This window comes from Sciurus vulgaris, assembly GCF_902686455.1.
Source record: "Sciurus vulgaris genome assembly, contig: HiC_scaffold_647_arrow_ctg1, whole genome shotgun sequence".
In the NCBI taxonomy this organism is placed as follows: domain Eukaryota; kingdom Metazoa; phylum Chordata; class Mammalia; order Rodentia; family Sciuridae; genus Sciurus; species Sciurus vulgaris.
The window spans coordinates 51,598-123,686 of NW_027632378.1; the positions used below are offsets into that span (position 1 = coordinate 51,598).

At 38.7% G+C, this 72,089-nt stretch overlaps 2 long non-coding RNA genes across 2 annotated transcripts; one reads left to right on the forward strand and one right to left on the reverse strand.

Moving 5' to 3' along the window:
• Positions 1–7,718: 7,718 nt before the first annotated feature.
• Positions 7,719–42,362, forward strand: LOC306652892. The gene is made up of 3 exons (XR_013761570.1): positions 7,719–8,222; positions 8,349–8,488; positions 41,355–42,362. It is a non-coding gene; the product is annotated as an uncharacterized lncRNA (long non-coding RNA).
• Positions 42,363–54,502: 12,140 nt separating this feature from the next.
• LOC306652893 lies at positions 54,503–60,477 on the reverse strand. Its single transcript, XR_013761571.1, has 3 exons — positions 59,076–60,477; positions 58,600–58,726; positions 54,503–54,901 (listed from the first exon to the last, which is right to left on the reverse strand). It is a non-coding gene; the product is annotated as an uncharacterized lncRNA (long non-coding RNA).
• Positions 60,478–72,089: the final 11,612 nt, after the last annotated feature.

Here is a 72,089-nt window from a genome sequence, read left to right on the forward strand (position 1 = left end):
GGGGGGGAGGGAAGGGTTAGTGTTAGGGTTAGAGTTAGGGTTAGGGAGGGGGGCAAGTATGGAGGAAGAAAGTATTGTATAGAGGGTAAAGAGGGGTGGGAGGGGTGGGGGGAAGGGGAAAAAAATAACAGAATGAATCAAACAACATTATTGTATGTGGATTTATGATTACACAAATGGTATGCCTTTGCGCCATGTACAGAGAGGCAACATGTATCCCATTTGTTTACAATAAAATAATAAAATAAAATAAAAGAAACAGTGGTATATATATACAATGGAATATTACTCAGCTATAAAGAATAATAAAATTATGGCATTTGCAGGCAAATGGATGAAATTGGAGAATATCATGTTAAGTGAGATAAGCCAATCTCAAAAATCCAAAAGGCGAATGATCTCACTGATAAGCGGATGATGATACTTAATGGGGGGTGGGAGTGAGACAAGAATGGAGGAAGGAGGGACTGTATAGAGGGAAAAGAGAGGTGGGAGGGGTGGGGGAGAAGGAAAAAAATAATGGAATGAATCAAACATCATTACTCTATGTAAATTTATGATTATGCAAATGGTATGCTGTTACTCCATGTAGAAACAGAAACAACATGTATCCCATTTGTTTACAATAAAAATAAATTAAAAAAAAAAAGAAGTGGTGAAAGAGGACATTCCTGTCTTGTTCCCGTTTTTCAAGGGAATGGTTTCAGTTTTTCTCCATTAAGAATGATGTTGGCCATGGGCTTAGCATAAATAGCCTTTACAATGTTCAGGTATGTTCCTACTATCCCTATTTTTTCTAGTGTTTTGAGCCTGAAGGGGTGTTGTATTTTGTCGAACGCTCTTTCCGCGTCAATTGAAATAACCTATGATTCTTATCCTTAAGTCTATTGACATGATGGAGTACGTTTATTGATTTACGAATGTTGAACCATCCTTGCATTCCAGGAATGAATTCCACTTGATCGTGGTGCACAATTTTCTTAATATGTTTTTGGATAGGGTTTGCCAATATTTTGTTAAGGATCTTTGCATCTATATTCATCAAGGATATTGGTCTAAAATTTTCTTTCTTTGATGTGTCTTTTCCTAGTTTGGGCATGAGAGTGATATTAGCTTCATAGAACGAGTTCGGTAGGGTACCCTCCTTTTCTATTTCCTGGAATACTTTGAGAAGTATTGGAATGAGTTCTTCATTGAAGGTCTTGTAGAACTCATCTGAGAATCCGTGTGGTCCTGGGCTTTTCTTGGATGGTAGATTTTTAATGGCTTCTTCTATTTCATTGCTTGATATTCTGAATTACTTTTAACATTTTTTCCTATTTTTGTCTTCATTCTTCCTGTGTTTTAAATGATGTGAATTGATAAAACTATCCTTCCATGCTCCTTGTTATTCATAGAAAACAAAATTTTTTGATCTGTCAAGTTTTAAGTCACAAATGTGATTAAAATTGAAAAAAACCATTAAAAATTAAAAACTACACTAAGAGTTGTGTGAAGACTTTGGGGAATAGTATTACAGCCTTCATTAAAGATATCAGGTTAGAGTCTATGGTTTCTGAAGCACAGTGACAGAGATTAGCATGTAATTTCAACAGAAAATTCACATAAAAGCATATTTGAACAAAACCACATTAAATATGCCTAAATCCGAAAAATTAATTCAAACTTATTATTTCTTCAAAAACTCTGAGACCATTTACTGAAAAAGGCAAGGTGCATATGAAGATGATTACTACCACTGCACTTTTGGAAGGTACTGTGTGTGTGTGTGTGTGTGTGTGTGTGTGTTTGTGTGTGTTTACATGAACATGTACACCTAACCTATGCAGACACATAGCATGCACCATTCTATTGACAACAGACGCCTTTGGGTCAGGGGTAGGAGTCAGTCTAGTGAGAGATAGTTTAATTTCAATTAATGGTTCTGTGTATTGTTTCAATTTTTGTATCCGCAAATTAAAATAATTGTATAAAATGTAAAACAAAATATGCTTACACAGATTGAAAAGAAAGTAAGGGGCACATATATTGCTTATCTTGGAAAATATAGATAGTACTAATTTCTGTAGCTCCTCTATCTCTTCCATCTCCAGTAGAGCTCACAGTTACAGTTTTATTTTCAGTTCACACCAGGAGTGACTTTCAATCTCAGGTTGGATATCCCAGAAAATGTACTCTCTTATATTCCAGGAAAATCATGCTACAGAGGTTTAAAAATTTCCAAAAAACTCTAGAGTTATGATCCAATCAAGTCAAGTTCACAGCCTGAATTTCTCAATCTCACCTGCTTCACTCTGGCTGAGAGGTGGCATTGAAGCTATGTCTATAAATACTTTAATAAAAAGGCACACATTTCGCAGAATAACAAACGACCCAAATTGAATAATATACTTGTTCTGTTTTGGAACTTCTTGTGTATATCATTGCAGTTCCATTTGCTGTTGACCCCAAATCTACATGGCTTTCACTGATTTATCTCTTCCCCTTCAGTGCAGGTAGGTTGAGGTGTCTGCACTGCAGAGGGGCCCCTTCCAGAGAATAGGGTATTTGCCTCCATTACCCCACCCCTGCACCCTCTTCCCAGACCTTCTCCCACCGCCTCTCAGTCATCCCATCTGCATGACACTGGACACAGCTGCCCAGACCCTGCTTCAGGGCCTCCGTCATCTTGGTCACCTCCCATCTGCCCTTTATTGCCCCTTATCCACCGGTGACTGCCCAGGCACTAGAGTTACCTGGCATTTCATGATACATATTTTACATCTTCGAGTTTTTTTTTTTAAATTAGAATCATTCTGGGTTTTAACTGAGTTTTATTATTTTGCACCTTACAGCCACCTCTTTAGAGACTTTCCATAATGCAAGTGTATGGATTCCACCTTGTGACAGAATCTGGAACTACAGCTTGAGAACAGCTGAGCAGGAAAGCAGGAGGGAGGAGCTCTGACCTAGCCCATCCTACAGAGCTTCCTGGAAGTCTGTGTATAAAAGGGGACATTGCCAGTGTATAGGAATACTGTGGGCCTACAGACAGAAAACGAAGTCTATCACTGCTGGGAAGATAAAGCTACATGTGAGAGGGTCAAAAAGATCCTATTTTCACGCTTTGAAACTTCTGGATAATTAGCTGGACACATAAAAAAGTTTCCACAGCAATTATGATCTTTGTAATGCAAATTTCCCCCTAATTAATATGGACATCATTCTAGCAATATATATTTCTGTCATTGCTTTTTAAATTTTCAACAGAATTTCAGAATCAGATTTTTATCCCCTTGGCTGGGTTTTAAACTGTGTGCATACCCCAAAATTAAATTAGGATCAAAGTAATGAAAATTTAGTTCCTTTCCCAGTTTTCCTATGATAAATGATAGTTTTCCTAACACTCTGCTAACACTATATATTATATACACAAACACCACATAATACATATACATTTATGCAAATATATTTGTAAGCATTTCTATTAACATAAAGACTTCTAAATGCTCTTCTAATTTATATTCCTAACATTGAAGCATAAAGTACCTATTTTTTCACATGAGAGATAATGTGAATCATTGCTAATCTGATAGTGATAGGATCTTGCATCATTGTTGTCATTATGATGTTTCTGCTACCTTCTAGCTTTCCATCCAATGCATGTAAAATAATCAATGTTCAACAACTCTGTGTTATTTAGTTTTCTGATAGTCGCCGTTGTCAACCCTGTGTGTATGGTGTTTTCAGAGTGTACACTGCTAAAGGGCACAGTTTAGGGCAGAGATCACGTGGCTGTTTGAAAGGTGAGATGAATATGTTCTATGTAAGCCTAGCAAACTCAGAGAATACTTTAAAAAAATCATAGCAGGTATTAAACCTAGGGCCACTTCACTACTGAGCCACATTCCCAGCCTTTTTTATATTTTAATTTTGAGACAGAGTGTCACTATGTTGCTTGGGGACTCACTAAATGGCTGAGGTTGGCTTTATACTCGAGATCCTTCTGCCTTAGCCTCCCAAGCTGCTGTGATTACAGGTGTGAACAACCACTCTGGGCACAGAGAATACTAATATAACAACAGCTTGGATTCTATAGGAGTATATGTGTTGCTGTGTGTGACCAAGGGTGTGAAAGAGAGAATACATGCTTGCATAAGCAAGTGAGAGTATGCCACCTCATGGCTTTGAATCCTGTTTGTCCTCCCTTCCTACATTCAGACCCAGAAGTGAAGGAAGGGAATTAGAATGGCATCCCTCTAACCTGAGTCTTATCAACATCCTTCGTTCCACCTCTGAAAGAAAAAGTGTGGGTACAAAGGGTGTGCACCTTTGGAGCCCTCTAATAAATATTGACATTCATAAAGGTGGTGCTGCTTAGACTGCCCAAGGCCACAGAGGAGTAAGGAAAGTAACAGTGCTGACAGTCTGTCTCAGAGGGCAGGCCTTGGACCCTTTAGTGGACCCATATCAAACCACTGCTGTAGGTGGAAGTGAGGTGTAAATTGGCTTTTACACAAATGATAACCCAAGGGAGCATGGAGAGTGGGAGGGAGAGGGGACAGCCATTGCTTGGAGTTGCACAGGACATGGAGTCATCAGTTTTATTCATATTCATGTTTATAATACACTTGTGCATAAAAAAAATGTTTGAGTGCTATTGTGATACAACAGAAGCTCAAGCCAACATTGTATTATATTCTTGCAATATAATTTGGAAACAATACAATTACCCATTTGCTCATTTTAAAGGTACAGTTTGATGGTTTTAGTATATTTGTATAGAGTTGAACAATTTTTAGATATTTCCAGCTCCCTAAAATGTGCTAGTGTACTCAGTACAGTTAAACCCTGATCCTAACTTCAGCCCCAGGAAACACGTTTGTCTCTGGATTTGCCTGTTCTATACATTTCATACAAATGGAATCACACAATGTTTCATCTTTTGCATCTGGCTTCTTCACCTTTATTTTTTACAGTTGATCTCTATTATAACATATTAGTATTTCATTCCTTTAATTGATAAAAAATATAATACTCTTCTTTATCCATTCATCAAGAGGGAAACTCATGGGTTAATTCCACTATTGGACTGTTGTGGATGATGATACTGTATACATTCCTGTGACAGTTCATATGAAACATATGTTTTCATTTATTGTGGGTGTGTGCCTAGGAGTGGAATGATAACACATATGATAACTCCCTGTTTAATGGTGAGGAGAATTGCCAGACTGCTTCCATTACCTTGGCAGGCTTGAGGATCACTAGCTGAGCCTGTTACATTCTCCAATTAGACTCTAGTCATGGGTTTTATTTTTTATTTTTTTTATTTTTACAGACACATTTTGATTAATTGTGCGCAAATGGGGTATAACTTTTCATTTCTATGGTTGTACACAGTGTATATTCACACCATTCATGTAATCATACATGTATATATATGGCATTTGCTGGTAAATGGATGAAGTTGGAAAATATCATGCTAAGTGAAATAGTCATGGGTTTTAAGAAGAAACGCCAGAGATTTGAAGCATCTTCTCATCACATTCTATCTGGGACTATGGGATTTCCAAGTGACATCACTGGTGATGCTAACTTTCAACACTTGGTTAAGGTGATGTTTGCCAGGTTTCTCCAGAGGACAGTAACTATGATCCATCTGCTCACTGTCCTCTTTGCAAGGGAATCACCAAGTCAGTTCTGCCCTCAGGAGTTGGGATCAGAATTAACCTTCAACTCTTGAAGGGCAGGTAGCTGCATATGTTACTTGGAGTTATTGGATGAAGATAGTTTGTCCCTTCTTACACATTTCTCTATTATTTCAGACATTTCTTTTTATAGATTTGGATTTATGCACACTTATTGTGTATGTAGTGTCGTATTACTTTAAGGCAATGCTAGCCTCGTGATTTTTGTGGTGCAGCCTTGAAGGTGAATTTACAGGGAGATGAGGGCACTCAAATTCCTGGTAGCATCAGGCACAAAGCTTTAGAGAGATTCCAGGCTGCACTACTGAGCAGGCACTGACAGTGCAGTTTTCCTGATTGATTTAAGCATTCCCAAATTTCTATAACCTCATCTAATCTGTAGATTTAATAACAAATTATCAAATAAAGGTTCATATTAGAGACAATACCACTTAGGGTATTGCTTGGTTGTTTTTGTTTAAAAAAATTAAATCTTATCTGGCAGATAATCTTTCCTAGAGGAAACACTTTTTCTGATTCACTCTCTGTCTGTCCATTGTCATTAAGGCCCATCATTGACACGGAGTCTTTGGGATATAACATTTTTCATTGCTTTTTAATTTTCTCTCCCTAAAGAGGCTTTTTAGATATTTCCAACTTCACACACTTTCTGCCCAGAATATAAAATGTGGATATCATAGATGGACTGTTAACTCTGTGTTGTGGTTCTTTGTAGTGTCACAAACCATTGTAATAGATACCATCCCCTTACCCCTGAGAACCAGTTTGAAGCCTCTTATGGGCTACGTAGACCCTGTTGAGAATGCATGTAACATTTCAATGACAGCAAACTATGGAACCCTATTCCTGTCCCTTACTTGATGTGTGATGCTGGAATCCTTCCTTAGCCTTTATCAGTCTGAACTTGATCATATGTTAAAGGAGACTCACCATGCCCTCCTTACAGAACTGTAAGGGTCAATGAGAAATTCTCTTCAGAGTACATGGTGTAGATTTAGATTTCAACCAGTGTTTGTCCTAGTTGAATTTTCTCTTCTCCCAGAGAAGCGATGACAGTTACCTCAAGCAAAGAGTAGACCTGTCCTAGAGACCACAAGGATGTAGAAGAAAGAAACAGCACATGTCACATTTACATTATGAATGAAGCATTGGGACCATCTCAGTGATGCAGTAGGGCCTTGCTAAGAAAGAGGAAGAGGATTAAACCATTTCATTTCATTCCTCATCATTTTCTGTCCCCTTATTTGATATTTAACTTGATGTTGGGGAAAGCTTCCGATTGATTCCCGGTGGAACAGAAAATGCAGATAAAGAGGAGGCAGGAATCATAAACCCTTGACACTCATAGTTGCCCCATTAGCACCTACAGGACTGAACACTGGATTCCATCTGTACCATGAACTTCTTCAAAGAGGGGTTGTGGAATGAGTGCCCTGTTGGACACAATATTATTCTTTTTCATTTTGAGACAGGGTCTTGCTTAGTGGTTTAGGGCTTCTCTAAGGTTCTGAGGCTGCTGTTGAATTTGGGATCCTTTTCCCTCAGCCTCCCTAGTAGCTGGGAAGGCAGGCGTCCACCCCTGCGCCAGGTTTCTAAGATTATTTTTCAAGCCAATAAATTCTGGTAACACACACATACTTTGTTCCAACAACCTAGGCAGAGTGCTCCCAAATGCCTGCATCCCCACATACTTTTTTAATTAGTGTCCTTTGTCAGGTGGCCTGAAGGGTGAAGTTGTTTTCTATAAGGGACAGACAAGAGTGCAGAATGGAAGACTACATGGAATGCATTTCAAGCGTACACGACCAGTCTGCACGTCATGGCATCCGACCTGAGGTCATCATAGTGACCTTGACGAGTTTTTACTAGAGACTTCCCTGTCTTGGCGATAAGAGCAGGACCTCAGCTTCAGGTATTTTGGACTCATCTGAGGGTGTGGGCAGAGTTTTCCCATCGCCTGAGTCTGAGCCTAGTTCCTCTAATTAGTGCACTTTCCCAGGTGGCGGCCTGAAGAGTGAGGGCGTTTTGCTTTCAGAGAAAGGCAAGGACGCAAAGAGGAGGACAGCACAAAGCATTTCTGTGGCTACAGACGAGCCTGCACATTGCGGTTGCCATCGAAACCTGACGTCATTAGAGCGACTGTGACGACATTCTAAAGCAGACCAACTTACTCTGGTTGGAGAGCAGGGCCCCGCCTCCAGGTGTTTGGACTCAGCGGAAGGTGTCCGCGCCCCACGGTGGGAGCTGAGACCCCTGGGATGTGGGGAGACAACGGGACCCCAGACCAAGTCGCCTCGTTCGTGCTCTGGGATTCGGCACCCAGCTGCTGGAGAGGGAGCGGGATGGGGAACTCTCCTAGCCTCTGGCAGCGTGAGGTCCTGCTCCAGGGTGTCCTGGACCTACTTTCCATGTCAAGGCGGGGCGCGGGAGCATGACACAGGAAACGGCCTTCTGTGAGCCAGCTCTCCTCTGTAAAGTGGGGGTGGGATGCTCAGCCACAGGATTGGTGGAATCTTAAGGGATAAAACACGTGTAAGCCCCATTGCTGTGTGTTTATTGTGAGATCAGAATGCTCACTTCAGTTCCTAGCATGGTTCAAAGGGTGTAGTTATTCCGACAACGTTTAGTCATTTCTGGATTCTTTCTGTCCCTGGACAGCTCTTCATATGTGACTGAGCTCATATCAAGTGCCTGGAGAAGACAGTTTCTGGAGTTGTGAATCAAGATGCCTGCTGAAGCTTCTACTCCAGATCTGAAGGGCAGCAGTGCTCAGGAGACTCCTGGCACCTCCATCCCTGGTAAGATAACACCTGTCTCAAATGGTTTCATAGATCTGAAGAACAGTATGTGGTAGAGTAACTCACAAAATAGCTAGAAAGTAGAGAAGCTACTTTGATATCATACTTGAAGAGGTTTAGTGGGTGGAATTTGCCTTCAGCAGCTACCATGCTTTGTAGAAATCGTTAAGGCCCATCTTTGTGATGCCTTTTTTTGTCACAAAGTAATTAATAGTTCCATAAACTCACTGTATAACATGCATATGCAATAAATATATTTTATGACTATTAATAATTAGCAAATTTATTGTAGGTCTCAGATATGTGTGGAAATATGGAGTTGATTGCATTAAAGGTCATTTGAGTGATTTGTGAAATTGTGACATGAATTCTTTCTGAGTAGCTACAGATTTCTCCTTTGTTTAAAAATTAATTTTAAGTCAAATTTTCCAAGTTAGCTTAAAACATTTCTTATAACAATTAAAAAATTTCAAAACAACTACTTCTGTATTCACTGTTTTATAGTGATATCCAGTAACATCTTTCAAATGACTAGCTGCTCTAAAGTACCACTATCAATACATTCCCAGAACATCATATTTTCAGAACATTCTCCCCTTGCTGTGCTCTGTCCCCAAGTAACCACTTGATTTCTTATAGTCCTATTTAAATTGGATCAAATGGCTTGGATTTTTTTGATCTGGCTCATTTTATTCAGCTTAGGTTTCTTGGATTTTTTTGATCTGGCTCATTTTATTCAGCTTAGGTTTTACTTTTAAAAGTTATCTTAGCCATGAATATATGAGACAGCAGAAGCATTATTTCTGAATACTTGGGACTTTTTGAGTATTCAGTACATACTATCCACTAGAGGAAGACTTTTGTATGGGAAACAAGATTATTACCAGTTCTTTTGTGAAGCACCTAAATATCCATTTTATATAAACTGAATGAGAAACATTTAGTAGGTTTATCTTCAAATTTAAAATTATAACAAATATTTTATAAGTGAGTATAACACTTTGGAGTTTTTGAACTTTCCCCCAAGAAGGATACTATATGGATAGAATGAATTTGTCTCTATCCTCTGAATTTTGCTATTTTGCAGCTCTAATGCCCAGTGGAATATTATTGGATGTATGACATTTAAGAGGCAATTAGGTTTTGATGAAGTCATGAAAGTTGCTTTATAAGAACAGAGATGTGAAATATCTGTCACTCTCTCAGCCATGTGAGGATACCACAAAGACATAAAGAGTAGGATGAAGGCTTTCCTAGTTAAAAAAAAATCCTTCCTGCACTTGATCTCCAGTCATACAAGCCTCCAGAACTGTTACAAATAAATATTTGTTCCTTAAGTCAATGTTATGGTATTCTGTGATAGCAGCCAAGAATAAGCCAGGGGACAATAACAATATTAGTATATTTCCCTGTTTTAAAGGAGGTTTTAGGAATCTGGTGATCATGAAAACCAAATCATACCAATTCTTTTGTTTCATACCTACATATTTAACACCAACAACAAGAAAAGAAAGTGAGTAATAAATAGCAATCATGTGAATATTTTATTTCAGCAATTAAACAATTTTTGGTGGTAGATACTTTCATTCTTATTTGCTAATATTGTATCCTACTTACTAAGGAATTTAATAAATGGATCATTTTATATCTAATAGTAATGTTCTCCAGAAGAAAGTTTTCCTAAGTATTACAGACTATATTTTTCAGATTTTGGGGGGGTTATAATTCACAAAAGTATATTTTACAGCTTGACTTTGTTTCATCATACATGTCTTGCACTTGAAAAGAGTAATACCTTTCTACCCAATTTACCATTATTCCAGGAAAATTCTACAATGAGTAGATATCTGCTCAGACTTTGTTCACAACTTGGCTACCATGACCACTTCCCTCAGTTTCTGTATGACTTAAAAATTGAGAAAAAATTCACATAACATAAAATTCCACATTGTAACCTTTTTAATGTGCACGAATTAAGTTTTTTTTAGTATACTCACAATTTTGTATACCCATTGCCACTGTTTAAATTTGTTTTGGTATATTATGCCCCAGAATGTGGTCTTTCTCAGTGAATGTTCCATGGGAGCTTGAAAAGAATGTGTATTCTGCTATTTTTGGAGAAAGAGTAGATGTTCCTCAATTTATGATGGGTTCATGTCCCAATAAGCCTTCATAAGTTGAAAATATCACAAGTCAAAGATGCATTTAATATAGCTATAATACTGAACATCATAACTTTGTCTAGCTTTTTTTCTTTTAATTAGGCTACGGTTCAGTAAAACCATCTAATACAAAATTGCTTTTACATGTAATTTAATGAATACTGAACTGAAGATTTAAAAAAAAACCAAGATTGATGGTATGGGTATACTTTTTGACCATCAGTTCTTAGGTTAAACCATTATAAGTTAGGAACCATCAGTATTCTTCAGAAAGATGTCAATGACATCCAATAAATTAACAATGCTGTGGAATTCCCTTGTGACCAATTTTCTACCTGTTGTATCTGTCCATTTCTGATAATGAGTGTATTGCTGGCAATGGAGACATTTTTTGTTTCATTAAGCTGGGAAAAATTCTTCCAGTGCCTGTTGTGGAGGACTAACCAGCATCATGGTTGCCATAGAAACCTTATATCATTATGGTGACCATGGTTATTGTGACATTTTAAAACAAAGTGGCCTGCTTGTTTGGAGAGTAGCATCCTACCTCTAGGTGTTTTGTCTCAGCGAAGGGTGTGGGTGCCCCATGGTGGGGGTGAACCACCCTGGCATATGGGGAGATGAAAGTATCTCAGACCCACGTTGCCTTGTTCCCGTGGTATGCTGACTGAAGAGGGAGAGAGATGCGGGACCCTCCTGGCTTCAGGTAGCATTATGTTCTGTGTGGTAATTGTGGAATCATAAATGCCTGTATAAATTTAGGCCACATCTTATACCTTTGCAATTTTTTGTTAGAAGATGAGAGATAAAGGAGAAGGAAAAGGTCCTGGTGAGGAGCCCATTGTACCCTCTGGTTGTTGTGATCACTAACCAGTTGTAACAGTACCGCTGGTCACTGTGCCAGTGCCGCCTTCTAGCTTTGGAACTCAGTCCTTCATTGTTGGATAAGGAAAGGAGATGTGGAACCAGCTAGTGTGGTGTCCTGGGCAAGGTGTCCTGGACCTACTTTCCATGTAAAAGTGGGGCAAGAGTCTCACCCACAGGATTGCTGGGACACTCAGTGATCATACCTGCTTAAGTAATAGTGATCCCCATGTTTCTCTCAGATTGATGTTGAAATATGCAGCTGATTTGACAGTCTTCCTTGCAATTTGAGATTGTAATGTGATAATGTATTATTTCATGGTCACAATTAGTCAGTATTGGAGATTTAACCTAGGGGCATCTTAGCACTGAGCCATATCTTCAGCCCTTTTTATTTATTTTTATTTTATTTTGAGACAGGGTGTCGCTGAGACTTAGGACTTTGATAAGTTGTTTTTTGTTCTAGAACTTGTAATTCTCCTGTGTGAGCCTCCTGAGTAGCTGGGATTATAGGTGTTTACCCTACGCCTCTGAACTCTTTACTGAACTTTTAAGAGATTCTAGGAAAGTATTCACTGTTAGTTAAAATGTCAAATACAAGACAGTATTTTCAAATATAATACCATATATTTGCTATATTTTAATAATACCCAGCAATGGTCCCTAAAGTAACCAGCTAGTCCTCAATATTATTTTTATCATTTTCCAGGACATAACATTTTCAGTTCTACAGTACCTGGCTTTCATACCAAAACTAATGCTTTGTTTCCAGGCAAGCACGGCATTTCTTTGCTGTAGATTAAGTTTCATGTCCAATAAATTTATTTACATGGAATCCTAGAGTTGTTTGTTGTTTGATTTGTCTTATTCATGCCATTTATTTTTAGACTCATCCAATTTGTTGTATTTATCAGTGGTTCATTATTCAATTTATTCAGTATTTTGTACTGGTGGGGATTGAACTGAGGACCTTGTATTTGTTAGGCAAGTGCTCCATCTCTGAGCTATACCTCAGCCTGTTCATTTTTTTATTGCCAAATGGTATTATGGTATATGGCTATCCCAAAATGTTTTATGCATTCACCTATTGTTGGATATTTGTCTTTTTTTTCCAATTGGAGGTTGATGTAAATAATGCTATTATCAGGATTTCTGAATAAGTCTTTTCTAAATATGCTTTTTTCCCAGAAGTTAAATATTTAGAAGTCTATGACTGGATCACATCATAGGTATAAGATTAGCATGGTAAGATCCTGTCAAACTGTCTATCATGGCTGTACCCTTTTCCATTGCCAGCAGCAGCATACGAGAGTTGCATCCTCCACAATCCTGGCAGCGCTTGGTATGCTCAGACTTTTTCATTTTGGCCATCCTCATGGGAAAGTACTAGAATCTCGTTGTTTTCTCTTCCCTTTTCCTAATGATTAATGATGTTGAGCATCTTTTTGCATGATTGACTTTTGTATACCTTCTTCAGCAGAGTGTCTATTCAAATCTTTTGCCCACTCACTTGTGGAGTATATTATTAACTTTTGCGGGGTTTTCGTATTCTGGATACAAATTCAGATATGTGCTTTTCAAACATTTTCTCTCAGCCAAGTGTTTGTCTCATCATTCTTTCAACCCTGAATTTGGGAGAGCTGGAGTTTTTAACTTTGAGGAATTCCAATTTACTGTTCTTTATTATTGTTTTTATGTCTCATATATGAAATTGTCACCTAATCCTGAGTCACATGTACTTTCCTCTAGAACTTTTATATATTTAGGTTTTATGTTTGTATTTATCATCATTTTTGAGTTGACTTTTGTATGTGGTATGTATATGTATCATAGTTTATATTTATACAAATGAATATTCTCTTGTTCAGCACTATTTGTTAAAAAGACTGTCTTTTCTCTTGAATTGCCTTTCTGAATTTGTGAAAAATCTGTCCTCCATGTTGATGTGGGTGTATGTCTGCACCCTGCATTCTGTTCCTTTAATGGGTTGTCTATCTCAATGTCAGTCGTATGTTATCCTAGATTCATAAAATGTTTTGAAATCAGGTATATTGCCCTTTAAATTTGTTCTTTCTCAAAGTTGTTTTCATAGTTTGGATAGTTTGTATTCCCATATGAATTTTAGAATCAGCTTGCCAGTTTAACATTTGTAGTAGGATTTTAACATGATTTTCATTGAATCTGCCAATCAGTTTTGAAAGAATAGACCTCATAATCATACTGAATCTTCTCTCGTATGCATACTGTTTATCGTCCACTGATTTAGGGTTTCCTTAATTCTCTGAGCAGCATTTTGTATTTCTCAGTTTACAGGCATTACACATCTGTGGCCAAATTTTTCATAATATTTAATATATATTTGGCACCAGGAATTAAACACAGAAGCACTCTGTCACTGAATTATATTCACAGCTCTTACATGTTTCTTTTTTATTTTGAAGCAAGGTCTTGCTAAATTAAAAAAAAATTGTGTGTTCTGTTTAGTTATACATTATAGCAGTTGCATTTTTTTCATTGTACACAAATGGGGTACAACTTTTCATTTCTCTGGATATACATGATGTAGAGTCACACCATTCATGTAATCTTACATGAATGTAGGGTAATGATGTTTGTCACATTCCACCATCTTACCTTCCCCCTACCCTACTACCCTTCCCTCATTTCCCTCTATACAATCCAACATTTCTTCATTTATCACTTAGGCCTTCCACTGCCCCCTACCACCAAGTTATGTATCAGCATCCACCCATCAGAGAAAATATTAGGCCTTTGTTTTTTGGGGATTGGCTAATTTCACTTAGCATGATATTCTCCAGCTCCATCTACTTACCTGCACATGCCATAATTTTATTCTTCTTTATGGCTGAGTAATATTCCATTGTATATATATACCACAGTTTCTTTATCTATTCATCTATTGAAGGGCATCTAGTTTTGTTCCACTATCTACCTATTATGATTTGAGCTGTTATAAACATTGATGTAGTTTGCTGATTTCAAGTCCTTTGGGTATAGACTGAGGAATGGGATAGCTGGGTCCAAGTTTTCTGAGGAATCTCCATACCGCTTTCCAGAGTGGTTGCACCAATTTGCAATCCCACCAGCAACATGAGTGTGCCTTTTCCCCCACATTCATGCCAACACTTATTATTGCTTGTGTTCTTTTTTTTTTTTTTTTTTTTTTTGCTTGTGTTCTTGATAATAGCCATTCTAATTGGAGTTAGATGAAATCTCAGGATGGTTTATTTTGCATTTCTCTAATTACTAGAGATGATGAGCCCTTTTTCATATATTTGTTGATCACCAGTATATCTTCTTCTGTGAAGTGTCTGCTCAGTTCCTTAGCCCATTAATTGATTGGGTTCTTTGAATTTTTGGTGTAAAGTTTTTTAAGTTCTTTATGGATTCTAGAGATGAGTGCTCTGTCTGAAGTATGTGTGGAAAAATTTTTCTCCCACTCTATTGGCTTTCTTTTCACATTACTGATTGTTTCCTTTGCTGAGAAAAAGCTTTTTAGTTTGAATCCATCCCATTTATTGATTGCTGCTTTTGTTTCTTGCACTTTGGGAGTCTTTTTAAGGAAATCTGGTCCTAAGCTTACATGATGAAGATTTGGACCTAATTTTAATTCTATTTGGTGCAGGGTCTCTGGTCTGATTCCTAGGTCCTTAATCCATTTGAGTTGAGTTTTGTGCAGGGTGAGGGATAGGGGTTTAATTTCATTTTGCTGCATATGGATTTCCAGTTTTCCCAGCTCCATTTGTTGAAAAGGCTATCTTTTCTCCGTTGTATGTTTTTGGCCCCTTTGTCTAATATGAGAAAACTGTATTTATGTGGGTTTGTCTTTGTGTCCTCTATTCTGTACCATTGATCTACCTGTCTATTTTGGTGCCAATACTATATCATTTTTGTTATTATTGTTCTGTAGTATAGTTTAAGGTCTAATATTGTGATACCTCCTGCTTCACTCTTCCTGCTAAGGATTGCTTTGACTGTTCTGGGTTTCTTATTCTTCCAGATGAATTTCATGATTGCTTGCTCTCTTTCTGTAAGGTACGTCATTGGGATTTTAATTGGAATTGCATTGAATTTATATAACACTTTTGGTAGTATGGCCATTTTGACAATATTAATTCTGCCTATCCAAGAACATGGGAGGTCTTTCCATCTTCTAAGGTTTTCTTTAATTTCTTTGTTTAGTGTTCTGTGGTTTTCATTGTAGAGGTCTTTCACCTCTTTTGTGAGATTGATACCCAAGTATTTTATTTTTATTGAGGCTGTTGTGAATGAGGAAGTTTTCCTAATTTCTCTTTCAGAGGATTCATTACTTATGAATAGAAATGCACTCGATTTATAGGTATTGATTTTTTTTTTTCACATAAGGGAGTTTATTAAGCAAACAGTGTCTCCATACAGGGTAAAAGAGAAAATGAGAGGAAAAGAGAAAAGAAAGAGAAAGAGCATGCGCTAGAGAGAGTGGAAAGTGAGGAGGAGAAAGAAAGCAGGTCGGGGAGAGAAAAGCAAGAGCGGTATTGATTTTATATCCTGTTACTTTGCTGAATTCATTCATTAGTTATAGAAGTTTTCTGATGAAATTTTTGGGATCCTCTAAATGTAGAATCATGTCATTAGCAAATAGGGATAGTTTGAGTTCATCTTTTCCTATTCATATCCCTTTAATTTCTTTGGTCTGTCTAATTGCTCTGGATAGAGTTTCAAGGATGATGTTGAATAGAAGCGGTGAAATAGGGCATCCCTGTCTTGTTCCACTTTTTATGGGGAATGCTTTCAGTTTTTCTCCATTTAGAATGATGTTGGCTCTGGGCTTAGCATAGGTAGCCTTTACAATGTTGAGGTATATTCCTATTATCTGTATTTTTTCTAGTGTTTTGAGCATGAGAGGGTACTGTATTTTGTTAAGTGCTTTTTTGCATCTCATGAAATGTTCATATGATTCTTAACTTTAAGCCTATTGATGTGATGAATTATGTTTATTGATTTCAAGATGTTATACCAACCTTGCATCCATAGGATGAGCCCGAATTGATCATAGTGCACTATCTTTTTAATATATTCTTATATGTAATTTGCTGAAATTTTGTTAAGAATTTATGTATCTATGTTCGTTTGGGATATTGGTCTGAAGTTTTCTTTTCTTGATGTGCCTTTGTCTAGTTTTGGTACCAGGGTGATAGTGGCTTCATGGAATGAGTTTGGAAGGGTTCCCTACTTTTCTATTTCATGGAATATTTTGAGGAGTATTGGAATGAGTTCTTCTTTGAAGTTCTTGTAGAACTTGGCTGAGAATCCACCTGGTTCCGGACTTTTCTTGGTTGGTAGGCTTTTAATGGCTTCTTCTATTTCATTGCTTGATATTGATATATTTAAAATGTGTATGTCCTCCAGATTCAGTTTGGGTGGATCATATGTCTCTAGAAACCTGTCAATGTCTTTGAGATTTTCTCTTTTGTTGGAGTATAGATTTTCAAAATATTTTCTAATTATATTTTGTATCTCAATAGTATCTGTCATGATATTTCCTTTTACATCATGAATTTTAGTAATTTGAGTTTTCTCTCTCCTTCTCTTAATTAGTGTGATTAAGGGTTTATCAATTTTGTTTATGTTTCCAAAGAACTAACTTTTTGCTTTGTCAATTTTTTTCAATTGTTTCTTTTGTTTCAATTTCATTGATTTCAGCTCTGATTTTAATTATTTCCTGTTTTCTACTACTTGTGCTGTTGATCTGTTCTTCTTTTTCTAGGACTTTGAGATGTAACGTTAGGTCATTTATTCGTTGACATTTTCTTTTTTATTGAATGTGCTCCATGCAATGAATATGCTCTGAGGAAACAGATAAATAAGAGGAAAATAGAGTGAGAAAAAATATATTAAAAAAACTAAAACAAAACTGTAATATACTATTCAAACCTCCCAGTCTTCAGTAGACTAATGCATGAAAGGTACTTGATAATGAGGTTCTAGTTTCCAGCAGGTGTCTCAGCATGGGAGCTGCCCACACTAAAATGGCAGGGTCTATGTCAGGAATAACCCAAGATGGTGGCTGAGGCATCCCAATGCGATGGTAGATGGGGAGGCATGGCGGGGGTGGTTCAGAGTCCGCATGTGGTGCCCGTGATGAGTTGTGGGGGAGGGGGTGGCCCTGTAGAGCCACATGGGGCTGGGTCTGTCTGTGCCTGGGGCCAGGGCTGTTGAACTAGCCTCTTGCTAAATTTTTGTGGCTGGCCTTGAAGTTGCCATCCTTCTGCCAAGTAGCTGAATTGCATGCCTGTATGACTGTGCCTGGAAATATATCATACTTTTTGATGCTGCTATATTTGACATTATTTTTTTTCAGTTCCATTAATTAATGCCTTAATTATATCTTTTTTTTTAAATTTATTTTTATTGTAAACAAATGAGATACATGTTGTTTCTGTTTGTACATGGAGTAAACGCATACCATTTCTGTAATCATACATTTACATAGGGTAATGGTGTTTGATACATTCTGTTATTTTTTCCGTTCCCCCCACCCTCCCACCCCTCTTTTCCCTCTATACAGTCCCTCCTTCCTCCATTCTTCCCCCTCGTACCCCCATTATGTGTCATCATCCACTTGTCAGCGAGATCATTCTTCCTTTGGTTTTTTGAGATTGGCTTATCTCACTTAGCATGATATTCTCCAATTTCATCCATTACCTGCAAATGCCATATTTGTATTATTCTTTATGGCTGAGTAATATTCCATTGTATAAATATACCATGGTTTCTTTATGCATTCATTCACTTGAGAGGCATCAAGGTTGTTTCCACAATCTGGCTATTGTGAATTGAGCAGCTATGAACATTGATGTGGCTGTATCTCTGTAGTATGCTGATTTTAAGTCCTTTGGGTATAGGCCAAGGAATGGGATAGCTGGGTCAAATAGTGGTTCCATTCGAGCTTTCTGAGGAATCTCCACACTGCTTTCCAGAGTGGCTACAATAGTTTTCAACCCTACCAGCAAAGTATGAGTGTACCTTTTTCCCCACATCCTCGCCAACACCTATTGTTGCTTGTATTCTTGATAATCACCATTCTAGTTGGGGTGACATGGAATCTTAGTGTACTTTTGACTTGCATTTCTCTTATTACTAAAGACGGTGAACATTTTTTCACATGTTTGTTGACTGCTTGTAGATCTTCTTCTGTGAAGTGTCTGTTCATATCCTTAGCCCATTTGTTGATTGGGTTATTTGTATTCCTGGGGTAGAGTTTTTTGAGTTCTTTATATATTCTGGAGATTAGTGCTCTATCTGAAGTATGATTGGCAAAGATATTCTCCCACTCTGTAGGCTCTCTCTTCGCATTGCTGATAGTTTCCTTTGCTGAGAGAAAGCTATTTAGTTTGAATCTATCCCAGTTGTTGATTCTTGCTTTTATTTCTTGTGCTATGGGAGTCCTGTTAAGGAAGTCTGATCCTGGACCAACATGTTGAAGATTTGAACCTAATTTTTCTTCTATAAGATGAAGGGTCTCTGGTCTGATTCCATGGTTCTTGATCCATTGTGAGTTGATTTTTGTGCAGGGCGAGAGATAGGGGTTTAATTTCATTCTGCTGCATATGGATTTCCAGTTTTCCCAGCACCATTTGTTGAAGAGGCTATCTTTTCTCCATTGCATATTTTTGGCCCCTTTGTCTAGTATGAGAAAATTGTATTTATTTGGGTTTGTGTCCATGTCCTCTATTCTGTACCATTGATCTACCTGTCTATTTTGGTACCAATATTATGCCATTTTTGTTACTATTGCTTTGTAATAGAGTTGAAGATCTGATACTGAGATACCCCCTGCTTCACTCTTCCTGCTAAAGATTGCTTTAGCTATTCTGAGTTTCTTATTCTTCCAGATGAATTTCATGATTGCTTGCTCTATTTCTGTAAGGTACGTCATTGGGATTTTAATTGGAATTGCATTGAATCTGTATAGCACTTTTGGTAGTATGGCCATTTTGACAATATTAATTCTGCCTATCCAAGAACATGGGAGATCTTTCCATCTTCTAAGGTTTTCTTTAATTTCTTTCTTTAGTGTTGTATAGTTCTCATTGTAGAGGTCTTTCACCTCTTTTGTGAGATTGATTCCCAAGTATTTTATTTTTTTCGAGGCTATTTTGAATGAGGTAGTTTTCCTAACTTCTCTTTCTGAAGATTCATCACTTATGTATAAAAATGCATTGGATTTATATGCATTGATTTTATAACCAGCTACTTTACTGAATTCACTTATGAGTTCTAAAAGTTTTCTGGTGGAATTTCCCGGTTCCTCTAAATATATAATCATGTCATCAGCAAATAGGGATAGTTTGAGCTCTTCTTTTCCTATTCGTATCCTTTAATTTCTTTTGTCTGTCTAATTGCTCTGGCTACAGTTTCAAGGACAATGTTGAATAGAAGTGGTAAAAGAGGGCATCCCTGCCTTATTCAAGTTTTTAAGGGGAATGCTTTCAATTTTTCATCATTTAGAATGGTATTTGCCATGGGCTTCACATAGATGGCCTTTACAATGTTAACGAATGTTCTCACTATCCCTATTTTTTCTAGTGTTTTGAGCATAAAGGGATTTTATCAAATGCTTTTTCTGCATCTATCAAAATAATCATGCGATTCTTGACTTTAAGTCTGTTGATATGGTGAATGACATTTATTGATTTCCGGATGTTGAACCAACCTTGCATCCCTGGGATAAAATCCACTTGATTGTGGTGCACTATCTTTTTAATATATTTTTGTATGTGAGTGCTAAAATTTTGTTGAGAATTTTTGTATCAATGTTCATTAAGGATATTGGTCTGAAATTTTCTTTCCTCGATGTGTCTCTGTCTGGTTTAGGTATCAGGGTGATATTGGCTTCATAGAATGAGTTTGGGAGGGTTCCCTCCTCTTCTATTTCATGGAATACTTTGAGGAGTATTGAAAGGAGCTCTTTAAAGATTTTGTAGAACTCGGCTGAGAACCCATCTGGTCCCGGACTTTTCTTTGTTGGTAGGCTTTTGATGACCTCTTCTAATTCATTGTTTGAAATTGATTTATTTATGTTGTGTATGTCCTCCTCGTTCAGTTTAGGTAATTCATATGTCACTAGAAACTTGTTGATGTCTTCGAGGTTTTCTGTTTTGTTGGAGTATAGATTTTCAAAATAGCTTCTAATTATGTTTTGTATTTCACTCGTGTCTGTTGTGATATTTCCTTGTTCATTCCAAATTTTAGGAATTGAGTTTTCTCCCTCTTTCTCTTTGTTAGTGTGGCTAAGGGTTTATCAATTTTGTTTATTTTTTCAAAGAACCAACTATTTATTTTGGTAATTTTTCCAATTATTTCTTTTGTTTCAATTTTGTTGATTTCGGCTCTGCTTTTAACTATTTCCTGTCTTCTACTACTTTTGGTGTTGGTCTGCTCTTCTTTTTCTAGGGCTTTGAGCTGTAGTGTTAAGTCGTTTATTTGTTGATTTCTACTTCTTTTGTTGAATGCGCCCCATGAAATAAATCTTCCTCTAAGTACTGCTTTCATAGTGTCCTAGAGATTTTGATATGATGTGTCTTTGTTCTCGTTTACTTCTAAGAATTTTTTATTTCCCTCCTGATGTCTTCTGTTATCCATTCATCATATAATAGAGTATTATTTAATCTCCTGGTGTTGGAGTAGTTTCTGATTTTTACTCTCTCATTTATTTCTAATTTCAATCCATTATGATCTGATAGAATACAAGGTAGTATCTCTATCTTCTTTTATTTGCTAACATTAGCTTTATGACATAAAATATGTTCTATTTTAGAGAAGGATCCATGTGCTGCTGAGAAGAAGGTATATTTGCTCTTTGTTGGATGGCATATTCTATGTATGCCCATTGAGTCTAAATTATTGATTGTGTTATTGAGATCTATGGTTTCTTTATTCAATTTTTTTTGGAAGATCTGTCCAGTGGTGAGAGAGGTGTGTTAAAATCACCTAGTATTATTGTGTTGTGGTCTATTTGATTTCTGGCATTGAGAAGGATTTGTTTGATGTATATGGATGAGCCAATGTTCGGGGCATAGATATTTATGATTGTATGTCTTGCTGATTTGTGCTTCCCTTAAGCAGTATGAAATGTCTTTCTTTATCCCTTCTGACTAACTTTGGCTTAAAGTTCACATTATCTGAAATGAGGATGGATACTCCAGCTTTTTTGTTGTGTCCATGTGCATGGTATGTTTTTCCCCATCCTTTCACCTTTAGTCTGTGCATATCTCTATGAGATGAGTCTCTTGCAGGCAGCATATTGTTGGTTTTTTTCTTTTTAATCCATTCTGCCACTCTATGTCCTTTGATGATTTCAGGCCATTAATATTCAGGGTTATTATTGAGATATGATATGTATTCCCAGTCATTTGACTCATTTTTGTTTTTTGACATGATTTGGTTTCTCCTTTATTTGGCTATTCCTTTAGGCTATTTCCTCCCGTTGCTGATTTGCATCGTTGTTTTTCATCTCTTCCTCATGGAAAATTTTGCTGAGAGTATTCTGTAATGCCGGCTTTCTTTTTGTAAATTCTTTTAGCTTTTGTTTATCATGGAAGGATCTTATTTCATCGTCAAATCTGAAAGTAAGTTTTGCTGCATATAAGATTCTTGGTTGGCATCCATTTTCTTTCAGGGCTTGAAAAATGTTGTTCCAGGCCCTTATAGCTTTTGGTCTGGATTGAAAAATCTGTTGATATTCTTATTGATTTCCCCCTGAGTGTAATTTGATTCTTTTCTCTCGTGGCCTTTAAAATTCTGTCTTTATTTTGTATGTTAGGTATTTTCATAATAATGTGCCTTGGTGTGGGTCTGTTGTAATTTTGTATATTTGGAGTTCTATAAGCCTCTTGTATTTGGTTTTCCATTTCATTCTTCAGATTTGGAAATTTTCTGATATTATTTCATTGAATAGATTGTTCATTCCTTTGGTTTGTTTCTCTAAGCCTTCCTCAATCCCAATAATTCTTAAATTTGGCCTTTTCATGATATCCCATAATTCTTGTAGATTCTGTTCATGATTTCTTACCATCTTCTCTGTTTGGTCAACTTTGTTTTCAAGGTTAAATATTTTGTCTTCAGTGTCTGAGGTTCTATCTTCCAGGTGTTCTTTCCTATTGGTTATGCTTTCTATGGAGTTTTCAACTTGGTTTATTGTTTCCTTCATTTCAAGGATTTCTGTTTGTTTTTTTTCAGTATCTCTAACTCTTTATTGAAATGATCTTTTGCTTCCTGTATTTGCTCTTTTTGCTGTTGATTGGTGTGATCATTTAATGCCTGCATTTGCCCTTTTATCTCATCCTTCAATGCCTGCCTTTGCTCTTTCATCTCCTCATTTGCTTCTCTGATCGTTTTAATTATGTACATTCTGAACTCCCTTCCTGACATTTCTTCTGCTGTGCTGTCATTGGGTTTTATTGATATAGCATCTAGCTTTGTTTGGGACATTTTCTTCCCTTGTTTTCTCATATTGGTCAGATATCATTGAGGAACTTGATAATGCAGTGCTTCTGAAGAACGCTGCCCCTGGCTGGCCACTGGGTGCAGGGTTGGGAGCTGGCTATGCTTGGGAAGCCTGTCACTGGGTGGGTCTGCTCCGAGAAGCTGACTGTGGACCGGGCCTGCCGCCAGATGGAGCTGGGCTGCTCGGGAAAGCCTCTTGCCGCCCTGCCCTGCTCTGAGAAGCTGCCCACTGTCCCAGGCTGCTGCCCGGGCCGAGCTTCATCCAGTGGGAGTGACTCACCCAGTGTCTCTGAGTTGGTTGAGTCTCTCTGTTCCTCCCCTTCTTGAATCCTGAGTTCTGGAGTGACAGGAGATGCAGTCACCCTCTAGTCCGCCATCTTGAAATCTTCCCTGACATTATTTTTAAAATACAATTCCAAATTGTAATATATTCAGTGAACTGTCAGCATCCAAGTGTTTAATTGTACTTGTGAGAAATCTGTTTTCTTGAAAGTGTAGATTAGTCCAGGATGGAAAAGGTATTTCATGTGTTTTAAAATATCCATTATTATAATTTAAAAGTAATATGTCTCATTATAGAGACAAATTAAGCAATACCATGGGCAGCGTTGTATATGAGTACTTAGGACAATTTGAACATTCAGATTCCCAGTGGTTTCAGGACACAATAAAAAACATTTAGTGAAATTTCAGGTTTTATTACTTCCCTTGTACATCTCTAAAAGTTTTCATGATGCCTTCCTTACAGAACTGTAGCAGCAAAGTGTATATGAGACCCTCTGTACAGAGTGTATGGCACGTAGTAGGACTTTAAGGAAAGTCCATCCTGCCTACCTTTCTCCTTGCTTCCAGAAGACTGATGAAAATTACCTAAATCCTAAAATACAGCTGCCATAGAGACCCTAGAAATGTGGCAGTGTAAAGTACCATATAATCACACTTATGTCATGAATGAAGACTCGAGAACACTGTATGTGTGTGTGTGTATGTGTGTGTGTGTGTGTGTGTTTATTTTGCAGGTTACTTCACTGAAGGATTTTAGGAGAGAAAAGATCAGCAAAGAATTTTTTAAATCTCTTGCACTTTCTGTCCCCTTATTTGATATTCTATTTTGATAGTGGAGATAAGGGGAGACAGCATGTATGCATGTGGACATTTGTTTATGAATCTGTGTGTATAGGTATGTGTGCCTGAAGCTGCCAGCTGTAAAGGATACTTGAAGTGATGGATTGTGGCCCTTTTATTTCTGCTCACTTCCTAGGACATGTATGAGGTACAAGATTGGAGTGGTGTTTGTTGGTTTATACCCATCTTTGCTTTGCTAGCATTATTATCATGGTGATACAGTGACTGCTGTGGAATTTGGTACACATTGAACATCCATCTCTGATATTTTACTTACCTGGGTCAATTATTTATTATTCTAATAGATGTCAAGTGTTGCATGTCTGGAATTATTAATGATGTTTGAAAGTAGTGCTCTTTTCTCATCCTTATTCATGTACTTATTTATGTCAGTGATGTTCAGAAATTACCATTTTTCTCAAAGCATTACCCTCAGTTACTATCATTATATATTTTGATATTCAATTTGTCTCAGCATTGTCCAGTGTAAGCCGCTTTAAGATGGCCTCATTGTTGATTTAACAACTTCCTAGAATTCCTTGAGCATGTATTTTGCTCTCTGAAACTGATCATCTCCCCATCTGTAGAAAGGAATACAGACATCTACCTCACAGCATTGCTTTGAGGATTGGAAAGGAAAATTTCTGAAAATAATCCCCAGTGTTTGGCATCTAGAAGGCCCTCAAGAAGTGTGAGTTGCCCCTTCCACCTTTGTCTCCTTCTTTGGATCAATGTGCTGCCTCTGACATCAGCATAATTACATGACTTCAGATACAACACTTGGACATGTTAACAGAACAGTAAACAGAGTTTAGGTGATTTTTCCATTGTGTGTGTCTCTCTTTGTCACTGCTGTGTGTGTGTGTGTGTGTGTGTGTGTGTGTGTGTGTGTGTGTGTTGTGCAATGGAACTGGGAAGAGGAAAAGCATCATTTTGCAGCTTTCAGTTGACTGTGGACAGGCAGGCTCTCACCACCCCATCCTGTGTTTCATGAGATTTCCATCCTCATACTTTCCTCTTTGTTCCACGTACTTTCTTTCCCCTTTCTCTCCCATTTAGCACAACATCAGAGAAGGGTGTGAATTCAGTTCCCTAGAACCAGGATCTCGTGGAGAAGAACCAAGTTTTATATGGAATCTGCTGGAGAGGTTACTGGAACAAGAGTGAAGAGGTCATAGGCCATAGAAGTAAGTCACTTCCCTTCCACCATCCTTGTCTGTTCAACAGGATGACAATTTCCCGTCATCTCAACCATCAGGAATACTCTAATTGGGTTGTGTTCCTTGTTAGAAAGCAACCTGAGGCCTCTGGTGGAGGGAACTACCAGGACACTACCCAGTAATTTCATTAAGAGAGACATTCCAGATGTTCCAGATCACTGCATGTTAGGCACTAAATTAATGACACTTAAGCTGGGCATGGTGATGCATACCTATAATCCCAGCTGGCTGGGAGGCGGAGACAGGAGGATCACAAAATCAAAGCCAGCTTGGACAACATAGTTAGACTGGTGTCAAAATAAAAATAAAGCTGGTTGGCCGGGTGTGGTGGTATATGTGTGTAATCCCAGGGTATTTGGAGGCTGAGACAGGAGGATCACGAGTTCAATGCCAGTCTCAGCAATTTAGTGAAGCAGTAAGCAGCTTAGGTATACCCTGTCTCATAATTAAAAATCTAAAATGACTGGGGATGTTTCTCAGTGGTTAACTGCCTCTGTATTCAATCCCTGGTTCCACCTCCTCCCTGCCCCCCAAAAATGGTTGTAAGTGTAGCTAAGTGGTGGTGTCACCAGAGAAAACATGTCTCTGAATATGGGTCCAAGGAGTTCTCAGAAGGGTAATATTGACTCAGGGCAAGGTTTTTTGCCTACATGACTGAAAACAATTTTATCACATGCCAGTCAAAGGCATGGACAGTGATGTATTTTGAAAAGTAGATACATAGTCAGGGGAAATATGGGTCAGTATTTTTTACCCCTAGGAAGACTTCTTAGACATTTTCCCTATCACCTATTTTCTGCCCAGAATATGAAATTTTAATATGATAGATGGACTGTTAACAATGTATTGTGGTTCTTTGTAGTGTCACATTATACTATGTAACATCTCCCTAACCCTGAGAAGTTTGAAGACTCTTGTGAGCAATATTGTCCCCATCTTGAATGCAAATAACATTTCAATGAGAGCATAATCTGCAACCACATTCCTACTTCTTACTTGATGGGTGGTGCTGGAATTCTTCCTTAAACTTTGTCAGTCTGAAGTTGTTCATCTGTTAATGGGAACTCTCCATGCCCTCCTTACAGAACTCTAAGGGCCAATGAGAAATCCTCTTCAGAGTACATGGTATGGAGTTGGATTTTAACCAATGTTTGTCCTGGCTGAACTTTCTCCTCTCCCAGAGAAGTGATGACAGTTACCTAAACCAAAGAGGTCACCTTCCCTGGAGACCATATATATAACAGAAGGAAACAGCACATCCTCACATTTACATTATGCATCAAGATTTGAGGCCTCTCAGTGCTGCAGGAGGGAGGGCCTTGCTGAGAAAGAAGAGGAGGATTAAACCATTTCATTTTATTCCTCATCATTTTATGTCCCCTTATTTGATATTCTAATTTGTTGTTTGAGAAGTAGTTTCCCCCATTGATTTCCAAGAGACAGGAGAGTGCAGATAAAATGGAGGCAGGGTTCATAAGCCCTTCATGATCATACTAGTCCATTACCATGTACAAGTACCTACACCAGGATTTCATCTGCACCATCAACTTCTTCATAGAGGGGTCATTCAGTGAGTGCCCACTTGGACACAATATGATTATTTTTGTTGTTTTTCCTTTTGAGACAAGGTCTTGCTAAGTTGATTAGGGCATTGCTAAGCTGATGAGACTAACATTGAATTTGGGATCCTCCTGCCTCAGCCTCCTGTGTCGCTGAGATTACAGGTGTGTGCCTACATGCCAGGGTTCTATGATCATTTTTAAAGCAAAAAAATTCTGTTAACAGACATGTGCTTTGTTCCAACAACCTGTGCAGAGTGTGCCCAATTGCCTGCATCCCCAGGTACTTTCTCTAATTAGTATGCTTTCTCAGGTGGCCTGAAGGGTAGTGATGGAGCTTTTAAGTGAGAGACAGTGGGACAGAAGGGAAGACTGCATGACAGCATTTCTGGAACACAGGAACTGCTCATATATCTCAGTTGGCATAGAAGCCTGATATCATCAGGGCAACCATGGTGAGGGTGATGACATTCTAAAGGGGATGGACTTGCTCTGTTTTAAGAGCAGGGCCCTGCCTCCAGCATTTAGACTAAGTGGAAGATGTGGATTCCCCCCAGTGGGGGCTGAGCCTGCCTGGGGTGTGGGGAGACGAAGAGATCCCAGACAGTCACTTCATTCCCACTCTGGGACTCAGAGCCCCATTGACATGAGAGGGAGAGAGATGTGGGACCCCCCAGGCCTCAGGCAGTGTGATGTTCTGCTCCAGCATGTCCTTGACCTACTTTCTATGTAAACCTGAGGCACAGAAGAATAAGTCAGGAAACAGCCTTCTGTGACCCAGCTTATCCTATAAAATGGGTTCAAGAATTCTCACCCACGGGATAGCTGGATTAACATAAGTGTAACCCCATAGCCCTGTGGGTTTTGTGGGTTCATGAACTCACTGCCTAGCATGATTCCACATACATAGTTATTCCAGTAAAGCTTAGTAATATCTGGATTCTGTCTCCCCCTGGACAGCTCTTCATCTGCTGACTGAGCTCATAGCAGATGTCTAAAGAAGACAATTTATGAGGATGTGGGTTATGATGGCTGCTGAAGTTTCTATTCCAGATCTGAAGGACAGCAGTGCTCTGGAACCCCCTGACATTTCCATTCCTGGATATATATGTAAAACTTAGCCCAAGTGAATTCAGAAATCTGAACAAGAGGACATGGAAGAATACCACACATGAGGTGCACAGAACACCCAGAAATTAGGGAAGCTACTCTACTCTCATCCTTGAGGTGTTGTAGAAGGTGAAATATGCCTTCAGCAGCTACCATGCTTTGTAGTATCTCTTGAGGCCCTTCTTAGAGATATCTTGCTTTGTCTCAAAGTAATGGATAGTTCTGTAGGAAATATCTTCAAATTTAAGATTAGAATAAGTATTTTTAAAATGAATATAACAATTTGGAGTTATTAGTCTTTTCCCAAAAAAGGATGCTATATGGACTGATTTTGTTCCACACCCCCCCCAAATTGATATGATAAAGCCCTAATACCCAGTGTGATATTATTTGGATGTGTGACCTTTAAGAGTTGATTAGGGTTAGATGAGGTCATGAGGGTAGCCTTGTAAGAACAGAGACGTGAAATATCTCTCACTCAGGCACGTGAGGAGGCTGCAAGAAGACAGCATGATTGGAGTAGGAAGAGGGCCTTTGCTAAAAAAGAAACTATCTGCACCTTGATCTCAAAGCATCCAGTCTCCAAATCTGTCAGGAAAAAAATGTTTGTCTCTTCAGCCAACCAGTTATGGTAATCTATGTTATTAGCCCTGAGCAAGCCAAGGGACAGTAATAATACTAGTAGTATATAGTATTCTTTTCCTGTAGTAAAGCCAGATTTGGGGCTTTGATAATGACAAAAACTAAACCACAATATTGACTTGAGTTGTAGATTTTTTTTGTTTTATACCTACATATTTAACACCAAGAATAAGAAAGTAAGTAAACAGTAATCACAAGAATATTTTTATTTAATTAATTAAAAAACAGGTATTCCACATAACAAAAATCTTTACATATAATTTCTTTCATACTTGTTCACTAAAAATGTAAATTAGTATCCTACTTACCAAACAAGTTAATGACTAGATCATTTGATATTGACTTAGTGGACGTGGTCACCATGAGAAACTTTTGCTAGCTACTGCGACTGCTTTTTTTCAGATTTTGGGGTGGATAGAATTCACAAAAATAAATCCGTAGCTTGAATTTGTACCACCGTATATGTCTTGCATTGGAAAACAATAATCCCTTTCTACCAGTTTCCTGTGATTTCAGGAAAATGCCACAATGAGGGGATTTCTGCTCAGTTTGTTCACAACTTGCTACCATCACCACTTCCTTCAGTTTTTGCACATATTAAAAATTGAGTGAAAATGCACTAATATAAAATTCAAAATTTTAACCATTTTAAACTGTTCAATTATTTTTAGTATATTCACAATTTTGTATAGCCATCACCACCATCTAAATTTGTTATGGTGTATTAGGGCCCAAGATGTTGTCTGTCTCAGCGAATGTTCTATGTGAGCTTGAGAAGAATATGTATTCTGCTATTTTTGGATAAAGTATAGGTATTCCTCAGTTTACAATGGGGTTATATCCCAATAAACTCTTTAGAAACTGAAAATATCAGAAGTCAAAGCTGCATTTAATATGGCTAAGTTACTGAACATCATAATATTTCTAGCTCGCTCTCTCTTTTTTTCTGTTTTTAGTACTACGGATGAACCAAATGGCACTTAATCACTGAGCTACACCAACAGCACCTTTTTTTGTTTTTGAGACAGTTTCTCACTATGTTGCTTAATTTCTGAGGCTACTCTTGAACTTGGAATCTTCCTGCTTTAGCCTCACTAGTCACTGGGATTACAGGCATGTGCCTCTGTGTCTAGCTTTATCTAGGTATTTTAAATTTATACAGTATACTTATATTAGCTTATGCTTCATCAAAAACTCTAATACAAATCCATTTTTATTAAAAGCTATTGAATATCTCATATAATTTATTGAAAACTGTACTGAAGGTATAAAAATCTCAGAATGATGGTATGGGTATTCCTTTGCACTATCTGATAGTCAATTCAGAGATTGAACCATTTTAAGTTAGGAAGCATCAGTATTCTACAGATAGAGATCAATCATATCTATCAATTGATGATGCTGTTGAATTCCACTGTGTCCCTAATGATTGTCTACCTGTTAGATCTGTCCATTTCTGATCTCTTCAAATATAGTAGTTGTTCCATCTGTTTTCCTTGCACATGCATGTGTCCTTCCCTCACATATTTTGACACTCTCCTCATTGGTCATGTATGCAGGAAGGATATTTATGCCTTTTTGGAGAATTGATCCCTTTATTACTATATAATGCCTCTATTTCTTATAAATTACTTGCTCTAAAGTCTGCCTATTCTTAAATTAACAAATCTTCTAATGCTTTTTTATATTATTATTAGCATGATATATATTTTCATTTCTTTTAATCTATATGTGTTTTTATATTTAAAGTGGATTTCATGTAGACCACTTGCAAATGAATCTAAACATTTGATCCACTCTCACAATTTCTTTTACTTGGTATGCATAGACCATTGATGTTTAGATTATGGAAATGAATATCTGCTCTGTGTGCTACTGTTCTATTTGTTACTCTTATTCTTTGTCCCTTTTGTCTTTTACTCATTTTATGCCTATTTGGAGTTAATTGACCATTTATATGATCCCATTTTCTCTCTTCTTAGTATTCCAGATACTTTTTGAACTTTTTATTCCTTGCCCAAGAGACTTTGGCAATATACATTTACAGCTATTGCAAATCCACTCTTAAACAAAAAAATGCCACTTTAAATGTAGTGCAATTATCTTTTTTTTTTTTTTTTCCGGTGCTAGGGATTGAACCCAGGGCCTTCCTTGTGCTTGCGAGACAAGCACTCTACCAACTGAGCTATATCCCTAGCCTGCAATTATCTTATAAAGCAAAATATTTCCAATTCCTCTTTCCTGTTCCTTGTGTCATTTATTTCATTTATACATATATGTGTTTCAGTGGATGTGTATGTGCATACATAAAGAAATAATTGTTGATATTATTTTGAATAAGCTTCTCTTGTGTCAATTAAGAATAAGAAAATTAAACATTTATTTTCCTTCACACAGTCTTCTCTCATATTCTTTCTTTATATAAATCAAAGTTTCTGATCTAAAGAAATTTTTCTAAAGAAATTATATTAATATTTCTTACAAAGCTATTCTCCTGGCAGTAGATTCCCTAAATTTTTGTTGTCTGAGACAGTCTGCACACTGCCTTCACTTTTGAAGATTAATTCCACAGGGTACAGGATTCTTGATTGGTGGCTTTTATCTTTAAACACTTTAAGCATTCCACTCTATTCCCTTTTTTGCATGACTTTTTGAAGAGAAGTCACACGTAATTATCTTTCTTCCACTATTATCAAGGGGTATATTTTTTAACCTCTGTATACTTGTGTGTGTGTGTGTATTACTGAGGATTGAACCCAGAGGAATTTTCCACCAGTGAACTACATCCCCAGCCACATTTTGTGAAAGGGTCTTCCTAATTTGCTGAGGGTAGACTCAAACTTGTCATCCTCCTGCCTCAGCCTCTGGAGTCATTGGGTTTATTGGTGCCATCAGCCATATTTGTCTGGATTATTTCATTATTTTATCTTTTCTTTGATGTTCTATACTTCAAATATGAACTTCCAATACTACATTTAGTAGAAGTAGCAAAAAATAGGCATTGTTGTTTTGTTCCTGATGGAACAATGGTTGAGAATTAACACTATAAATGAGAACCCATAAAATAGTGGTAGGTACACAGTAATGATTCAGTAATTGTGAGCAGTTTTTATAAATACTTATAAGTTAAAATTTATACAGATTAGACAAATATCTAGTTTGTATGTTTTTTAAAAAGATTAATAGTCTTAAAACTGGCTTCTATCCAGCTGATGTTTTATGTGTGTGTGTGTGTATGTGTGTGTGTTACTGGGGATTAACTATTAACTGTAGGGCATTGCACATGAAGCCCTCTACCACCAAACTACATCCCCAGACCTTTTAAAATTTTATTTTGTTTACTGACAGATCTCATCTTGTTACTTTGTCCTGAATTTGTGATCCTCTTGCTCAGCTTCCTTGAGTAGCTGGAATTATAGGCATGTGACACAGCACCTGACTCTAATTATCTTGACATATCCCAAAAGTACTTGGAACAACTGATCTTAGAAAACAGCACTACCATTTCTTCACATGGTGAAAAAGTACACTGAGGGGTGATCCTTGATTCTCTAGTACACTATGATGACACTGTACATTTTGCAGGAGTGATAAATGTCTTGGGATGGTTGTTTACTATTATAGCATTTATGCCCAGAAGAGTCACATGTATGTTAAAATAGTTCCATTTTCTGCTGACTCAAAATCCACATTGATTACCTCTTCCGTGCTCAGTGTACTTTGAGGTACCCATATGTATCAGGGTCCCTCAGACAGGAGGGTGGGAAACCCTTGGTTACTGCACCCCTGCACAGGCTTCCTTGACCTTCTCCCATCCCCTCTCAGTCATTCCCCTCTCCAGGACACTATTGACATAGCTGCCCAGGTCCCACTGAGGTGATCCATCCTCCCTGTCACCTCCTGTCTGCCCTGCACTGGCTGAAGCCTGCTGCTGGTGAGGGTTGCCTTGCTGTTTCATCATATGGCTGTCCCAGAGCATAAGTTTTTACAGTATTCTTTTACACCTATCAGGTTTTTTATCAATTAAAATTATCCTGTACCTAAGTTTATAAACTGCATCTTAAGGGAGGTACTGTAGTTTTTGCTCATTTGCTCGTTGCCCATCTTTGTAATCATTCTACAATGTTGGCATGTTGGTGTCACTTATGAGAGAATGCTGAACTGCAACTTGAACATGCAGACCTGAAATGTGAGAGGGAGGGGTTGTATCCAAGCATATAGACAGACTTTTAAAATCTGAGAAGAGAGAGGGCCATCCACAGACCAAAGGAGTCCTATGGTGCCCAGACAGAAATTTCAGTCTTCTTCGATGCCAAAGAGAAAGTTAGAATATTTTTATATTTACTGGCCCATAAATTGACAAAAAGTCTAATGAAACAGAATAGAATATCCAGACATAGGCATACTTATATTTGGAAATTTATAATATGACTAATCATAAGTCATTGGGATGTGATGGATGATTTAATAATTGATATTATCATAACTAGAAACTCATATAGTTAAAAAATAGAGATCTTTTTTCCATCTTACAGCAGAATAAGATCCAAGTTGTTCTGAATTAAATATCAAATACAAATCCTTGTAAGTATTAGAAGAAATGATGAATGAATTCCTTTATAATCTGGAGGGGAGGCAACTTTCCATAACATGAGTGAAATACAGGAGCAATAAGGACAAAGGTTGACTTGTTTAATGATATAAAAATTATGACTGGGAAATTAAATCGACCAAATTACACTGTGATCATGTATGAAGGTATCACAGTGAGTCCCAACCTTATGTGTGGTTACAATGCACCAATAAAATTTAATAAAAATTATGAATGACAGCACTTGCATGATGAAAACATGATAGCTAGTTAAAATGACACTGTGGAAGACATGTTGAACAAAACGTTGATATACCCTGTCTAAATTCTTACCAATATAGAAGGATTAAAATAACCCTATAAAAATATGTAAGAAAATATAAACAGTCAGGTACAGAGGGGGCACTTCTGAGGCAGGAGGATTGCAAGTTCCAGGCATGAGAATGCCTTTTTCCTCACAGACTATGAAGGGGGAACCGATGGAGGTGAACATCATGTGAGAAGTCTGTGAAAACCATTTATCTATCTTAGGGGAATTACATGTTTAGACAGGGTTCCTAGGCCTGTACCTGTCTTTGAAAATCTGTTCTATTCTCTTTTCTGTCTTTGTGGTTCTAGTCCCTTTTCCCAACAGGGAGAAGAGGTCTTACATGAGGCAGAAACTCCATGTCACCTCAGAATACTAATTATGAGGACCTTAATTCTAGGGAAAATATAGACACAAAACCAGTTTAGCAATTCACCACCCTGTCCTAGCAAAGGACTAAAGGAAGGGCCTGCAGTTCCCTTTTATGACTAGAACCAAGACTGAAACCACAAAAGGATTTCCTTGACATTTATTCCCTATCTGTGACTAAGGAGAAAGTAGCCCATTAGTAATGTGTGCCTCAGTGTCCCAGGTTCCTCACTCAGCTGTATCATATCCTGTTCAGATGCTGAGTTTCCAGGATTCAGGGTGACTTTTGGATTCTTCTTGCCTGGCATGCAGTCCATGTAAGGTCATACACCATGGCAGGCCTTCTAACATCCATGTTGCTTCCTTTGGACCATATCCTGTGGTACAGGCCTAGAGACAGAGAGGGGATCATGGGATGCACATATAGAACTATCCTGGTAGTACCCAGCACAAAGTAGACCCCAGTACATATTTCATGAATATATTATATGTAGGCATAGGAATAAACAGGGAATGAAACTGTGCATGTGTTCTTTTGGTTGTTTATACATATGGGAATTTTTTCAGAGAGAACTGACATTTCACTGCTTGTTTCATAATCTGATTGAGACAATGTTGTTGGGACTAATGACACGTTAACTAACTCAGGCTGACTCCTTACTCCCTGGCGAGTGAGCAAGATCAAGGCCTCAAAGGCGGTTTCAAAGGTTAATGACGATGAATCGGACCACCGTCAGGGATTGGTTAACAATAGTTCCGCGAACGTGATCAGCTCGTGCTTGCCATATAGTCTTATGGGACTTTTGCCTGCGTGAACACCCCATGCCTTGCTGACCTTTAAGCTGATTGGTTCCCACCTAGCCCCCACCCTACATAAAAGCTGTGTGATTTCCTCAATAAACGAGTTCCTGCTGTGACGGGTCTCCCTGACTCGTCTGATTGTCCTCCGCCTGGAGGGCTGGGAGCGGGCGGTCAGTGGGCCCTACCTATCCCGGTCTGACCTTGTTGGGGAGTGCCCCCTTCCCTTGCCGCTGGTCGAGAAGAGCAGGGGGGCTTAAGACCCCAACATCTGGCACCCAATGTCGGGCCCCTCAAGGCTGAACTGCAGCCAAAGCGAAGAGGCAGTTTCGAAACCGAAAGTACCGGCAGATCGGGCCAAGCGAGTTCCGAGGTAAGGCATCCCCGAAAAGATGGGGCAAACACACACCACACATGGTGACCCTGCGCTCTCAGCTCTGAGACTCATGCAGAAGAGCAGGGGCCTTGAGTTGTATAGTACACAGGCGGAAAAAGCCTGGGACACCTTTACTCGGGTGGCCTCTTGGCTTTCTGCGGCTAATCTTTTTGACTGGTCCACATGGGATCGTGTAAAACGACTTGTTAAGAAGAGGGAAATCAATTTAGGGGAGGGTCCCCCATTGGGAGTCTGCCCTACATTTTCCGCCCTTAAGGCCTGCTTCTCTCCAGGACCTCCCAAAGGGGGCTCTAAGTTTCTCCCCAAAGAGCCGCCACCTAAAGAACCGCCGGCTCCTCCCATTACATCTCCTCCCAGAAACTTGCCACATAGTAAGCAACGTTGGGAGACCTTTAATGAGGAGCCCAATCCATCTCCATCCGCTCCTCCCGAGGTTGAGAATCCACGAGGGCAGCCAGCCTCTACACGTAGAGAGGGCCCACTACCGCCCCGGGGAGGCTCATTGCTGCCATCTTGTATTCTGGGGCCACATCAGACTTCAATGAAAGCCCTCGCCCTCCTTCCGGATGGCGGGAAATCTTCCCGACAGCCATTTTATGATACTGGGGGAGAACGCACTGACTCTACCCTCCCCCCTCCCTGTATGGTCTTCCCAGTAAATGCTAATCCAGGGGGTAACCGGCCTGCTATATGGTACCCATGGGAGGCACAAGATTTAAAGAACTAGACAAAGCTGTTTCAGAGGATGGGCCCAATTCCCCTTGGGCTGAAACCATCCTTCAGGGCCTCGCCCACCAGCAGTGCACCACTCAGGATTGGAAGAACCTAACTAAAGCTGTCCTTCCTGGTCCTTTATATCTAAAGTGGTGTGCCTTTTTTAATGAAGAATATCATGCTCAGGCTGAACGGAACCAGGCCGCTAACCCTCCCATCCCGGTTACTTATGGGATGCTCTCAGGGTCCAGTGACCAATTCTCTACTGGCCTCTTACAGGCTGCCATCCCGGCCCATATCAAGAACAAGTAAGAGCCCTAGGGTTGGCGGCATGGGAAAAGCTAGAGGAGGGCCCCTCAGAACCCCCCATCGCAGGAATTACCCAGAAGGCAACTGAAGACCTAGCAACCTTCATTGAAAGGGTAGAAAGAAGCCTTCAGAGAAAACTTCCTCCAGGGCCCCTAAGAGATCAATTTGTTAAAATGTTAGTTTGGGAAGGAATGACTACCGATCACAAATTGGCCTGTGCAGGGATGAAAGATAGCTCCATGGGAAGGTGGATTGTGGCTACCAAAGATATTGGCACACAAGTGCATCAGTCTCAATCTTTGGTTGCAGCCCTACAGGCCCAAACTGCCTCACTTGCTGAGGCTCTCACGGCAGCCTTGTCACCAGTCGGGGCTAAGGGCAAAGGAGTATGTTATGGCTGCGGGCAACCAGGCCACTTCAAGAGGGATTACCCCAGTGGTCAGGTGTATTCTGAGGCTCTGCCTGGACGCTCTAGGGGTTCAGCTCAAAGTCCGGCCAGTTCAGCTCAAAGGCTTGCCACCGCCAAAACACCTTGCCCAAGATGCAGAAAGGGATTCCATTGGCAGAAGGATTGCAAATCTAAATTCGACATTGAGGGGAAACCTTTAAACTAATCAGGGGGCACTCTCCAGCCCTGTCACACAAAGGTTTCTCCCCCATTAGCCCCCCTAAGGCACATTGGACTGTTCCCATTGTCCCCGGGGTCAGTAAGGTCTATGCTTGTCTACCAATTGGCTGACCTCATAATTAAAGGCAGGGATACTGCCTTTAGGCACTATGGAAAAGAGCCTAATGTTTTGACAGTGCCCTATCACCTGTCGGATTTTGAATGGGTTCAAAGGAATGACAATAGAGTATCCTGTGCATTGGAGGGTTTCTTAGGGAAGATTGATTGCCATTATGGGTCTACCAAATGGGTGTCCTCATTTTCAAAACTAAAATGGGCACCCCCTATACTTTTTTCCACTAAACCCCTCCCTAAAGCTGTAAATGTATTCACAGATGGAGGAAAAAAAGGGATCTGCTGTAGTAATTTACCCCCCCTCCCAGATTAGTGAAACAGGAAGTAATTACCCATTTTGAACCAGTTATTGGGTCAGCACAATTTAAGGAGTTATATGCAATTGCTATGACCCTAACTCAAGTACAAGAACCCATGAATCTTTTCTCAGATAGCCTATATGTGGTAAACCTGCTACCTACATTGGTCTCTTTATATATCAAGTTAGATAAAAATCCTATTACTCCCTTGATGATCCAGGTGCAGTCCTTGTTAAAGGAGTGTGCTGAACCCATATTCTTACAGCATCTAAGAGGACATCAAAATCTACCTGGCTCCCTTGCACAAGGCAATGCTGTGGCCAACCAGTTAGCCACATCAGGGACCTCAATAGCTACCGCCCAACCTCAACAGGACTTAAAACTAGCCCAAGGCCTTCATGACCTGACCCATTTAAATTGGAGAGGGTTACATCATAAGTTTCCTTTGGTCCCTGTAAAGAACTTAAAAAAGATTGTAAGAACCTTCAAATTTTGCCTACCTTTCTTACAGGTTCCACCTCTCCAATCCCCTGGGGTAAACCCCAGAGGTCTAAAACCTAACATTATCTGGCAAACTGATGTAACTCATTATGTACCATTTGGAAAATTAAAATATATATTCATGTCTATTGATACTTACTCCCATGCCTGCTGGGCCACTGCTCACTCTGGTGAAAAGGCCAAGCACGCTGAAAGCCATTTCTTACAATGTTTTGCCATTTTAGGCTTGCCTCAACAAATCAAAATGGATAATGGACCCTGTTTTACAAGTAAATCATTACAAGAATTTTTCAACAATTGGCATATTAAACACACTACAGGAACCCCATATAATCAAAAAGGACGAGCCATAATTGAAAGACATAATAAAACTTTAAAAAATCAACTAATAAAACAAAAAGGGGAAAATAACCCCCATGATCAATTAAGGACAGCAATGCTTACATTAAATATTTTAAATTTCTCAAAAAATCAGCCTTTAAGTATTGGGAGATAATTGTTTCACAATTTTCTGCGTCCAAACCTGAATTGATTACTAATCAGGAATAAGGGCTAAAATGCCCTAGGCATCAAGTTTCTGCTGGAGCATTTTAGCCCCTTTCAGATCCAAATCTCAGTCAAGGTTACATTGAAATGTAAATAGAGAAAGCCTGAAGGCTCAGTAGAAGACCGGTCTCAAACCCAAAGGAAAAAAAAAAAAGAGCAAAAAGAGTCTTACCTGAACTCCAGCAAAAGTAAATGTTATGGTGCTTTACTAAAGTAATTAACGGCCGTATCATTTTTCCAGGACTCTTGTTTTTTCTGAATTCTACATTTTTTTGGAGCTCATGACTTTTTGATCAGTTCTTTTTTTATTCAACTAGAGTTTTTGAACATCTGTTACATTGCAATGGAGAGTCACCTATAAGTTACAAGGCCTTTGATGTTGTGTTATGTGTATGTCGTGCTGTCTGGTGTCATGTTTTGTCTGTATCAAAACTGAGCGTTCCTAAAATTAAAATTTAAAAATGGATCCAAATACTTTTAATTCACGTGATTTAAAAAGGTTCAATTTAAATTGGGTAAACTAATAGAAGTAAAATGTCTTGAAAATAACTCGCAAGTCTCTAGGTGGTCAAACTAAAAATGTTGATGTTTATAAAACGTCTAACATCAATTTTTCTAGGACTTTCCTCCAACAAGAAAAAGCTGGCAAATACTGTTCAGGACACTTGTCTGATATCTTGGTTTTTACAAAATAAGTGAATTAGAGTTGACATGCATGGGATTACTCAAATGTGTTAATAGAGAAAATTGTTTTGTGTCATCACTAAACTAAAAACAAGGTTACTAAGAGTTATGTCCTAACCGGTATAATTCTATATACAAAGGATTCTAAAGGTTTCAACTGTGTTTCAAATTTCATAGGAGTTGTTTAAGAATGTGAACAAAAAGGGGTCAACAGGAAAAAAAAATGAAAGGTTCTAGATATGAAAATATATTTAGTGAAAAACAAAATGTTTCTGGGTAAGAAGGTGCTTATGTGATAAAATACATGAGGGTCTAAATAAGTGCTAAGAAAGTCTGTAAAGGGCAAGTTTCAATAAGTTTGCATGTTACTAAGTTGGTTGTATGTATGTGACACAGTTAAGCTATTTAAGGTTTTTTCCTAAGGTGAAATACTAATGTTCTGATATAAACCAAAGTTTAATCTATATGGTAAAATGACAAGGATTTGAAACACTAATTTACTCTTAACTTTGTGTCTATTAAGTTTTATTTTTTAGAACAATTAGTCTTAAAAATTGGGGTATACAATTATGGTTAAACAACTGTTAAGAGTATTGTACTATGTTACAGAGTCTAAATTTTTCTTTAAAAAACTAAATTTGGTAAGATAAAAATGTCAAGGTAATCGTGAAATGGTCACTCTTTATATATTAAATGTGTTCATATTTTCCAGGTATACAAGTTTTTAAAGCAGGGAATTTATCAAGCTGCTATTCTCCAAACTAAACTTATCTGTAATAGTAATTTTAAACTTAAAAAGAGTAAATTTTATTGGGGATTTATTTCTATCATTTAATGTTCTATTATAGGACCTGTCATCAATAGGGGTCTATGTAAAATTTGTTAAATGTATTTCTGAAGGTTATTGAGAGCCTGATTTGTTTAAAGGTTAAACATAAAGACATTTTGTCACTTTGCCACACAAAAGGAACGTTAAAAGCTCTCTCAGCATTTCTTTAGTTCATGTTTAGATACAATGTTAAACTGTGTTAACTAATGTTCATATAGACTCAGGAGTCAATATATGTAAACTTCTTAAAATGACATTTAAGAATGTAATGCACAGTAGCAAAATGGGACAACAGTGATTGAGATTGGAGTCTCTGACCTCATGACTTTGGACAGTGGACTTCCTTGAGAGCTACACAGAGCTCCTAACATTGCACTTTGCAGGTCTACCATCTTAGATCTACAGGCTCAACTTGATTCCTTGGCCACTGTCATCCTGCAAGATCGTCGTGGTTTGGATCTGCTAATGGTGAAGGAAGGAAGGCTTTGCCTGTTCCTTGGTGAGAAGTGCTGTTTCTACACCAACTGCTCTGGCATTGTACAAGATGAAATCAAAAGCCTACAAGAAGATCTGGAACATGGTAGGAGCGAACTCCACTCTAATTTCCTCTGGACTAGGTTACACGGGTGGCTCCCCTACCTCCTCCCGCTTATGGGACTGCTAATCACCATTATCCTTGTGTTCACCTTTGGGCCTTGCATAATCAATAAGCTTATCCATCTCCTGAAGAGCTAGGCTAAGTCTGTGCAGCTCATGGTGGTCCGACAGCTTTATACCGCCCTTCATAATGATGATTGGGAGCCCTATAGGATCATGGATCACTCGTATCAGGACACTGGAGTCTAAGTGTCTCTCCCTTAAGCCCTGCTCCTCCTGAGGGTCCCGCCTTAAGTGCTAAGGGGGTAGCCAATGACGGGTAATATTCATGGGGAGCTCATACCGACCTAAGACAGGAAATGAGTGCTAGAGCCTCATTGTCCAATGACAGGTAAGGATGTTGCTGTGCTGTGGTCAACCTAAGACAGGCACACCTTCGAGTAAGGCGGACCCCCAAACTGCTAGGGTGATGGTACATGACGGGTAAGACCCTTCCAGGGGCAACCTAAGACAGACACACCCTTAATATAAAACAAAAAAGGGGGATATGTTGGGACTAATGACACATTAACTAACTCAGGCTGACTCCTTACTCCCTGGCGAGTGAGCAAGATCAAGGCCTCAAAGGCGGTTTCAATAGTTAATGACGATGAATCGGACCACCGTCAGGGATTGGTTAACAATAGTCCGTGAACGTGATTAGCTCGTGCTTGCCATATAGTCTTATGGGACTCTTGCCTGTGTGAACACCCCATGCCTTGCTGACCTTTAAGCTGATTGGTTCCTGCCTAGCCCCCACCCTACATAAAAGCTGTGTGATTTCCTCAATAAAGACGCGTCTGATTGTCCTCCGCCTGGAGGGCTGGGAGCGGGCGGTCAGTCGGCCTTACCTATCCCCGTCTGACCTTGTTGGGGAGTGTCCCCTTCCCTTGCTGCTGGTCGAGAAGAGCAGGGGGGTTTAAGACCCCAACACAATGTTTTTTCTACTCATAGAAATGATGCCTTTTCCTTGGGACATAAATGACCTGGAGAAGATAAGGAATGATGCCACCTGGTGATGGGAGTCAGAATTGTACAGATGAAAATGTCCAGCAGGATGCTGGGACATAGGGGTTTGTGGGCAGTGAAGGAGCTGCCTTGATTCCTTTGTACAGGCTAGAGCTTTCTGGACTTTTCCACACATTGGTGGTTATCCAGCTATCTTTATGCCCACCCTGGGATCTTTCATCCTGGTTTTGAAAGTCTAGCCCCCATGTGAACTGAATAGAACTGCTTGACTTTATGTGAGAATAATTGTTCTGAAGAAGGCTAAGACATAGAAACACAGGGACACCCCACACACACAGACACACTGTGAAATAAATTGATTTGATCTGCTTCTTTTTACGCATAAACTAGTATACTGTGAACATATTTCAAAAGTACTGATTACACAGACATCATATGTATAATCAGTTCACAATAATTTTCTTTTTAACATTCAAATGTGGTTCTCATATTTAAAACACTATAGTTTCCATATTAAAATGTGATTATATTTATTAAATTATCATTTTAATGTGTAATTCTCCATGTATATAGGCATGATTCTTCATCCATAAATGTGTTTCTCCACTATCATTATTTGACTAAGTTTACAGATTTCCTTATTTATGAAATTTTATCACAATCACTTTGCCACATGAACACTTAATTCTTTTTGTTATTTAAGACATGAAAAACAAGGATGGGGATGTAGCTCAGTGGTAAAGCAACTGTCTGGCATGTGTGAGACCTTGGTTTTAATGCCAGTATACCACACACGCATACAGAGACATGGGCATGCTTGCGCATGAGACATATCAAACATAATTGATTGTATGCTAGAAAATAAAATTATATTGTCTATCCATTCATTCCCTATCTTTTCATCATCCTTAATAAGAAAAGAGTTTCTATTAATTTATTCATGCCTGTTTTCCAGATTTTCTCTCAGTTTGTAATAAAATAACTTGTATTTAATCACATGTACATATCCATAAATCTAAGTTGATAGAGGTATTCTTTTCTATAATGGGGTCATGTTTGACGTTACACTTTTTGAGTTACCTGATTGACTAAATAGGTTCCTTTTTGGTGTGTGGTGTTTGAGATTTGATTTTGTTTTTATGTGGATTATCTCTTGATATCACTAATATATGTCTCTTGTTTAAGAACATTCCACCCATCAAGAAGAAAAACATGACTGATACAGTTTAGAATTAGTTTAGTTTCTCCACTTTTCATACTGTTTTATAATTTACCTCTGCAAATGGAACTTTATACTTTGTAATTATAGTTTCTATTTAAAAAGTACTTCAGCACATTGTCTTCAAGAGAACATCCACATACCAGTGAATACCAAAGCCTTATATATCAAATGTCTATGTCAGCTCACAGTTCAAAGGTGAAAAAGTTTAGTCTTTTAACAGTTTCATATTTTGAGTCCTGGAACATTTATTATAAGATTGCTTTCTTAAGTCAGGTTATCTAACTTTTCATTTCTGTTGCCTGATCCAAGTAATGGGGATAATTACTAAACCTGGCTAGTATTACTAGGATTAAAATGAGATTCAGGTTTCTTTTGCAAATGCCAACAACTTGTGCTGCTTCCTGGGTCCAGTTCAGTATGTCAGAAGTCAGATAATTCATGTGGGCCCCACACCCAGGCCTCTTGGACATAGGGCAGGAATTCATACCCACCATCTTCTTCATCATTAAAAGGGGGGTGATTACCAAGGGGACATGACATAACCCAGCCTTCATATTGAGTGAGTTTCTCACCGTCAGCCTTGAAGTACTGGAAAACCATTTTCTAAATTGATGGCAGCTTGTTGGGCTCAGCAGAAGTTGAGGGGCTGAAGTTCCACCCTGCAAATTGGAAATACCTTCTGTAAGTCTGGGCTTGTTAGTCTGTCAAAAGGGCCTAAGGGCGCTGTTTTCACAAAAGAAAAAGAAAGCCCCACAGAATGTCTGACATGTGCTGGGATCTTGATATATGTTACTGCCCTCCCACCATGATTCCTCTGCCCTATAACAGAAGATTTGAGACAGCATCTGGGAATGTACCCAGAAGAAGCAGACTTTGGTCCCATCTCATCATTTCCTTTCTTCCCTTTGCTTTCCTGTCTGCTTACTTTCCGTCTAGTAGGACATAAATGAAGCAATTTCTTACTGCCCTTCTGAAGGAAATAGTCCTGAAGAATGAACAGTAAGGCATTGGCTAGATGACAATGGGAATCATCAAATCTGTATTCCTGTTACTAGACCATCAGCTGAGCAGAGAACCTTCCTTCCTTCGTGAGTCCTTTTTCTTTGACGGCCTCTAGTCTAACATAAAAGGCAATAAATATGGAAACAGTGGTTGGATTTGATCCTGGCAACCATTACATGCTAGTTAGAATATGGGGAAATGTATACCCCATATCCTAGGATATCTCCCATTCATTTATTGATTTATATATACATGGTAATTGGTATCCTCTAAAGTGGTGAATGCCTACATACCCAACTCGTTCTGATGGCACCATCAATAGAGTCCCTCTACCGCTGCCTTTTATGATTGCCAAATCTGGTCTTGAACTTGCAATCCTCCTGCCTTGGTCCCTTCTAAGTCCCTGCTCAGTTAAATGTGACATTTAAATGCCTTTGTTTTAGGGATATGTTTTGAAAATCAGTGCTTTTGAATTTTACTTCAATAGGCAATCTGAAAGTCTTTTTCTGTTTTTTTTTTCTTTTTTCTCTTTCTTTTTTATTTATTTATTTTTTATTTTTTTAAAGACTACATTTTGACCGGGGCCTGAGCGGAGAAGGAGGAGGAGGAGGAGCAGTGCGGCGAGGTGCTTGGACTTGGAGCAACTGCACCAGAGCTACAGGCGGTTGCCAGAGGAGGAGTTGCTCGGCGAGCTGTTTGGACTCAGAGCAACCATTCCTGAACACCAGAGCCTGCCCTGAGGAGAGGAGGAGAAGCATGGCCGCTTGGATTCGGAGTGGCTATACCAGACCTACGGGCGGTTGCCGGAGGAGGAACTGCGTGGCGAGCTGTTTGGACTCAAAGTGACCTTTCCTGAACACCGGGGCCTGCCCGGAGGAGGAGGAGGAGGAGGAGGAGCGCGGCGGGTTGTTTGGACTCACAGTGACTGTGTTGGAGCTCCAGGTGGCTGCTCAGAGGAGAAGGCGAGTGGTGAGTTGTTTGGACTTAAAGTGACAGCTCCTGAACACCGGGGGGCTGCCTGGAGGAGAAGCGCGGTGGGTCTCTTGGTCTCGAGTGGCCGCACCAGAGCTCCGGGCAGTTGCCCAGAGGACGGGTGCAGCAGGTCACGTGGATTCAGAGCCACTCAGAGCGACCGCTCCTGAACACCCGGGGGGTTACCTGGAGGTGGAGGAGGAACGGGGAGGGTCACCTCGACTCGGAGTGATTGATTGCCCCGGGCTAAGGGTGGTTGGTGGGAGGAGGAGGCACGCAGTGAGTTTCTTGGACTTCTAGTGAGCGCACCGGAATACTGGGCGGCTGTCTGGAGGAAGAGGCGTGTGGCGGGTCTCTGGGACTCAGAGCGATTGTACGGGGCCCCAGGTGGCTGTTCAGAGGAGGGGCCGCATAGCCAGGCAATTAGGTGCAGAGCAGGGTCCCAGGACCTAGGAGTCTTCTTGGTGGAAGAGCCGCACAGAAACACGCTTAGGGCGGAGCGAAGGTTCCAGGCCTGCGGGCAGATTCTCTAAGGAGGGGCAGCCTAAGGAGACTCATCTGCGAAGGGTGAGGCTCCCAGGCCCTGGAGGTAGGGCCGGGCCCCTGGGAACTTTGCAGAGGAAGGCAGCCCAGTCCAGGCGGTAGCTGTAAATTGAGGCAAACCTCTAGGAGGGAACTGACCAGCAAGGCCTCCCCACCGGGTGAGTCTTCCCTGGTGGGTGAGGTTTCCCCACAAGGACGGTAAAACCAGAGACACAGGCCCTAACAGGCCTTGCCTCAGCCCACAGCCTAGTTCCCCTTTGGATGACCATTGGTCAACAAGTGGAGGCACCTCTGCCCACTAGCAGGGAATATACCCCACCTGAAGGCCACCACTCCTAGAGAGGCAGCTTCCTTGTGGAGCACCACATTATCAACTTCCTCCAAGACTTCAGCCTACTGAAGGCTAAGGGGGGATATATATAGAAATCTTCAGGGACATTGTAAGTCAATAGAGGAAATCTGCAATATCTCAGCGGTCCACTGATACCTGAACAATATGAGAAAACAAGGAAAGAAAATACTGCAAACAAATCTAGATGTTACATCAATAAAACCCAATGACAGCATGGCAGAAGAAATGACAGAAAAGGAGTTCAAAATGTACATAATTTAAATGATCAGGGAAGTCCTTGGACTTTGTCTCTGTCCCCATGCAACACTGCTGGGGGGTGATTCAAAATATGGGATTCATTAATAGGAGCCCCATGTACCAGTAAGTCTAAGTCACATTATCCAATGTCACTTTTAAAAGGAATAATACCCATGTGCTGTTCTCCTTATTCTTTGGTCATATTTCCTAGTTGGTTTAAAGCTCAAATATGGAGCAGGGGGCTCTTTGGAGACCCTTTGAAGACCCAAGCATTTTGGAGGAAGAACATAAGAATAGTTGGGGATCCAGGGAGAACAGGAATAGGGGTAGAGTTGTGGAGTTACTGTAAGACACACGCTTGAGGGGCAGAGCAGAAAAGGACTGGGGAGAAGTTTACAACCAAGAGGGTTGAAGGAGAGGACCTGGGCTGTGCAGTGGGTTTCTCCTTCTGGATGCACCAATCATGTAAGTCATTCCTGCCATAGAGCAGGAGTGAGTGAGCAGAGAGGCTAGGTGTGTTTTAGTCATGGATGTTCCTCCCCATGGAAGAAAATATCAGAAATGAAAGATAAGAATTCCCCAGGATAAACTAGCGTATGGTTGAGCTGACTAGGTGTCTGCCTACTAAATGACTGTATTATTCTAGGTCCACCTCCCGAAAGTGACTTGGAGATTCCACAAATGACATTTTTTGGCATTCTTATAATATTCACTCACTGATTATGTACAGTTCTAGTTTTCTGCCACAGATGGCTAACTGCAAAGCATGGGGTGTGAGTTTTGCATATTCCCTTTAGAAGGTTATCTCATCTCACTGAGCCCTGGAATATCTCCCTGTCTCTCTGTGTACTGATAATACTTCTATAAGGTTTTTTGGGGGTTGTTTGTTTTTATACCAGGGGTTGAACCCAGGGGCACTTAACAAGGGTGCCACATCCCCAGAACTTTTATATATTTTATTTAGAGACAGAATCTTACTGAGTTGCTTAGGGCTTCTCTAAGTTGCTGAGGCTGGTTTTGAACTTGTGAGCCTCCTGTCTCAGTCTCCCAAGTAGCTGGGATTATAGGTGTTCTGTCATTTTTAAAGCTAATAACATTCTGGTAGCACACACATTGTTTGTTTTAACAACCTGGGCAGTGTGTTCCCAATTGTCTACATCCCCATGTAGTTTCTCTAATTAGTGTGCTTTCTCAGGTGGCCTGAAGGGTAAAGTTGTTTTGCTTTAAGTGAGAGACAAGGGTGCAGAAGCAAAGATTGCTTGGAAGGCATTTCTGGAGTATAGGAACAGCATGCACATCACATTTGCCTTAAACACATGAAATTATTATGGTAACCATGGTGAGTGGGAGGACATTCTGAAGACTGGGTTGCTCTTTTTCCAGTGGAGAGTTCCAACTCCAGGTATTTGGACTCAGGGGAGGTAAGGATGCCCCACGTTGTGGGCTGAGCCTCCCTGGGGTGTGGGGAGATGAAGAGATCCCAGACCCAAGTCGCCTTGCTCCTGCTTGGGATTTGGCAACACAATGACATGAAAGGGAGAGAGAGGTGGAACCCTCCTGTCCCCAGGAGGTATGACTTGCTCAGTGGTATCCTGGACTACTTTCCACCCAAAGGGGCAACGGAGCAGAAGGCAAGGAATGGTCCTCTGCAACCCAACTTCTCTTCTGTAAAATAGAGGCAAGAATGCTCACCCATTAGCCCACCCATGTGCAAACTTATACCCCTGTGGTTATTGTGGGATCACAAATACTCACTTCACTGCCTAGCATGGGTCCATGGATATAGTTACTCCAATAAAGCATAGTAATTTCTGGATTCTCTCTCACCCTGGACATTTCTTCTTCTGGTGACTGAGCTCATATCAAGTGTCTGAAGAAGACAGTTTCTGAGGATGTGGGTCACGATGGCTGCTGAAGTTTCTACTCCAGATCTGAAAGTCAGCAGTGCTCAGGGGACCCCTGACACTTCCATCCCGGTAAGATATAACACCTGGCTCAAGTGAGTTCAGAGATCTGAACAACAGTGTATGGCAGAATAACACATATGAAGTTGACAAAATAACCGGAAAATAGAATTGCTATTTTAATCTCATCCTTGAAGAGGTTTAGCTGGTAGAAGTTGCCTTCAGCAGCTACCATACTTTGTAATAGTCCTTGAGACCCATCTTTGTGATGCCTTTGTCACCAAGTAATGTATAGTTCTGTAAGGAACTTGATTTTCAACACACATATGCTAATAAATATATTTTTGACTGTTAATAATAACAAATCTCACATATGTTTTATATGGATGTAGAAATACGTGTTTGATTACAAGGAAGGTCCTTCTAGCAATTTGAAATTGTTATGTGAAATTTTCCCAAGAACTACAGTTTTATCCATTGTCTAATGATTATTTTTAAACAAGAAATGTTCCAAGAGTTAGCTTAAAATGTCACTTAAAAAAATAACAGAATGAATCAAAAACTATTACCCTAGGTAAATGTATGATTACACAAATGGTATGCCTCTACTTTATGTACAGAGAAACAAGATGTATCCCATTTGTTTACAATAAAAATAAGTTAAAAAAATGTCACTTATAAAAATTTTTAATTTTTAAAATATCGATTACTTCTGAGGGCTGGGGATATAGCTCAGTTGGTTGAGTGCTTGCATTGCAAGCACAAGGCCCTGGGTTCAAATCCCAGCACAGCAAAAAAAATATTATTTCTGTATTTGTCCTATTATAGTGATACCCAATAGCATATTTCAAATGACCAGGTGCTCTTCAGCACTGTTATGAATATATTCCCAGGATCTCACATTTCTAGAACAATCTCCCCTCACCATTCTCTATCCATAGGCAACCATTTATCTTCTGTTAACAGATTAATTTTGATTTCTTATAATAGTATTTAAATGGAATCATATGTTTTGTAATTTTTTGATCTTGCTTGTATTCAGCCTACATATTTATTTTAATTTTTAAATTATCTTAGCCATGAATATATGAAACATAAGCATTATTTCTGAATATTTCTGAATTACTTCTTGAGTATTCAGTATATACTATCCACTGGAGGATGATTTGTACATGGGAAACAGGAAGACTGGTAATGCTTTTGTGAGGCAACAAAATGTCTATTTTAAATATACTGAAGCAAAAGTACTTGCCAGGTTTATCTTCAAATTTAAGATTAAAATAAATATTTTACAAATGAATATGACAATTGGGAGCTATTAAACATTACCCCCAAAAGGATGCTATATGGACACAATGAATTTGTCCCCATTCCCTGAATTGATATATTGTAGCCCTACTGACCAGTGGGATATTATTTGGATGTATGACCTTTAAGAGGTGATTAGGTTTAGTTCATAAGGGCAGCTTTATAGGAACAGAGATGTGACATATCTGTCACTTTCTTAGCTATGTGTGGATGCTGAAAGTAGACAGTATATACAAATTAGGATGAGGACATTTGCTAGATAAAAATAAGGCCTGCACTTTGATCTCCAACTATCCATCTTCCAGAACTGTTAGATATAAATGTTTATTCTTTAAGCCAACCAGTCATGGTATTCTGTGATAGCAGCCCTGGCTAAGCCAAGGGACAATAATAATATTAATATTTTTCCCTGTCATAAAGCAAGCTTTTGGTCTTTGATGATAAAATCCAAACCATAGCAATGACTTGAGTCCTAGATTTTTTTGATTTGTACCTACCTATTTAACCCAAGAATGTGAAAGTAAATAAATAGTAATCACATGAATATTTTATTGTAGTAATTAAAAAAACAGCTATTTCACATAACAAAAATCCTTATGTTATTTTTCATACTATTTATTTAAAAAAGTAAATTTGCATCTTACTTACAGAAGAATTTAATAAACAGATCATTTTCTATTTAATGGTAATGTTCTCAAGTAGAAAGTTTTCCTAGCTATTTAAGACTACTTTTTTTCAGATTTTTGGGGGGTTACAATTCATCAAAATATATTTTACAGCTTGACTTTGTACCATCATATATGTCTTGCACTTGAAAGCAGTAATACCTTTCTATCCAGTTTCCTGTGATTCTAGGAAAATGCTATAAGCAGGGAATTTCTACTCAGAGTTCCTTCATAAATGGCTACTATAGCCAAATCCTTCAGTTTTGGAACATTTTAAAAGTTGATAGCAAATTCATTTAACATAAAATTCAACAATTTTAACAATTTTAAAGGATATGATTACCCAGTTTTTATGTTCTATGTGAACTTGAGAAGAATATATATTCTGGTATTTTTGGATAAAGTATAAATGTCCCTCAATTTTTGATGGGGTTATTTCCCAATAATCCATTCATAAGTTGAAAATATCATAAGTAAAAATGCATTTAATACAGCTAATGTACTTAACATCATAACTTTGTCTAGCTATCTTTTTTTTGGTAATGGGAATAGTACCCAGGTTTGCTTAAACACTTGAGTTACATCCTTAGCCCTTTTTATTTTAATTTTTTAAAATTTTGAGACAGGGTCTTGCTATGTTGCTAAGGTTGGTCCAGAACTTGTGATCTTCCCGCCTCAGTCTGCTGAGTACCAAGATTACAGGCCTGTGACACTGTACCCAGCTTTGTCTCACTATCTTAAATGTATGAAGAACACATATATTAGCCTATAGTTCAGCAAAACCATCTAATAAAAACCTTTATTTATAATAAGGTATTGACTATCTCATGCAATTCATTGAATATTGTGCTGAAGGTGAAAAAACAGAATGATTGTATGCTTTTGGACTATCATATATTCAATTGAGAGGTCAAACTATTGTAATTTAGGAATGATCTGTGTTCAGTGGATAGTTGTCAATGATATCCAGTCAATTGATGATATTGTTGAATTCCACTGTGTCCTTACTGATTTTCTGCCTTATGGGTTTGTCCATATCTGATAAATAAGTTGATGTCTCCAGCCATAATAGTGGATTCATCTGTTTTCCTTATAATAGCATCTGTCCTTTCCTCACATATTTTGAAAATCTTTTCGTTAGTGGCATAAACAGTAAGGATTGTTATGCCTTTTTGGAGAACTGACCCCTTTATAACTATGTAATATCTCTCTTAATCCCTTATAACTTCTTTACTCTGAAGTCTGCCCTGTCTTAAATTAATCTTCTAATGTTTTCTTTTGATTATAGTTAGCATGATATCTTTTTCCATTCCTTTTAATCTAGGTGTTTTTACATGTATAGTGGGTTTCATGTAGACAACATATGATGGAATCCAGACATTTGATGCACTTTTACTTGGTATGCATATACCATTGATATTTAAAGTGATTATGGATAAAGTTGGATGAATATCACTCTGTGTTACTGTTCTATTTGTTGCTGTTGGTCTTTGTTCCAATTTTTCTCTTCTAATTATTTTGTGTCTTATTGGAATTAACTTACCATTTACATGATTCCATTTTCTCTCATCTTAGCATTCCAGTTATATTTTTAACATTTTTCTAGTGCTTGCCTAAGAAAATTTGCAATATATATTTATAACAAATGCAAATCTATTGTCTAATAACACAATACCACTTTAAATATAATGCAATTACTCTACAAGCAAATAATCCCAATTCCTCCTTCCTGTCCCTTGTGTCATTTATTTCACTTATACAAAAGTGTGGGGGGGCATATATATATATATATATATATATATATGTTATTATTTTGAACACGTGTCTCTTAGATCAATTAAGAATAAAAAATTAACATTTTGTTTTTCTTCACAACTCCTCTAATATTCTTTCTTTATGTACATCCGATTTTCTGACCTAAAGTAATTTCTTTCTAAAGAAATTATTTTAATATTTATATGAGGCAAATCTACTGGCAATAGATTCCCTAAATTTTTCTTTGTCTGAGAAAGTCTTCATGCTTCCTTCACTTTTGTGGGATTATTTCACAGGGTACAGGATTCTGTATTGGTGGCTTTTGCCATTACACACTTAAGCATTCCACTCTATTCTCTTCTTTTTTGCATGGCTTTCTGAAGAGGGGTAAGATATAATTCCTGCACTATAGGTAGTGGATGTTTTTTCCCCTCTGGATATTTTTTGTCTTTTTCTTACTACAGATTGAACCAGAGGTACTTTACTACCAGAGAGATACATACCCAGTCCTTTTCATTTTTGTATTTTGAGACACAATATCATCAAGTTGCTTAGGGTCTGGCTAAGTTGCTGAGGCTTTGAACTTGCAATCCTCCTATCTCAGCCTCCTGGGCAGAGAATTTTCACCTGGGATTACAGGTGTGAACCACTTCACAGACCAAGCCCCACTTCTTGAACAATGTACCTGATTAGATATTCCACATTTGTTGCATAGTAAGTAATATGGTGCATCTGCTCATGAGCTTTCTCTAGTCTTCATTTAATCTCTGTGTTAACTACTCAATGAAACATCTATAAATTCAAAGTTTTCTGTAACACCTGGTATTGTAATCTGCACATGTATCATTCACATTTTAGAGGGGTTGTAGAATGATGATGATGATGATGAGTAATACAAGATGCCATATTAGGGCATATAATTAATAACCTGTTTGCTCTATATCATACAAAAAAACAAGTAGTAGATCCCAGGGTCATACCCAGGGCCTCTTACCCCAAAGGCCAGGATGCTAACCACTTTTTCTATACCCTCATTCTGTGTTAGATCAAAAGACAACAAAGGGAAATGACTCACTTGAGGTGTTATGGTCAGTAGATGGCCGTGGAATCCAGGATGCAGGCTGGATGACTCCATCATCAGTCTAGCTAACCCATTATTATTCTTTGCTCTTTTGTAATATTTCTTTTTCCTGGAATTCAACAAGAAATTCCTTTAACCATGACACACTAGAAAGAAAACAAGAGTGAAGAAAGTACATGGAATCTAAAGAATGAGGACCAGCATTGGATACTTTTTAAAACTTTTAGTTGCATATGTACACAATACTTTATTTTTATGTGGTGCTGAGGATCGAACCCAGTTCCTCACATGTGCTAGGCAAGCAGTCTAAACTAAACTATGACCCCAGCCCCAGCATTTGCTTCTTGTGCTACATTCCAGATGTTCTATGTTTCAAATCTACTCTTCTGTAGGATACAGGTAGGCTGTTTCTCTTAGAATCACTAATTCCTCTTCTAAGAATCTATCCCAATGATACAAGTAAAATTCAAACAGGCATAAGCATAAGTTCTTTCCTAGCAAAACAAATCAGAACAGCAGAAAACTAGAAATAAGACAAATGTCCACCAAGAAGGGATTGACTAAATAATCTAAGGTACATCTACATCCTAGAGTGCTATATAGGTATAATAAGCCATTAAGACTCCCTTTCTCCTCTATTACACACTGATCTTTATATTGCCAAATAAGAAACCAAGGCTCAGAAAAATGTGTAGGACAGGTGCGTCCAATCTTGAAAACACTGGCTCTTTAACATGATTATATTTATATGAAATTAAAATTCAGTTTGATTCTATATTTAGAAGACCCAAAAACACTACACCAGAAAGACTCTAGAACTCATAAACCAAATCTAGTCTTTGGTTTTGTAAGACTACTGATGGTAAGGAGTCTAACTGGTCTTGCATGACCCCTATTGATTTGGCTATTTTGTGTCATCTGCCATACCCCAGGATAGTTGATTATAGAAAGTGGCTAATGAGGTAATTCTTGCCATTCCTGTTAGTATTCCAGCTGTAATTCCCAGACCAACTAGCAATGGAATGAACTGGATGGCTCTTTTGTTTGGGTATGTGCTGGCAGAAGTACAATGAGGGTTTGGTTGTTGCGGACTATGTCTATTTGTGGGGTGAGGAAAGTCAAGGCACAGGTCCCTTTCCATCCAGTTGTAAGCATACATAAGCATCTATTCCACATACAAAGACAAGGCCTGGGTGAGGACAACACCACATTGTGTTGGGCCATTTAAGATCATTAGCCCATTTGTCTTCAATAGTTTGGATGCACTGGTCATCAGACTTCCCACTGGGATCATTTGAAATGAGTCTTTTTGATATTTACTGGTAATGCATTTGGGAGCTTTTTGAGACAGTACCACTCCTTGCAGAATAGGTCTCATTAGAGAAGGGTGTCTGTGAGCCTTTGCCAATCAAATTTGTTAGAAGTGCTGGTGTGGCCAGGTACTGGGGGGAGCCGCCACCGGTAAGCAGAGCCACCAGTCTTTTGCTAAATAGGGGTTTAGATCATTGAGAAGGCAGTAAGTTGTGTTTAGGATCTGATATAGCTAGTGTTTAAATCATGTGACTTTCTTGATTGGAATCTAGGTAGGGGCCAATGACCTGGTTCAGCTTCCCAAGAGGTGGGGCTTGAAACCTTAGGGCATTCTTGGTCAGGGAATCCCCAATATTCTTGAATTATTGTTTCCTGTCCAATGTATCTTCCTATCTTTGTGACAGGGAAAGGCTTTTCTGCCAGGTAGCATTTATTTAGCATTTGAGGGTAAATAGAGGTACAAAGGCTGTCATCTCCTTTGTGTGAGGAAGCAGAACCTGGGGAATAGGAACAGGTGGGAGAACATATTCCTCAGGAGGAAGTGCAACATAGTAGATAGGGCATGTTGTTGCTATTGCATAGGTTTTTCTATCATGGAGGCAGAAACTATGAGGGCCTGCTTTGGCATACGCATCAAACTGACTGTTCCAGGAGGGAAAAGGCTATCGTTGACAGGAACAAAGTAGAAAAAAAAAAGGGCTGTGACCCATTGTCCCAGAACTTAATAAGACACAAGTTATTATACGAAGCAGCAGATTCTCCCTAATAGGCTTATCAAACTTAAGTAAAATATGGCTAAAGCAACCCTCTGTATTTGATTCCAGTCATTTGGGGATGTTGCGGTCAGACCTATGGAAAACAGCAAGGCAATTAATGTCATTAGTCTCAGTGCAGCAGGGTGACATTGTGACCACTGCCCTCATTTGTCCCCCATTGAATTCCTTATGCTTCTGCTGTATGTTGTCCAGTCAGCCTCCAGGTGACTGGAACAGGGCTGTCATTTCCTCAGGTGTTGTTAGTAGACAGGTTGGTGTCTGGGGAAGCTGGGGCAGAGCTGTAACAAGGCAGCCTCCAGAGTGTCAGAGTGAGTTTCCAAGTTTGGCCTCACATATCCATGTAGGGGATTTCTCAGTAGCAGCTGCCTTTTTAACTTGAGAGTGGTGTATCCATGGGCCTAATCCTGTAAATTTAATAGCAGTGGTAGAGGTTAATATGACAATATGGGGTTCCCCCCCCCCAGGTAGGCTGAAGTGGCTTTTCCCAGTTTTTAATCCATACAGAGTCTCTGGGCTAATGTGGTTGTAATTGTTTCCCAAGTGAGAGGGAGGCCCTCTCCTGGATACTTCAAGATATCTGGTAAAGGGTTATTCCTAGAGCCTGGAGCTGCTGGGACATACTAATCTCACCTCTCTGATGGGGATTGTCCAAACAAGGTCTCAAGTGGGGAAAAGCCTATGCTTCAAGGTGTGCAGTAGACCTGGAGGAGAACCATAGGGAGGAGATCTACAGATGATACCCCTGTTTCTTGACAGAATTTAGCTAGGGTGGTCTTTAGGGTTCATACATTCGACTTTCCCTGAACCCTGTGGTCTGTAGACAGCGTGCAACTTCCATTTGATTCCCAATATTCAGCTGAGGCTCTGGATGACTCCACAGACTAAGGCAGGTCCGTTATCTGACCCGATGCACAGGAGCAAGCCATAGCTGGGGATGATTTCTTTTAACAGAGCTTTAGTCACTTCTCAGGCCCATTTTGTCCAGGTGGGTATGGCCTCCACCTATCCTGAGTAGGTGCACAGCATTATCAACAGGTATTGGTATCCTCTATTTGGTCTGACTTCCATGAAGTCAACCTCTGTGTCTTCAAAAGGTAAATTTCCAATGGCCTGGACCCCTGGAGGCTGAGCTGCCTGCTGGTCAGCATTATTTTTGGCACAAGTCACACACCTCTGATTGACTTGGTTGCATACAGTAGGAAGTATGGCTATGTAGTAGTACCTGCTAAGTAAAACGTCCAATTTAGTTTTTCCTAGGTGACCCATTTCATGATATTGATGTACCACCTAATAACCCAGACCTTGCAAGATGAAAACCCAGTGGTCTGGCGGTATCCACCATCCCTTGGATGTTTTGTCCTTCTATGGAGGCCCATTTCTGTTGTTCTTTGGTATAATTAGGGTAGTCCAGGAGGCTTGGGGCCAGCAGTATTTGGGTGGCCTGGACTGCCTTAGGGATGATATTGAGTAGCTTCTTTGACCACATGATTGGCCATTCTATTTCCTCATCTCACCTGGTTGGTCTATTTCTGGTGCCCACAGCAGTACATCACTGGCACCTGTGCTGGTTTCCAGACTGCCTCTATGAATCTGAGTATTTCTTCTTTTTGTTTTATTTCTTAACCCCTGACAGAAGTCTTCTTTCCTTATATATGGTCCCATGTACATGCAAAGTGGCAAAAGCATATTTTAGGTCAGTATAAATGTCGACTAACTGGTTAGAGGCATATTCTAAGGCCCTGATCAGGGCCCATAACTCTGCCTGTTGGACTGACCACCCCTGAGGCAGCATTCCTGCTTCCACCACATCACGCTGAGGTTAATGCATCTGTGGCCATTTTATGAAGCTACTCCTATCCATGAACAGGGTGAGATCTGGATTCTGGAGGTGCTGGCCATTCAGTCCAGGTCAGGCCAACTGGAATAAACTTTATATGTCAGGTCTTCACAGTTGAGATGTGGGAGGACCTGGTTCAGCTGGCAGGAAGGATGCAGGGTTTAGGGTGTGCCCAGTTTCCAATTTTACATGGGTGTTTGCACATAACAGCCCTTGGCAGTGGCCATCCAGTTGCTGGCCAGTCATCAGTGTCCCTTGCTGTCCATCAGGGAAATTACAGCATATGGAAATTTAACATTGATGTTCTCTCCAAGCATCAGCTTGTCAGCCTCCTGGACTAAGATCATGGTGGCTGCTAGAGCTCTTAGGCATGGGGACCATCCCATCACAACCAGGTCTGTTTATTTTGATAAATAAGCCACTGGCTGCTGCCAGGGTCCAAACTCTTGGGTGAGGACCCCAAGGGCAGTCCTGTTTTTCTCTGCTACAAAGAGGTTGAATGCCCTTGTTACATCAGGCAGTCTAAGAGCTGGTGCCAAGGTTAACTGCATCTTAATCGCCTGGAAATCATGTTCCTATTCAGTTCCCCAGCATAAGGAGTCATTTTCCAACCTTTGGTAGCTTCATTAAGTGGCTTAGCCAGCACTGAGTGCTGGGGGATCCAGATCTGACAAAAATCCAGTCACTCTAAGAACTATCATATTTCTCTTCTGGTGTTGGGCCTGAGGATAACAGATGGCTTGTTTTTCTTCAGGTCCTGAGGACTGATGGCCTGCTGTAATGAGGAACCCAAGATATTTTACTTATTGTTGGCAGGTTTGGGCCTTCTTCCAGGAGACTCTGTTACAGGCCCCCTGAAAAGAGGGTTTGTAGGGCTTCAGTTCCTGCCCAGCAGGTCTCTAGATTGGGGCTGGACAAGAGGTCATCTACATATGGTAGGAATTCAGATGGTCCCCAAGAAAGTCAGTTAGATACCTGCCTCGTGCCTCCCTGAATAGGGTCAGAGAATTCTTAAAGCCTTGGGGAAGCCAGGTCCAAGTACAGGAGTGTTCCAGGGAGAATGGCACTCGATCATGATCCTGGAATCTCTTGGTCTTTGGAGGTACTTCCTTATTCCAAAGACTGATTGGAAAGCAGCAAGTGACACTTGAACAAGAGAATTCCAAACTTTATTCATGTTGTCGGACCCAGAGAAGAACAAACTCCAAAATCTGAGCCCCAATCTACAGTTTCTCAAAACATTTATAGGCTATGTGGTGCAATAAAATTTCTGATCTACGTGATTGAAGGCTCTGCATGGGGTTTCAAGTGGGAAGCAGTTTACAGAAGAAAAAAAAATAAGAGAAACTGGCTCTTTTCATAGGTCTGCCATAAATCTCTAGTCTTGTGTTTGAAAGCTTCACACAGGGGTGTTTACATTTCTAAAGGGTAAAGTCAGGCTCTTAGAGACAGTGATTTACAATCCAAAAGGTAGGGACTATGGCAAATTATGTTTCCTGAAGAAAGACTGATAGAAGGGGAGGAGAACTGACCCTTTCCCCAGGTGTTTGTGTGTTTGTTTTTAACATAAAGTTCTTGTAACTTCATTTTACAATCAGGTCTGTTTTTGCCATCTCAGCTCCTGCCTGGCTCAACTGCTAGGCCAGAACCTAGGAAATGTCCATCTATAAATATTAACACCTCAAACCAAAGTTTGCCTATTTCTCCCTCTGGAGATGACCCACATTCTCCCTTGATTATGTATTTACGTTTATAAATAAACCTCTGTCCATGCATGTGCTGAAATTTTTTCAGTCACATAGGTTAAGAATCCTGCTAGTCCTGAGTCAAGATTCCCATTCTTATGGAAACTCCTTGGACATGTCTTCAGAGACATGTCTTCTCCTGTGACACTACCACTTAACTATACCCACAACCTCTTTATTTTTATTTTGATATGAGGGTTTCATTAAGGTGCCCAGGCTGGTCTTAAACTTGCGATCCTCCTGCCTCCATCTCGCAGGCAGCTAGGATTAGAGGCATGCACCAGCAAGCCAAGCTTAAGTTTCATCAATTTAGTCCCTACCATGCAGTCCTCTGGAATACCTGCAGTATTCCTGTTAAGGTAGCTACTAGACAGTGTCCTGGTTCTTCCATCCACCTGAGACTTCAGGTTACATTCTAACAAGGATCACAACTCAACTCCAGAGTATTCCTCATGTCCAAGAATGATGGGAATTGTTATAGTGTTGAATAGACAAGGATGGTGGAAGGGAAGTGACATACCTCTGTGTCCCTATGTCCTCATCACTCGTTTCAGTAACCCATCCAACAAATTCCATACCAAACTTGGTTCTTCTCTACGAGCTCCTGGTTCTGGTGTACAATATTCACACTCTTCTCTGATGTTACACTAGAACAGAGAGAAAGGGGAAAGAAAGCACATGGAATAAGGAGGAAAGTACAAGAATGGAAATCACATGAAACACGGGATGGGGTGGTGAGAGCCTGCCTGTCCAGTCAACTGAAAGCTGCACAATGATGCTTTTCCTCTTCCCAGTTCCATCGCACAACACACACACACACACACACACACACACACACAGTAGTGACAAAGACACACACAATGGAAAAGTCACCTAATCTGTTTACTGTTCTGTTTACATGTCCAAATATCCTCTTTGCAGTCATGTAATTATTGCTGATGTCAAAGGCAGCACACTGATACAAAGAAGAAGGCAAAGGTGGAAGGGAGAACTCACATTTCTTAAGGGCCTGCTAGATGCCACACACTGTGGATTATTTTCAGATTTTCTCTTTTCCAATCCTCAAAGCAGTGTTGTGAGGTGGGCATCAGTATTCCTTTCTACAGATGGAGAGATGGTCAGGTTCAGAGAGCAAAATACATACTCAAGAAATTTGAGAGAGATGTCAATCAACACTGAGGTCAACTTAAAGGGCCTTCGCTGGATAACTCTGGGAAAAATTGAATATTAAAACATATAAGGATAGTAAGAGAGGGTAATGCTTTGAGAAAAATGGTAAATTCTCAACCCACTGACAAATAAGTACATGAATAAGTATGGGGGATGAGAAAGCACTACACTCAAATATCAACTAATAATTCCATAAATATAATACTTGACAGCCACCAGAATAATAAATAAATAATCCAGGTAAGTATCAGAGATGGATGTTCAGTGTGTACCAAATGCCACAGCAGTCCCTGAGTCACCATGGTAACCATGCTGACCAAGCAAAGATGGGTACAAGCCAACAAAAACCACTCCAGTCTTGTACCTAATGTGTGCTAGGATGTGAATAGAACCAAGAGGGCCATATACTTCACCTCAAGTATCATTGAAAACAAACATTCCTAGCAACTTCATGGACATATACAGATACACATGGACTCATAAACACACATCCACATGCATACATGCCGTCTCCTCTTATCTCCCCACACAGGAACTCACTAAGATGGATTTACCCAGAGATAAAGAATTAAAACCACACATTACAACAGATTCACTTCTAAATGTATGCATAAATATGAAAGTTATTGAGCAATGTGCTTTTAGTGTGATTTTTCTTAAGATGAATTACAAAGTTGTTTCAAGGACTTTTTCCCCACTAATTGCAATATATTACCAATGACTTCTATAAGCAGACCTGGAAATACTGGCAAAACCTGTTAAGCATCACATACCTTTTCTATGCTCTACTAGCCTACACTTTCAACCATCCACATTCCTCATAAGTAGAATTAAACACTTGGATGCTGACTGTTCATTGACAGTATCATAATTAGGAACTGTACTTAAAAATAATGTCATGTATAGCAGCATCAAAACTATGAAATATTTCTAGACATACTGACACAGACCTGTAATTCCATGTACTCAGCAGGAGGATGGCAAGTTCAATCCAGCCTCAGCAATTTCACAATACCCTGCTTCAAAATAAAAATAAATAATATAAAAAGGTCTGGGGATGTAGTTCAGTGGTAGAGTTCTCATGGGTTCAATTCCTTATCCCAGAAGGAATGAAATATTATGAAAAATTGGTATTATTTTTGAAAATACTGAATTCTTTTCCTTTACATTTTAACTAACACTTGATAACATCCTGGCTTCTTTAAAAATTCATCATAGACCTTGGCAGGGTGGCAAACATCTGTAATCCCAGCAACTTGGGAGGCTCAGACAGGAAAATTATAAGTTCCAGGCCAGCCTCAATAACTTAGTTAGGCCCTAAGCAACTTAGTGAAAACCTGTCTCAAAATAAAATAAAAATAAATAAAAATGGCTGTGGATATGGATCAATGCTAAGGCACCCCTGGGTTAAATATGTAGTACTGATGGAGAAAACATAGTGACCATGAAAGAATACATGGTCATATTACAATCTCAAGTTGAAGGAAGACCGTCCAATCAGCTGCATATTTCAACATCAATCTGAGAAAGACATGGGAATCACTATTACTAAGTGGTTTTGATTACTGAGGGTTCCATAATCTTGTGGATGAGACACTTGCCCTACCTTTACATGAAAAGTAGGTCCAGGATACTTTGACAAGGACACCACACTAGATGGTTCCACATCTCCTTCACTAGACAGTGGACCACAGAGTCCCAAATCTGGAAGGAGACAGTGGCTCAGAGACCAATGGCATTGGTACAACTGGGTAGTGATCATAACAACCAGAGGTACAATGGGCTTCTCAGCAAGACCTTTTCCTTCTTTACTCATTTCTCATCCTCTAACAACAAATTTGTAAAGGTATAAGAAGTGGGTTGAGATTATACCAGATGAGTCTGGACCAAACTATCACACTAGAGATTCTGTCAAAAAGACTAGGTGACCAAGCTGAAAGGGTTCCTACTGGACAAATATTTCATTATCAAATGAAAAAAAATGAATGAACATAATGGATTAAAACACATCAAACATATAAGCATCTATTAGTCAATGATGTCACTGGTAATAAAAATCAAAACAAACAAAAGTTCACTGTTCAACTTTGGAGGACACCAGTGAAATAATACATTGTTATGAAATGTGGAAATACTGCAAAAAGAAAGCGTTCATCCTACCCTTCCTGTATACACCATATCTACCATACAGTCTTCTTTTATTAGATAATAACTAAATATATAATGGGTTCAATACAAATAATAGAGCTGGTGTGGTGGCACGTGCCTGTAGTCCCAGCAATTTGGGAGGCTGAGAAAGGAGGACCTCAATTCTGAAGCTAGCCTCAGAAGTTAGACTCTGCCTCAAAATTAAAATAAATGGGGCTGGGAGAGAGCTCAGTTGGTAGAGTGCTTGCCTTGTAAGCACAAGGACCTGGGTTCAATCCCCAGCACTAAAAAAAATAATTAAATATAAAAATGGCTAGACATATGACTCAGTGGTAGAGCACCCCTGGGTGCAATCCCCAGTACTGAAAATATATACACACACATGTATGTAGGTATATACATATACATATAATAAACACATAATAGATCATTAGAGGCATCTAATTAACTCTAAAGTGTAAATAAGGAGAGTGAAAAGGAAGATGAATACATGGGTGAATACAAGGATTAAATAAGAAATTAATTTTTTAAAATAATATCTATGGGTAAATGACAAAGATTAATAGAGGGTAGGCAGCAAAGGGTGTGGAAAAAGAATGGGAAGGAGGGGTACTGAGGTCTGAATTAGAATACGATATATTTCTTGGTTGTATAATCATTTCAGAACGAATTCTACCATCATGTATAACTAAAAAGAACCATTAAAAAAATGAAGCCAGGTGTGGTGACACATGCTTGTAATCCCAGCAGCTTGGGAGGCTAAGGCAGGAGGATTGCAAGTTTAAAGATAGCCTTAGCAACTTAGCAAGTCCCTAAAGCAACTTAGTGAGACCCCATCTGTAAATAAAATATACAAAAGGGTCAGGGATGTGGCTCAGTGGCTAAACACCCCTGGGTTCAATCCCCAGTACCAAAAATAAATAAAAATAATAAAGCATACCTCTATAAATTAAATTCTAAATCACAGCACTAAAAAAAAGTCTGAGATCAGCTGCCTTCTTCACATTAACTTTGAAGTTTGGTGAACCTTGAAGGACTTAGAATTTTAAGGAATCTCTCTTTGGAAGCCCTCATCCATCATGCAGAAACAACATTTCATCCTAATGCCCTCTCTCCTCTGTTCCCTCTGTCCTCTGCTCTGTTCCTCTCCCATCTCATCTCTGTAGCTCCCCTTTCCTCTTTTCTCCTCCTCCTTCTATCTCCCTTCCAAGTTCCAAAAAGTGCTTTGTAAAATCCCTGATAAAATTCTCTACTTCCCAATGACTCCTCATCCACTGCACTTGACTTCTGCCCCTAGGATTGCAATGAACATGCTCTCATCAAGGTCACAATCCACCTTTTTGTCTTTAGGTCCAGGTTTTGTGTAAAAACATACTCTTTGGCATAATGCTTATAATGATCTTCTAAATATGCATGCTTATGCAGACTACTTCCTTCACTAAACAACACATCTTTGACAGTTTCGCAGGCTCTGCGAAATATCTTCTCTTTCACAGAAGATATTCAGCTTTAGATCAGAAATATCCCTGAGGTAAATGTTAAGAGACATCATGTAGCAGGCCATCATGTAGCAGGTACTCATCCAAGTTGTTCTACTGCATAAATGTGTAGTCTTGGGCAACGTGCTTGTTCTCTGTCCCTCTGTTACTAATGCATAAAATGGAAATTTGCAATAGTATTCATATCATAAGAGTGCTGTGAACATCAAATACCTCAATATCTAAAAACACTTCACACAAAATGTATTCTAGCCAATTTGTTTCTTTTTCAAGTATGGCATTTCAGGTAAATGGATAGAGTTGGAGAATATCATGCTAAGAATAATAAGCTAATCCCAAAAAACCAAAGGCCGAATGATTTCTCTGATAAGTGGATGATGATACATAATGGGAGGAGGGGGTAAGTGAAGAATTGAGGAACTTTAGATTGTGTAAAGGGAAATGAGGGGTGGGGGGCAGGAAAGATAATGGAATGAGACAAACATCATTACCCTATGTACATGTATGAATACATAAACGGTGTGACTCTACAGAGAAGTGAAAGTTGTATCCCATTTGTGTACAATGACTCAAAAAATGATACTAATAAATTTTTAAAATATTTATGGTTTAGAAGAGGCTTTTAAAGTTATCTTTTGAGCAAGATTCTTTCAGTAATATTAAATAACTAATAATATTTTTATTTTTGTATCTGTATACATGCTTTTACTATTAATAAAATAATAATTTATATGGAATAACAAAAAAACTATATTAGACCTTAGTGTTTCTACTATTCCTATGGTATAGTCTGATATTTATCCATAAACAATGACCTTTGCAGTCTGTTGTTAGGAAATGAGCAGATTACAAAGGTAAATGGAGAATGAGATTTTATCTTTTGTGCCCAATTCTATGAAGGCATGCATAGATGCATAAATGTATAAATATCAGCACAACAAAATTTCAAAAAGAACATATTGCAAATGATAACATTGACAATGATTTTATTTGGATTTTTAGTATGGCAGAAAATTGGGTTTTTCTCTTTTTTGTTACCTATTTGTAGGTATAATAGAGACCTATTTGTTTTATAATAATATAAAGGAATAGCAGGAAATTTGTCTTTCTCACAGAAGATATTCAGCTTTAGATCAGAAATATCCCTGAGGTAAATGTTAAGAGACATGATGTTAGTAGAGCACTTCCACGGTGTGACAGAACATATTCATCTAAATCTCCAAACAACAAAGATTACTATCAATATTTTAAAATCTACCAGTTTAATGGGGGGAACCATGATAATATTGTGTTATTTTGAATTGCTGATTCAAAGAGGCATTACATGTCTTATATGGGTCAGTAGCCCTGGGTTAAATCCCTAGCACTGCAATAATAAATTAGCTAATTCTAATTAAATGTGATCAACTCTTTTAAAAATGTGACTGAAAAATCCAGATTGTGTTACTGCTCCCTACAACATACAAATTGAGCAAATGGGAGTGTTCATTTTATTTACTTATTTATTTAGTATTAGAGAATGAACCCAGGCTGCTTTACCACTGAGCTACATCCCTAGTCATTTTAGTTTTATTCTGAAACAGGGTCATGATCAGTTGATAAAAGTCTCTAAGTTGCTGAGGGTGGCCTCACACTTGCAATCCTCCTGCCTTGAGCTCCCAAGTCACTGGGAATAGAGTTCTGTGCCACTATGCCTGTCTGATAGTTAGAAGCTCTAAATAAGAATACATACATAAGGAGGCATATGTGTGTATAGGGAAATACATGTACCCATTACATACACACACACATACACTCTCTCTCTCTCTCTCTCTCTCTCTCTCTCTCTCTCTCTCTCTCTCTCTCTCTCTCTCTCTCACATATGCATACATACAGGATACAGGTCATACTATGGAAATATGAATATGTATTTATTCTCATGTTTCTTCCTTTGTCATTTCCATCAGTTTCTTAGGCTTCTATGTATAAGACCTACAACAAAATAAGACATTTTATCATGTATAACTAAAAAGAGCCAATTAAAACAAAAGACCATTTTTCATGAAGTAATATCAACATAAACAATAGAATTATAAAGAATGTATTAAAAATGAAAAACCCAAATACTTGCTGTGATTTTCTTCCCCTGTGTATGAAGGTGGCTAGTGAAATCAGAAAAGACTTCAAATGAGTTTCAACTGTATACATGATGTTTTATTTCCTATTATGAATATATAGAAATCTGTAATATACATTCTATGATTTTGTGTACATCTAAAATATCTTATAACAACTGCTGTTTTATGAGCGTTAATTCTGGTTTTAAAAATTATCATGCTAATTTGGAAATTTTAAAGAAAACATAGGAAAGAGCAGAAATATATATCTAATTGATCAGTAAACCTCCCTACCATTACTTTTTTTTGGTATGAGGGATTGAACCCAGGAGTGTTTAACCACTGAGCCACATCTCCAGCCCTTTTTAAAAATATTTTATTTGGAGATAGGGTCTCACTAGTTTGCTTTGGGCCTCGCAAGTTGGTGAGGCTGGCTTTGAACACACAATCCTCCTGCCTTAGCCTTCCAAGTCATTGGCATTGGAGGCATGTTCCACTGCACTCAGCTCCATTAATTTTTGAAGTATCACATTTGTTCTTTTCTTGCCATATATTCTCTATATACACATATACTGCATATGTTGTATATATATATATATATCATGTGAAATTCATATTCTTAAGACTCGTTTTTAGCTAAAAATAATTAATCTAGTCCATGTCCCTATCCACTAGTCCTGTATTGATTACCCTTCTGTGTTAGACCAGATGCCTAAAGGGAACCGGCTTATCTAAGCTCAGTAAGAAAACTACTTCTCATATCAAACTAGATGGAAAATTCTTAAAAAACTGGAAGGCTATTATAAAAGTCATATGGAAATACAAAGAACCTAGAGACTCTGAAGGCAAACTTTGAAAAAGAAATAGCAGAGAACAATGCTACCTGATTTCAAAACTTTTTATATACTTACAGTAATCAAGACAGCAGGTTTTTAAAATAAAGTTAGACAAGTTTATCAAAGGAACAGAAAAGAGAATACACCCATGCCTGTAGGTGTGATTTTATAACTGATTTTTCACAGTGATGCAAATGCAACTTAGTAGTGAAAGGATGATCTTTTCAACAAAGGGTGCTGGGACAAGTGGATATCCACATGCACAAGTATAAACTGTGATCCAAATATCATACCACATGCAAAAATCAACTCAAATGAATGATCTGAACATAAAAACTAAATCTATAAACTTCTAGCAAAAAACACAAAGGAAATTCCTTATGAGTGTGGATCAGATGGGGATTTCTTAGCTGAGACACCACAAACTTTATCCACATTTGAAAAACTTAACAACTTGGAATTCCTCAAAGTTAAAATCTTCAGCTCTGCTGGGCTTCGTGGCAAAAGCCTGTAATCACAGTTACTCCACAAACTTTATCCACATTTGAAAAACTTAACAACTTGGAATTCCTCAAAGTTAAAATCTTCAGCTCTGCTGGGCTTCGTGGCAAAAGCCTGTAATCACAGTTACTCCACAAACTTTATCCACATTTGAAAAACTTAACAACTTGGAATTCCTCAAAGTTAAAATCTTCAGCTCTGCTGGGCTTGGTGGCAAAAGCCTGTAATCACAGTTACTCGGGAGACCAAGAAAGGAGGTCTGCAAATTTTAGGCCAAACTCAGAACTTAGCAAGGCCCTAAGCAACTTAGCAAGACGCCATCACCAAACAGAAGTAATAAGTGTCTCAAAAATCTAAAAAAAAGTAAAATAAAAGTAATTACTAAAAATGAAAAATCCTGTCTTAATACCTCATACAAGCAGAGAGCAAACAAAATAAAAAACTGGGACTGGGTTATACCTCAGTGATACATCACAGGCTGAGAATGCATGAGGCCCTGGGTTCAATACATGCCATCACTAAATAAAATAGATGACTTACTAAAGTACAGTGCAATTTCATATTTTATTTATGTGTGTATGAACAATACAACAGTATTGAGAACAAATTAACAAATATATTAACCATATAAAAATGTAAAAGGATATAAAAGCAATTAAAAGAACAACACTTTCAGGCTGCCTATTGAAGTAAAATTCCAAACTAATGCTTTTCAAGCATATACCTAAAACAAAAAAGCCTTTAAATGCCACATTAAGGAAAGCACAGTAGTGCTGACCTATAATGCCCAGGATGTGGGAGACTGAAGCATGAAGGTTGTAAGTTCAAGGCAAGTTCTGGCAATTATAAAGGGCAATGGTAGAGGGAATTTATTGATGAGGCCATTGGAAAGAGTTGGTCATGCAGGCATTCATCACTTTACAGGGCAGAAACTAGCTGTGTGTGTGTGCATGAATCAATAAATGAAGGGGAAATATATATCCTGGGATATGGGGGTATACATTTTCACCATATTCTAAATAATGATATGAATAACACCTCTGGGGACACTTAGTTACTTTATCTTGAAGCTTTTATCTTTTCACTTACAAGATAATACACAATGGAGGACCCAGTGCATTATTTCAGAGCCTTGTTTGTCCTCCTGGGAGGCCCACTCTCCATTCCACTCAGGCTAACCTCCCTCCAACCTTTTTAACACACCCCCATGAGACTTGACACGGCACCTGATTCAGCTTCACTGAGGAGTATCTAACAACACCATTGAGGCCTTCCTCTATGCTTTAGTAAGGTTATTCTACAGAGGTCACCAATACTTCCACAACGACCAGGACCTAGACCAGTGGTTACTCTGACCTCTCTACTTCCTGTGCTACTGAGTCCAAACAGGTGAAGGCAATTCACTATTCTTCTGCCATGCCAGGTTTGTCTCTATTAAAAAGTTATAATTGTCACTCTGATGAAGTAAGGTGACTAGGGCAATGGCAATATGAATACTGGTTTCCCAAATAAGCAGTGCCTATGTTTGGTCCCTTGTGTTCTTACTTTTCACTAAGAGAAAACACTTCCACTCTTCAGAATACCAACTGAGGAAAGCAGACTAATTAGAGAGACTAGGCAACTAGTTACAGGCCCTCATAAGTCCTGCCCATGGCACCAGAGCCAGATCTCTGAAGAGTCTCTGATAAGTCAGGTCTTCCTCCTCCTTATATCAAGGTGACTCTACAGAAGTCACCAGAGCATCCAAAATGTTCTAGATCTGGTAAAATAATTACTGTGACCTCTCCACCACCTCAGCTACTGGAGTTGAGAAAAGGGACAAGAGCTCAGGGAACACTGTATGACTGAAGGCAGGAGAAGGACTCACCCTAGGTGGAACAGGCAGTGGGCCCAGGAGATCTTTTAACTCTTGCTTCAGTGTCCCTCCCTGCAAATCCACTGTCATCTCCTCCTGGAACTTCAAGAAAGTAAAAGAGACCCAGGTCACATGTATGGCTAGTGTGAACACAGAAGTCCTCAACAGAGTACAAGAAAAGAACAATTATTTGGAATTCTGCAGAAATTGTGAGGACTTTTCCACTGCCCCAGAATTATTCTACATAGAACAGAGATGACATATTTTTACATAATGTATATTAATGTATATTCTTCCCTTCTTATATTCCCAAATACTCACTAAAATATACTGATGCCATTGAAGTAAACAACCTACTTGTTAATATATGTATAAAATACATCTTTGCAAATGTTTTATTCTGAGTCCAGTATATAAGGTAAAAATACTAATACTCAGCACTCGTATGAACATGGAAATTCACAATATGTTCTTTCCTTCCTTTATTTCCTGTCTGCATGCATATAATGCAAATGTAAACATCATACATATAGTTTATAACTATTGTGGCATTTATAGAATTCGGTGATTTTTAATTTTGCTGTTATTTTTGTCCTATGTATAACTTGTGAATGAAGAATTAATAAATATTACAGTATAAGATAGCTTAACTTCACTTTGGTTGCTACTGGGAATGGAACCCAGGACTTTGCACATACCAAGTATGCACTCTACTACTGAACTACACCTCCAAACCCTCTAGCTTCACTGTTAATGAATCTTTTACCAATTCACCTAGCCCTGAATTTTGAAAGTAGTTATTTGGTTGGAAATACTGTAGCTATATCACACTAAATAATATTAATTTCTGCATCTGTTTAAGAAATTACTATACACTTCCTTTAATTTACATGTCAACTTCTCTGTCCAAGAATATGAAATTGTGGTCCAAGGCACAATATGATGCCTGGCAGTATAGCCCCACACATATAATTCACACTTTGCATGAGTGGTAAGAATCACTATCACCATCACTGTCACCATTAGTAATGATCAACAGGAAAGACATTAATAATGATTGAGTACATAGTAGATAAATTGTTTGCACAAGGTCATGCAATCAGTAAGCAATGGTTGCCAGGAACAAATCCTGGTCCTTCCTACTCCAAAACCCAACCCAAACACTGTTTCAATATTTATTGTCCTTCTTATTACACTAGAAGTCAACAAAGAAAAAAAGGACTCACCAAGGAAGGTTCCATGCTCAGCTTATGGGTCTGGTAATGGGTATGCAGGTTTGATGATTCCCATTGTTATCTAGCCAATGCCTTACTGTTCATTCTTCTGGACTATTTCAGAAGTGCAGTAAGAAATTGTTTTGCTCATGTCCAACTAGATGGAAAGTAAGAAAACAGGAAAGCACAGGAGAGTAAGGAAATGATAAAATGGGTCTGAAGTCTACTTCCAGGTACATTTCCAGATGCTGTCTCAAATTTCTTGTGGGACAGAGGAAGCAGGGTGGGCTGGCAGTGACATATATCAAAATCAAACCACATGCTAGACATTCTGTGGGGCTTTCTTTTTCTTATTAAAATAAGCCTGTAAAGAAAGCAATTTAGAAAATGGTTTTCCAGTGCTTCAGGGCTGAAAGTGACAAACTCACTCAATATGAAGTCTGGGTTATGTCATGCCCCCTTGGTAATCACCCACCTTTTATTGATGAAGATGATGGTGAGGAAGAAATCCTGCCCTATGTTCAAGAGACCTGGATATGGACTCCATGTGAATTATCTGATTTCTGACACACTGAACTGGACCCAGAAAGCAGCACAAGCTAGTACCATTTGCCAAAGGAAATGCAATATCATTTTAACCCTAGTAATTCTATCCAGGACCAGTAATTATCCCCATTACTTGGATCAGGCAAAAGAAATTAGAAGATATAAAACCTGACCTAGGGAAGCAACCTCATAATAAATGTTCCAGGACTAAAAATTAGAGATGATTTGAAACACTAAACTTTTTCACTTTTGAACTCTGAGCTGACATATACAGATATTTGATAAACAAGGCATTAGTATTCAGTGGTTCTCTTGAAGACAATGTGCTGAAATACTTATTAAATACTATCATGTAATATAAAATTCCATTTGAATAGGTAAATTATAAAATAATATTATGAAAATTGGAAAAACTATTTCTAATCTATATTCATCTTTATTTAACTTTTTGTAAAAAGTTTTATTGAGGCATAACTCACATAAAATATTTCCATTGCAAGGATACAGTTATTTATAGTAAGTTTATAAGGTGTTACAGCCATCCTACAATTCATAAAGGCAGATAAATAGATGCCTCCAAATTGAATTTTTGAGCCATATGGTATAGCTATAAATACTTTTTTGAAAAAAAAAATTACCACACTGTCTTCCAGAGGACTACTTTTACATTCCCACAGCAAAATATGAGTATGAGTATACCATTTTTTCCACATTCCCACTAACACTTGTTATTGTATCTTTTTAATATGTGTTCTTTTATTGGTTCTTTTTAGTTATACATGACAGTAGAATGTACTTTGAAATATCTAAAATATATACAACAATGGGTTTTTAATCCATGATATTTGGAATACTCTTAACACAACAGACATATGTTAATGATATCGAGAGACAATACACATAAATAACAAAATCAAATCTTAAAAAAATACTTGGAAACACTCCGAAAAGAAATATATTTAATAAATCAGGAAAATCACAAAATATAAGGTCAAATATGGTCACATTATGTAAAAGAATACATCTATCAACTTAAGTTAATGGGTATGTACAGGTGATTAAATAAAAGTTATAGTATTACATATAGAGAGAAAGTCTGGAAAACAGGTATGGATTAATTAATGGAAACTTTGTAATAAGGATAAGGAAAGGGAGGCAAAATAATTTTAATCTCTAATATACATTTTAACTATATTTGAATGTCTTTGTGTACACCCACGTGTGTACGTGTGTGTCATATACTGTGATGGAAACCAGGGCCTTGCACATGACAGGCAATTGCTCTACCACTGAGATACATGCCCAGCCTGATTTTATATGTATTAAAGAACAAAAAGAATTAACTGGTAGCATGGCAAACTGAGATGAAATTTTACAAATAAGTAAGTCTGTAAACGGAGTCACAACTGATTAAGAATAATGCCCAAATACATGAGAAAATTGCATATTAAACTATTCAATAATTTAATAAATTTAAACACACGTACTAAATATGGAAACTACAGTGTTTTAAATATAAAAACCTTACTGTATATAATGTTGAAAAGAAAATAATTCTGAACTGATTACACATGATGCCCGGGTAATTGTTGCTTTAGAAACATGTTCACAGTATACTTTTTCATGTGTAAAAAGCAGATCAAAACAATTTAATTGATAGATTGACTTTGTAGATGTGCCTGTATTTCTTTCTCATCCTTCTTAAGAACAATAATTCTCACAAAAATTTGAGAAGAGGGAAAAAATAACAGAATGAATCAAACACCATTACCCTACGTAAATGTATGATTACACAAATGGTATGCCTCTACTTCATGTACAGAGAAACAAGATGTTCCCCATTTGTTTACAATAAAAAAAAAGAAAAAAAGTTGAGCAGTTTTCTACTCAGTTCACATAGGGGCTAGATTTTGAATACCAGGGTGAAAGATTCCAAGGTGTGCATAAAGATAGCAGGATCACCACCAATGTGTGGAGAAGTCCAGAAAGCTCTGGCCTGCACAATAAATGAAGGCAGCTCTTTCACTGTTCACAAATCCCCTACCTCAGTCCAAGTGTCCTGCTGGACATTTTCTCACCCCTAAAATTCTGACTCCAATCTCCAGATGGCATCATTCCCCATCTATTCTTGGATACTTCTGTCTC